Source organism: Lolium perenne, chromosome 6, assembly GCF_019359855.2.
Source record: "Lolium perenne isolate Kyuss_39 chromosome 6, Kyuss_2.0, whole genome shotgun sequence".
Lineage (NCBI taxonomy): Eukaryota > Viridiplantae > Streptophyta > Magnoliopsida > Poales > Poaceae > Lolium > Lolium perenne.
The window spans coordinates 170,063,249-170,135,337 of record NC_067249.2 but is presented as its reverse complement, the minus strand read 5'-3'; the positions used below and the strand labels follow the sequence as shown (position 1 = coordinate 170,135,337).

The 72,089-nt window shown below is 43.9% G+C and overlaps 1 protein-coding gene across 2 annotated transcripts; it reads right to left on the bottom strand.

Moving 5' to 3' along the window:
- Positions 1-13,651: 13,651 nt before the first annotated feature.
- On the bottom strand, positions 13,652-23,892 carry LOC127306952 (RNA polymerase II C-terminal domain phosphatase-like 1). 2 transcript variants are annotated; one of them, XM_051337651.2, is made up of 17 exons: positions 23,311-23,892; positions 21,731-22,207; positions 21,188-21,398; positions 20,868-21,025; positions 20,716-20,786; positions 20,452-20,557; positions 20,270-20,356; positions 18,211-18,771; positions 18,055-18,121; positions 17,167-17,297; positions 17,034-17,087; positions 16,590-16,686; positions 16,120-16,325; positions 15,957-16,037; positions 15,418-15,483; positions 14,990-15,063; positions 13,652-14,349 (listed from the first exon to the last, which is right to left on the bottom strand). In XM_051337651.2, exons 1-17 carry the CDS (start codon positions 23,587-23,589, stop codon positions 14,244-14,246), a joined length of 2,832 nt encoding a protein of 943 aa, XP_051193611.1. In that variant the 5' UTR covers positions 23,590-23,892; the 3' UTR covers positions 13,652-14,243. The 2 variants fall into 2 exon arrangements, with proteins under 2 accessions (XP_051193611.1, XP_051193612.1); XM_051337652.2 differs by having other exon boundaries at positions 17,167-17,267; positions 23,311-23,718.
- Positions 23,893-72,089: the final 48,197 nt, after the last annotated feature.

Sequence of the window (72,089 nt, the reverse complement as noted above, 5' to 3'; positions counted from 1 at the left end):
TGCCAGGAGTATCCAGGGAACTTGCCGAGCACCACCTAAACTTGGATCCAATAGCGAGACCAATCAAACAACCTTTGCGGCGTTTTTCGGAACCAAACCGCAAAGCCATGCTGTCAGAAATCAATCGACTACGAGAAGCTGGTTTTATCAAAGAGATATTCACAGAAGCCACATGGGTAGCAAATCCTGTGCTGGTGCCGAAGAAAAACACTAAGGCTGTGTTTGGATGCGTAGAATTGGGCTCAGAATCTGCGAATCTGGAATTCGTGGCCAGTTTCCACCGTTTGGATTGACCTCTGAATCTTAGCCTGGAAACTAAACCCAATTCCAAGGTACCCCTTCGGCCCGTGTAAACACCCCACTAGACTTTCCGAGCTCTCGACCTCGGAATCACGTGGAAACTGACCACGCCTCTTCGTCGCTCGAGAAACAAACCGATGCGAGCGACCGTCGCCACCTCCCTTCCGATGCGAGCGCCCGTCGCCGCCTCCCTTCCGATGCAAGCGACCGGTGACCAGCGGCGGCGCCTAGGTTCGGTCCCTCTCCTCTCCTCCCTTGCCTCTGCTCCCCCTCCATGAAATTCGCCAGACCTTCTTCATGCTCCAGCCGCTGCCACCGCGTGCCCCTGCAACCATCGCCGCCAACTGCCCCTGCAACCATCGCCGGCGCGTGCCCCTGGAGGAGATCCGGCCGACTCAGTCCCGCCCCGACGCTCCTCTTTTTGGCCGCTGCCTGGACGGGATTCCCCCAGCCTTGAGGGGAACCGGTCGATCCCGGCCATAGCCTGCTGATCCCGGCCACAGCCGACTGATTTCGGCCACCGGCGGCCACTGGTTCCCTCGGGAGCCATGGAGAACACGAGCACGCTGGGGGCGAGCCCTAGCTTCCTCCCGCCAGCAACGTGTTGTGGAGAAAATTCAGAAATACATAAAATTCCAAGTTTGTACATCCAAACAAGATTTAGAATTGGGTACATCCTTTGATTCAAATAACAAATTCTGAGCACATCCAAACAATAGAATTTGAATTATAAGCCAATTCATTTCCATCTTGGATTTGGAATTTTTAGTCCAATTCAATTCCATTCTCAATTCTATGCATCCAAACACAGTGTAAGGTCCTTCGCATGTGCGTCGACTTTACGTGTCTCAATAAACATTGTCCAAAGGATCACTTTCCCCTCCCGAGGATCGATCAAATTATCGACTCCACGGCTGGATGTGAACGTCTTTCCTTCCTGAACGCATATTCTGGTTATAACCAGATCAGATTGAAAGAAGAAGACGAAGTAAAGACCGCGTTTATTACACCTTACGGCGTGTTTTGCTACAGAACAATACCCTTCGGTCTAAAAAATGCGGGAGCAACATATCAGAGAATGATGCAGAAGTGTTTGGCGACACAGATCGGGAAAAACGTGCAAGTATACATCAACGATGTCGTCATAACGTCAAAAAAGGGGACAACACTGATCGAGGATCTCAAGGAAACTTTTGACAACCTCGACAAATTCTGCCTGAAGTTGAACCCGACGAAGTGTTCTTTTGGCGTCCCAGCAGGAGAACTTCTGGGGTTTCTAGTCTCAGCAAGAGGGATTGAAGCAAATCCCGATAAAATACAAGCTATCGTAACAATGAGGAAGCCAACAAAGTTGAAAGAAATACAACAGCTAACGGGGCGAGTCGCAGCTTTGAGCAGATTCGTCGCCAGGTTGGGAGAAAAAGCGTTACCATTCTACGCTCTGATAAAGCAAGGAGATAAATTCCAGTGGAACGAAGAAGCCGACAGAGCTTTCGAGGATTTGAAGCGCACAATCTCGACACCACCAATTTTGGTGGCGCCGAAGGAAAAGGAACCTCTCCTGCTGTATATCGCAGCCACGCCCCAAGTGGTGAGCACGGTGCTAGTTGTTGAAAGGGAGGAAGAAGGAAAACTCCACGGCGTGCAGAGGCCAGTATACTTCGTCAGTGAAGTTTTATCGCCCTCAAAACAAAGGTACCCTCAGTACCAAAAGCTAGCATATAGAGTGTTCACAACATCACGAAAATTGCGCCACTATTTTTCGGCACATCCGATCATAGTGGTCAATGAAGCTCCCTTGTCAAATATATTGAACAATCCAGAAGCTACGGGTCGTGTCTCCCTTTGGGGAATAGAACTTTCCCCTCGGGACATCACGTATGAAAAAAGAAAAGCAATCAAGTCGCAAGTACTGCCGGACTTCATCGCAGAGTGAATGGAGTTGCAAAACACAGGACCTCCAGACTTGTCGAGAACCTGGACCATGAACTTTGACGGGTCCAAAAGACTAGAAGGAGCTGGCGCAGGAGTAGTACTCATATCACCTGAAGGCGACAAGTTGAAGTATATCCTTCGGATGACGTTCCCTAACGCATCTAACAATGAAGCAGAATATGAAGCTCTCATACATGGGATGAAGATGGCGAAAGCTTGCGGTGCAACTCGATTAAAGATATTTGGCGACTCACAATTGGTAGCCCAGCAAGTCATGAACCAATGTGACGCAGTCAATGATAGCATGATGGCATACAAGGAGGTGTACAACGAGCTCGAAAAATTGTTTGATGGATGCGAAGTAAATCATATTAGCAGATTGAGCAACGACGAAGCCGACGTTCTTGCAAACATCGGGTCGCAATGCCTTGCAGTTCCGCCGGGCGTATTTTGGGAAGAGATAACAGAGAGGTCTACAAAATCAACAAAATCAAAAAAGAAGGAGAAGAAACCCTCAGGGGCTACCAAGGAAGAGCAAGAAGAAGAAGAAGATCAGGACCTGGTCATGGTGATACAGATACCATGGATGCAGACGTACATATCATACATCCTCAGGAAAGAAATACCCGACGATCCAGTTGAGGCAAGGCGAGTAATTCGACGCTCCAAAGCTTTCACGGTGGTCAAAGGAGAATTGTACAAGCGAAGTATTTCAGGCGTCTTGCAAAGGTGTGTCACACCCGAAGAAGGAAGAATAATTCTGAAGGATGTACACGAAGGAATATGTGGCCACCACGCAAGTAGTCGAGCTATTGCAGCCAAGGTATTTCGGGCATGATTCTACGGGTTGACAGCAATCGAGGACGCCAAGGAAATAGTAAGAACTTGTGACGCGTGTCAAAGGTTTGCCGCAAAACCTCACTCTCCAGCAGCAGAACTAACACCAATACCATTGTCGTGGCCTTTTGCCCAATGGGGACTCGATATGGTGGGCAAGTTACACAAATCCTGGCCAGGAGGAAAGGAGTACATGCTAGTAGCTGTCGACAAATTTACAAAGTGGATAGAAGCGAAGCCGATAAATTCACCAGACGGAGCATCTGCAGTAAAATTCATAAAAGGCCTCGTCTTCAGATTTGGAGTGCCCCATAGCATTGTCACAGACAATGGTAGTAACTTCACATCCCACGAGTTTAAAGATTATTGCGAAGAAGTGGGTATAAAGTTACACTTTGCGTCAGTTGCGCACCCGCAGACCAATGGCCAAGTCGAGAAAGCTAACGGAATCATCTGCAACGGCATTAAGAAACGCTTATTAGCGCCACTGGAGAAAGCTCGACACACCTGGCCAGAGGAGCTGCCCAGTGTACTATGGAGCATACGAACAACACCAAACACAGCAACACAGGAAACTCCGTTCTTCTTGGTCCATGGAGCAGAAGCAGTACTACCAATCGAGATAGAGCATGACTCTCCAAGAGTCGCAGAATATGATGAAGAGATGTCGAGAAAAGCGCTAGAAGATGACGTCGATTCACTTGATGAAGCTAGAGATAAAGTATTGTCTCGGGTAACCAAATACCAACAGGACTTGAAGAATTATCACAGCCGACGTTTGCGGCCAAGATCCTTTCAAGTGGGAGACCTAGTTCTTCGGCTCACGCAAAAAAGTCATGAAAAACTCGAGTCACCGTGGCTAGGCCCCTACATTGTCACGGAGGTAATCGGAGGAGGAGCATACAGGATAAAGAACAAGAAGACAGGGGTGGAGGAGCAAAACCCCTGGAACGTGGCGCAACTCAGGCGGTTCTACGCCTAGAGTCGAAATATAGTCCTTGTAAAACTTCAATGTACTGAAACGCCCGCGAGTTTTCAGACGCACTCTTTTCCTTTTTCGGGGCACCGAGTGGGGCCGGAAAAGGTTTTTAATGAGGCGGGCTCGCGGTGCTGCAATATAATAAAGATAGTGTCAATATAATTTTTCTTTATCGACATACTCAAAGTTTCTGACTCGACGAAATTCAATATAGTTCCTCAAAAAAGAAAAGCCTTGCCTTGGTATTAAAATACCTCGTGAGTCAATAAACATACAAAATAGTACTCAATAAAGAAGCTCGGGGGCTAATGTTCGCCATAAATACATATTAAATAAATGCTTTGGTTCAAAACCTCGCAATATACAAATACAGTAAAATAGCCACCGAAACACTCGGGGGCTAGACAAATATAGAAATATGATGATTGTTTCACAATATAATCACAATCATGGGTCAAAAAGAAGAGTTATCTACCAAAGGAAAAAAATTAGTCATGATTCAGAATGTCATCAAGGGTAATTCTGTTTTCTTCAGGAGCAGCGCCAAGAAAATCAGCATAATGGCCATCTGCAAAAAAGTCGGCATCCATCCGAAGAAGGTCTTCAATCATTTCTTCGGCTATAGGCGAAACCTTCGTGTTGATTCGGTCGACACCAACTCTTCGGCGCTTTACCTTCTCATGAACTTTTGCAACAACTTGGGTCAGGTCAAGATTTGAGTGGCAGATCTGAAGCATGATAAGAGCAAATCTGGCGCCAGCTATCAATTGAGCCCTGACAAAATCATGGATACTGCGGGCATCCTTGAATTTCTCCATTAACTCAGGAAGAGTTTTTGGTTGGACGTTCCGAGGAAACATGGAGTTATAAACCATGGACAAGGTCTTGGTACAGAAGTCAAGGAAATCGCGAGTTTGAGAGGTGCGATCCTGAAATCTGACAATCTGGCGGGTCCTCTCTGGGGTAGCCCAAAACAGAGAACCATGATCAAGGGAAAGGTTAACAAGGAGGTTCGTCCTAGTATTTACCCTCTCTTCTTCGGCAACAGCATCAGTAAAGGAACCTATTAAAAGCAACGGAGCCGAAAACTTTAAGAGATGAAGCATGAAGACGAAAAATATCGGAGGATGGAACAAGCATACCCGACATATCCGCACTGGCTTCATTCATTAACTCGAGCATGAAATTTTCTCGAGTAGTCGCTTTTTCAGCCTTGGAAGTAGCGATTTCCTTAGCAGCCACGGCCTCGCGAGCTTGCTGAAGTGCAACTTTTTCGGCTTCAGATGACTTACGAGATTTCTCCATCATCACAAGTGTTTGCTTCTTCGCATACTGAAGTTGCTGTCGAAGTTCATCCAATTCTCGCGACAAGGAATCTTCGATAGGTGTGGCATCAGCAAGAGTTCTCTTTGAGCGAGAAGAAGAAGGCGAAACATTGGAAGGAGCGGAAGATGGAGTATAGTTATCAAATATCAACTGAAATTTAAACAAGACAACATCAAACAACAAGCAAAGATAGAGTTTTCATTAATCTTTCGGAATAATTACAAAGGCATTACAGTGGAGCTAAGGAAGTACGTGTCGCCAAATGACTACTTTGGCGACAAGAGCAAAAGAAACATAGAAAGAAAAATAAAGAGGCATGCAACTAGACCTCCGGCCTTGATGAGCTAGGAGTCGACGCTGGTTTGATCCCGAGATAGGCCAAGATCTTCTTCGTGTTGGGCTTGGCTGCCTTAATCAGCGACCTCCATCTTGATTGCTCTATCTGCTCGGTGTCGCCAACTTTCGTCCAATCAACGATCTGTTGGTAGCATCAAGAACCAAAGCGACAGTGCTTTCGACGGCAATCTTCATATTTTCTTGGCGCATCTTCAGTCCAAGGTCTTCTGGTGAATTGAACATCTTGGCAAGGGTAAGGAAAGTCGAGGGCTCCTCTTTCTTCGGGAAGAAGTAGGGGAACAGCGCCGACAATCCTGCATTAGCATTTGCCACGCCTTCGCGAATTTCGGACCCATGCAGCTCCAGATAGGAAAGTGCGTCAAGGAGAGGGTCATCGACAGGATTCTCCAGATCAAAATCTTGGTTTGTTTGGTCTGCCAAGGAAACAAAACGTTGGTCAAACAACAAGAAACAGCGGCTCTCATAAAAATAGAAGGGATCAATAATATTACTGAAAGTGCGTCGACTTTGTGATTTCAGGCGCTTGAGGATCCCCTGTTCACGAGAAGCTTGTGCAGCTTTGTGCTCGTTTAAGGCAGATGCAGTATCCTCAAGTTTTTTCTGCAGTTCCTCGACATTAGCAGCTTTTGCTTTGGCTTCATCCGCCTCGGCTTTGGCTTCGCTAGCAACAAGTTCGGCTTTCTTGCGAGCCACCTCACTTTGCTCAAGTTTTTGAGCAAGTGCGTCGGCACGTTTGTTGGCCTCTGCAAGTTTCTCTGTCGAGATATAAAAAAAAAAGAGAAGAAAGATCAAAAATCACGACAAGCAACAGGAGCAAAAAGTCAAGGAAAAACGGCAAGTATAAAAGTTGTTACCTTCGGCTCTGCTAGCATATTCACGGTACCCAATAAATTGGGATCCGATGCGGAGAAGCTCTTTGATCATGGGCTGTTAAAGAAGAACACAGCAAGAGAAACATCGGCATGAAAAAGAGAGTGAAGGCGTGAAAAAGCAAAATAGGGAAAATATAGATATCGACAAACTTACATCATCTAAGAGCAGAGTCGACGAGCTGCCCAATTGAGGGGCAGGTTCAACAATAGTTTCAATCCTTGTCCTTTTTGGTGAAGGAGCAAGGGGGCTTGCTGGCGGAGTTGTGGTGACGACGTTTTGTTGAGGAGGCGAGGATTCTTCTCCTTCAACTAGCGTGTCTGAGGCAAGTACAGTATGTGACGTGCTTGTCCGAGGAGCCACGTCAACAGTTGGTACTTCTTCCTCGTCATCACTGTTGGTCAAAAATCGGCAGCATAAAAAGCAAGACAAGATAAACATTTCGAGTACAAAAATAGGGAGAAATAAAGATGACTTACGAGCTGACGAGGGATTCAATATAAGGATCATAAGCTGCCTTCGGATGAGAAGGAACAACTTTTTCAGCCTTAGAAGTGCCAGAATCCTCGGCATCATTCCTTTTCCTTTTGTTCCTTGGGGAAACAGCAGGAGGAAGGGATTGCGTCGACTCGCTGGCTTCAGATTCAACTTCTTTTTCATGGGAAGCCGCAGATTTGTGAGAACCTGCGACTTCACTTTCAGGAATAGAAGAACCTTGGGTGTCTTCGGCAACGATAGCCTGTTCTTCGACTTCTCCATCCTCGGGAAGAGGAGGAAGGGAAGTCATAGTAGGATGGTTCTGCAAGAAAATAGCGACAAAAGAAAAATTAGAGAGATACCAATACAATGAGATGCAGAGAAAGTTCGGAACAAGACAGAAATTCGAGAAGACAAAATACCTCGGGGAGAGGATTGGCGGAGCTGTATGGTTCCACGCGACAAGAGGAGGGAATAGAATCCTTCTTGGCCAGGCGGGAAACTCTTCGAATCAATTTCTCCAAGTCCTTTGCAGAAAGATCACTGGAGATTCTATTGGCGTCGTTTTCACCAGAATACGTCCAAAGGGGATTTTTGCGAGCCTGAAGAGGCTGCACTCTAATCCTAAGGAAGTAGGCAGTGATTTGAACACCAGATAGTTCTTTGCCTCGAGTATTTTGAAGCTGATGAATACGAGACATAAGTGTTTCTGTCGCCTTTTTCTCTTCTTCAGAAGCTTCAGCGTCCCAGGAACGGCGGCGCTGAATTTTGGCACTTCCGTCGAAAGGGGTTATGTTGTGTTCTACAGAGTTGGCACTTTCTTCGTGAATGTAGAGCCATCTTTTGCGCCATCCTTGGACAGAATCAGGAAACTTGACGTCGAAATAATCAACGTCGGTTCGGACACAGATAACAACGCCGCCTATGTTATAGGTGGCGTTGTGGGAGCCATTGCGGCGGAGGCAGAAAATGCGTTTCCACAGAGCCCAATTAGGAGGGATTCCAAGGAAGCATTCGCACAGTGTGATAAAAATGGAAATGTGGAGAATGAAATTGGGGGTCAACTGGTTCAGTTGAATCCCGTAAACAAAAAGAAGGCCGCGGAGGAAATCGTGAATTGGGGCCGAAAGGCCGCGGATGAGGTGATCAACGAAACTAACCCGGTACTCCATTGGAGGGTTGGGGTAGCTTTCTTCACTGGGAAAGCGGATGGCGTCTTCTTTCTTCATCAGGCCAAGCCTCTTCAGCGTGTTGACGTCCTGGTTGGAGATTTTAGATCTCTCCCACTCAAGATCTTCGGCGGCCATCTTGGATTCTGGAGTGCTGTGGCGAGTGAGTCGCGTGCGCGGTGGCATCAACGGCAATGGAAAAAGCAATGTTCGTGAGTGCGGAAGATCAGAGAGAGTTGGGCGCAGGGGAAGTTTTTGCGAAGGGGAACAGATGTGCGGCGCAAGCGAAGGAGTGAACGGAGGTTGAAGAAAGGTTTATATAAGAATCGGGCGGAGCAATGCACCGTTGGATGAAGAAATCGTGTGGTGACAAAAAAATCTTCTAGATAAAAGGGTAAAAAGGTATTTTTACTGAGATAGGCGTTACTGTACGTGCGCCAGAAAAAGCGGAGGACGTGTGTCCCCCACTTGCACGACGTGTCAACATGGTGGAAACAATGGACCCACAAGGCAGAAAAATCACGACTATTAACAAAGATGAAGTAAATTTGATTAAGGGAAGCATGCCGACAAGAAAAATACAAGAAGATTGGCGACAGGAGAAGTTATTAAATACTTCGGGAGCGTTTGATCAAATACAAGTTTTTGCCCAAATGCTCGGGGGCTACTTCGATAAAAAGTAAAATTTTGAGTATGGCAATATAGAAATTGCGGGAGCCTACAACCAAGCACAAGTCCTTGGCTGTAGCCTCGGGGGCTACTCCCATCGGGAGCGCTGTTCGCGCACCCGAGAGATAAAAAAAGAAGAGAGATCATATTGGGAAATAATGACAATATACCGACAAGGTGGACTAAAATGTTGAGCCTACAACCAAGCACAAGTTCTTGGTTGTAGCCTCGGGGGCTACTCCCATCGGGAACGCTGTTCGCGTGCCCGATGAAATTAACAAAGAAAAGATAGAAAAGCAAGAGAGTATATTTCGAGTTATAATTAACTCTACATATACTCCCATCGGGAGAGCAATATAAGTCATATTTGACTCGATAAAATGTGCCATTCCAACAGCCGGAAAAGCACTCGACAATATATTCTCAGAACGCCAAAGTTGCGATCAATTTCTGAATGCCGCAAATTTGCGAAGGTAAGACCCCAGATCCGTTCTGCTGGGCGTGGCATCGCCGAAGACTGCGCTCTGCTACTTTTATCCGTATCAACAGATACGAAGAAAAATCCTAACGGACGCGTTAGGTACTCGATAAATTTGACTGGGACTCGATAGAATGGTAAGACCTTAAGCGGCACCTGTCGAAGTTTACACCAGTATCCCGAGATCATGTCCAGGGACGTGGTCTTGAAGTAGGTTTTTGCGGATTGCCACTAGAGCAGTTAACTAGTACCTGATCCGTCAGATGAACTAGCCCCAACTACCATTATCCCTGTACAATATAGAAATTTTAAAAAGTTAAAGCTCTCGGATAAAAATAAACAGTGGAGATTTTCCCTAACTCTACGATTCAAGCAAAATCTCGGGGGCTACTGACATAGGCATCCCAAATGGGCCTGCCGAAGATAGTACCCGGGGTTTACTGAAGGCCCAATATCCGAAGAATAAGAAGATTCGGGAGCCCAAGATGTATTAAGGAAAGTTAGAATTGTAATAGGAAGTGTTATTTGTAAATCTGGAGGGATGAGTTAGAAACTGTCCCGGACTCTGTAACTTGTACAAAATGAAACCCTCGGCTCCACCTCCTATATAAAGGGGGAGTCGAGGGACGAAGAGGCAATCGAATCATTGTTACAAACCCTAGCTTTCATAATCGTCGAGTACTTTTCGGCTGAAACCTTCGAGATCTACTTGCCCTCTACTTCCAACTAAACCCTAGCCTACAATCCAAAGGCATTGACAAGTTGATACCTTGTCAATCATAGCATAAACCAAGTACTAACACGGTGCACACACTGTCACCTTTACACACGTGCAGGAGGAATAGAACTACTTTAATAACTTTGCTAGAGTAGCACATAGATAGTAATGATACAAAACTCATATGAATCTCAATCATGTAAAGCAGCTCATGAGATTATTGTATTGAGGTACATAGGAGAGAGATTAACCACATAGCTACCGGTACAGCCCCGAGCCTCGATGGAGAACTACTCCCTCCTCATGGGAGCAGCAGCGGTGATGAAGATGGCGGTGGAGATGGCAGCGGTGTCGATGGAGAAGCCTTCCGGGGGCACTTCCCCGCTCCGGCGGCGTGCCGGAACAGAGACTCCTGTCCCCCAGATCTTGGCGTCGCGATGGCGGCGGCTCTGGAAGGTTTCTGTGGTTTTCGCCAATCGTATCGAGGTTTTTAGGTCAGGGGCTTTATATAGGCGAAGAGGCGGCGCAGGAGGGCTTCTGGGGGGCCCACACTATAGGGGGGCGCGGCCCCCCCCCCTGGCCGCGCCGGGGTGTGGTTTGGTGGCCCTGTCCCCCTTCTCTGGCGGTTCTCGTGTGTTCTGGATGCTTCCGGTGAAAATAGGAACTTGGGCGTTGATTTCGTCCGATTCCGAGAATATTTCGTTACTAGGATTTCTGAAACAAAAAACAGCAGAAAACAGGAACTGGCACTTCGGCATCTTGTTAATAGGTTAGTTCCAGAAAATGCACGAATATGACATAAAGTGTGCATAAAACATGTAGATAACATCAATAATGTGGCATGAAACATAAGAAATTATCGATACGTCGGAGACGTATCAATCATCTAAAAAGGAATCTTTATAGATGGTCATCTATATGGAGATATAGAGGACCTCATTTAGAGGAACCACTAGAGATGCTCTTACCGTGCATCTTTCCTTACCCTCATTTGCATCCTTTTGACTAAAGAGTCCAGAGGAGAAGCACCTCACCTTGGACTACTCCGGTGCGGCAAAGCCCAGCACCCAGGAGCTCTTTTAGGTCTACCTCATCCATTTCGCCATACAAAAGTACTCCTCGCATGTTCCTATCTATGACTGCCCTACAGGCTACAGGGAATGGATCCATCCCCATCCATGCGCACCCAATGTCACTCCCATCCATACGGGCCACGCGCGAGCCGGATCCGTCTTTCTCGGACGCCCCCACGCATGGCCACCGCACGAGTCAATAGAGGTTGATAGATACAACAACTTTGGTGTCTAACTCCTCTTCTTCGGCGCTTCAGCACGCGAGGACACAACCTGCAGGTTGCTATATCCGCACGTCCGAGAATATGAGATGTTTCTTGATTTATTTATTTTTCTCACGTGTGAGGCTGATGTTTCTTCCTCTCTCTCAGGTGATGGAATTTTACGGTCAACCCCGATGCTCCAACATGCATCCTCCATATGTTTGGTTTCGTCATTTCTTTTGATATATTCTTCAAGAGATTTTTGGTCCCAGTGTACTGATGTGATTTAGATTCCTGAAAAGAAATTTGAATGTCACATAGTAAAGAAAAAAAACAGTAATTATATCGGAGATTCTATAATAATTAGACTTCGTTCTATTCCACAAACAGTTTGTGAGGTTGTTGACTCCATTCCATTTGATTTTCCTCCCATATCTTGATTGTTTTGTTCCTTAACTTTTGGTTTCTGGTTATAATGGTCCATGATTTAGAATGGACGCTTTCTTTATATTACCATCATTGTAAATGTACTGTGGAATGGTGAATCAGCAGGTGCAGAGTGTGATAAACTAGAAACATGGGTTATACTATGCAAACTAGCAAGGGACCGACATATTGGAAATAGTTGTAATTGAGTGGGCTTTTTGCATTGTGTGTAAGTCAATGCACTGATCCTAAAAGCAATATTGGATGGTGTTAGAGATATATTAGGTAGTATTAGATATCACGGGATTTGTCTCCTGCCTTATCTCTAGGAGAGCTTCTTAGCCTCCAAGTCTTGTACCCTATATATACTCGCCTATGAGGCGCAATACAGCATCCAACATATTCCGCATATCTCTCTATCCTTCTACAGATGGTCCCGATAAGGCATAGACCCCAAACCTTATGTGGAGTTGGTTTTCCGCATTGCACTTGGCTATTTATGCATCTCTTTCATTATTTTTGCGGCTTGGGTTTGTTCTACATGTTTCATCTCTTTTATTTTATGGGATGTGTCTTTTCTTTTATGGATTGTGTGCTTCGGTTATTTAGTTGCTTTTGGTTGTTGTAAAAAAGGGTTTGCTCTGTTGAATGTATAAGATCCTGAGCCAATTATGTATTTGGATGCTAAACTATGGTGCCATGAGTGACCAGCGAGCCAGTCATCGCCATCGAGGTTTCACTCCTTCTGCTTCATGTTATGTGGCGTGTCTGAGAGGTGGGTGATATGTTGTATGTCATGTGCGAAAATGGCCTCCAGACCTTGGGTGAGGGAGGCGTCGCAGGTTCGCTGGTCTTGGGCCTTTGCGCGTCTCCATGTCTTGCTCGGTGATTTTCTACACCGATTGTTGTTATTGGCTCTTTTGTTGATCCTTTTTTTTCGTGTGGTCTGATCACCATGTCGGGGAAGAATGGTCATTCTTTGATGGATCAATGTGGATGCTAGGAGGAGCATAGCTGTTTTGGTAAACAGCCAATTGAGCCCCCTCGTGTTATATGACTCGCTTCTATCCATCTTATTGCTTCGTTCTGCTTGCCTCATAGGCCGGATTGCATACTTTGACATCGGTCGTCCCTGATCTCACATAAAATACGTCAACTCCTTTTAGCGCTACATCAATATCTTTAAATAGACATGAGTTTGAGCTGATGTAGAATCATAGAAGCGTCTACAAAATATTTACCCTCTGGTGAAGCAGTCAACATCTATAAAATAGTTGTTTCACCTTATGTAGTTACAGTGCAGGGATAAGCTACTATTATCATGTTTAGTCAAGGTGCCATGTAGATTAAACTATTTCCTGCATTGTAAACTATATGGTTGATTATGTTTCCTCTTTTGGTTGGGGGTTGTAAATTATTCTGACTTGATATCTTCTAATTCCTCTTATAACCACCAGTTGTGAGATAAGTTAACATCATTTACTTCGAGATTCGATAGCATATTGGGGCACATGGTGAGTTTGGCTAGCATGTTATTTTACATAATCACCAGCTTCAGAAAGGCCAAAAAAAACACGTCTTCTGGTTTTCAAGTTCTAGTTCACATGGTCATTTGTGTAGGTTTTCATTATATTACCTGCAAGGCTGTTAGTACATTCTTTCTTCAGCTGGAGGAAATGTCCCGCTGTTCTGATTCCAGTTACATTTACCAGATGTTGATCGAGCAATCTACCCATAATTGATTTAGGTAGCCACAATTTGGGTATTTCATTCAACCTGGAGTGGCTCGCTTGTAACGACTGGTAAAGGATGGCAGATGATTATTAGACGTTAATTGTCAAAATGTAAGCAACTTTCATTCGAGTTTTCTTGGAGCACTGCATGCCACCCATGAACATTTTTGTTAAAGACAAATATAACACTATAAATACAAAGATGACTAGACAGACAGACAAACTGGCTACCTAGCAGATATCTCACTTGCTTTTGATATCATGCCCACCACTAACCGCCTAAATACTACTGCCGCTCATCAAAACTGGCTACCTACAACCTTGTACAACATACACCTGAATCTAAGCAAGCAGTGCTCTTCTTCCACTGGGCTTGCATTACGATGAGAGGGTTTAAGCTTAAACACCAATCAGAGTTGGTGAGATGGTAACCAAAGCATCTACCTGCAAAGTCTTGAAATTGGCTCACAATTTGCTGGTGCTTAGAAAACAATTTGTCGCCAGTAGCTTGCGAGGAGAGCCTTGGGAGTCCACCAGATGGCAAGTTTTGTTTTGCGGAACTAGTTTCCTCTAACTCAGAGCCCTGGTGTCCAGATACATCGTTTCTGTGCTCGAAACTCTGCTCAAAGAAAATGGTCTTTGATCCTGGAACATCTACCATGTCAACACACATTTGTTTCACTGACTGCACGCTCAAGGAACGCGACCTTCTATCCTGGAATATCTACCATAAGGAGGCCTTTGCGCTGGCCTTGGGAAATCTGGCTTGAAGCGCTTACTGAAATTGGGTGCCAATGATCTGCAGAAACAGTAACACAATTCAGGATACCAAAAGAGAACACATAATGCATAGACGAACTAAACTATGAAAGAAAATGTAACAACATTTAATCAGGAAAGCTGCAAAAACTACTTCTATCAACACTCACCGTATCAGAACAGCGACTGGAGGATGTCCTGCTTACATCTATGAGTAAGTTAAACTAAAAAAGATCTTTCCTCAATATTCTCTAGGCCCAGTACCGAGCACAGTTATGTACTGACACAGCGCTTAATTCAGGAACTAGACCAAAACTTTGTTACATACTTACTACTTCCTTCGTTCCAAAATAAGTGTCACAGATTTGTCTAGATTGTACACAATAAAATGCATCTCGATACATGTGAATCTAGATAAATCTGCGGCAATTATTTTGGGATGGAGGGAGTATTTGCATAGTACTTCAGCGGCAATAAATTCTAATAAAATGAGGATAACACAGATACAGCTTCTAATTAGCAAAACTGAAGTACATGAACTAGAAAATCAAAGCAACCACCAGGTCCATGTGACATCGTAACGACTAATTAACTATGTATGTCAAAAGCAAAGGTACTTTTCCTTTTGATAACCAAACAGTTGCAGATACATAGCATGCAATAGGTACACAGACAATCACCTTGGAGAACTAGACCGTTTATGAGCAAATTGACCAAGCATGGATCTCAAAGTTCCAAGAGCCTCATCAGCGGCCTACAAAATGGCAATCATGCAAGAACTTAAAATCAGATAAACTATGTAAGCGAACCAAGCCAAACTAGATGAACTTTCCATTGCTTAAGAAATGCATTTATGCAAGAACTTCAGTAGGCACACTTCAAATGCAAACGAAGATAATATCTCAGCTCATATTCTTAGGTATATTAAAAATTCACTTCCCCACACTTTGCTAGCAAAAGCAAGTGTCAAACAGTTGACACAACATCTAAGCACTAAAATACAGTTTGTTTTGGGAAAAGAATATAAGTGTGAAAGTAAGTAGAGTTATATATTCTAAACTGATGTAATCGGAAAAAAAAAAAATTGTTCCGCTGTGAGCTGTATAACCTGAAGCTTAGCTTCTTCCCATGTTAGTCCAACTCCTTTGCCAAGAGTTTGCCCGCCAACTTCTACCTGAAAATCCAAAGGTCAAGCTGTTAAGTATGCTGCACAAGTTCATGTTGTTTGCTCAGAAACCAATATATACAATTAACCAAGAAAGCTGTGCAACAGGCATTCATGGTCATCACCAAACGACACCACTTACTACAATGTCTAAGTCTTAGTGTAGCCAATCATATACAATTAATGAGCAATATTTGACTCCAATCATGTGAATGTCAGCACATTTTCTATAAGATCGGCTCTATAACTGTAAGCAAACACCCCAGACAACATTACCGGTCGACAACAAAGAACTGTATACTGCAAGACCCACACAAATAGTGCTACATCATAGATACATCAGGGTGTACTAGATACCACACATTCACTCCATGAAATAATGTCACGGCATCGTGTTTAACTATATACTGACAATGTGTACACATTGTCAGTACTGCAGATATCAGGATAAACACCTCAAAGAAATGAAGCTCATAACTGACCTGAGCATAAGTTTCCTTGCCTACTGAACCATCAGGACTTGGCCGAGCTTGAAAAACTAAATTATATCCCTCAACCGTGCACTGCAATATGTTTCCACACATGTTATACACTACCAGTTTAATGAGCAGAGTCAAACGACTAATAACCAAAGAAGGTACTTACAAGTTCCTTAAGAGCGGCAACAGAACCTCCTGTTTTTCGAGAATTATTTTCTCCCATTTTCATATATCGGGATTCCTCCGAAGTACTTGCAGTTGGCAATATATCATTCCTAGTATTTTCAGAGTATCCAAAAAGGTTTGGATTGCTACCAAAACCATCTTCGTTCATATCACTCATCTTATTTGGGTCAGAAAACAGGTACTTATCTGCAAGTAAATTTAAACGTGCAAATATGAGAACCAAACTAACCAGCACCACGGGGTGGCAACAGGTGTAACTTGTTATATGTCCACAGTGAGAGAGTCCCAAGATATTAGATGGTGCTAAAACGAGAAGAACATATATGCCTGGAGTAAACATGAGTAATCCAAATTTAAAATGAAACTCTTGGTTGCCATAACATACTCATAATAACCATGAGAACAAAACTGGAGAGTTTAGTGCAAATATGCAGCACAAAACAAACTTACTGGCCAGATTTCTTAAAGATATCTCTGCAGCTTGGCGCTGTGCTTCTTTCCTTGTACTACCAATGCCTTCACCTACTTTTTCTCCAACTATCCAAACCTGAAAGAAGTATGACAGGTAAGGACAAAAAAACATGACGATCTTAAGAACACTACATGGAGAAAAATAATACAATTTCTCAAGCAGATTTCCTTCAGATAGTGAATGAGAAGTGCATACAGTAGCAAATTCCAGCAGTTGGTCACTGTTACTAGTCTCTCTCAAAAGAATTATTATGTTTTGTTAAAGGCGTTTGCAATCCTATGACAGATTACCGTCGAAAAATTCACATCGCTTACACTATTCTGATGAACTAAAGACACAAAGTTGTTTTGTTCAATTAATTAGAATGTGAAAACAGAACCTTGATGCATAGATACCAACCATAACCAACGTTGTAAACCTACCTCAATGGAAAACTGTAATTCTGCAGTATCACGTAATGCTGACCTGTACTCCGCCTAAATGCAAAAATAAAAACTCAGAATAGTCTACCAGAAGAAGTATTCAGAACCATTAATACTGATAACTCAAAATTACCTTTGATCCAGACTTTAGTGCGATCTCCTCTAGTATACCAACGGAGGTACCTACATTTCGCGCAAAGTTTTGTCCCGGTTCTATCTGGTTGTTTCTCTGACCTGATGGAACATGCGTTGTTAGCCCCTCTCCTTCAGTGTAAAAACAGTTAAGAAAAATCATCCCAAAAGAATAACCAACTCATTACTAACAAAATCAACAAAACACAACAAACTCAGCCAAACATGACAAGCCAGAAAGTAAGCGTTAAACACAAGGTTACTGCAGCAAGCTTTAGAGTCTACTGACTGATCTTTTTGTGGGTGAAAAATCATTTGCAAATTCTGAACGTGAAATTAGGGCCATGTTTGCCATAAAAACTGCACAAGTATATGTCGACCTGCAGAACAACCGGGCACGTGTTCTCAGGCTAAAGTTACATTGATAAGCCCGATAAAGCCTAATGAAGCATAACAAAAAAAAAATTGATGCTAAAAATAATTACAAACCATATATTATTTGTAATAGAACAAGATTTATTAGGCTTTGACCAAACTGGCCTTTCAAGGCTGAGTTTCTCGTGCCCTACCAGCTGGACTTGAATGGGTCCACTAGTAATTACTACATCCATATGATGCGAATCCAAAGGTTCACTGAGTTCAATTATGTAATTAAGTAGCTACACTATATGACTGAAAAGTCTAGATGGAAATTCCATGCTGGTCATGCACAACACAAAAAGATACTCCCTCCGATCCATAATAAGTGTCGTGGTTTCAGTTCAAAATTGAACTAAAAGTCTAAAACCAAGACATTTCTTATGGATCCGAGGGAGTATAATATATAAAATCTCAAGCTATATTCAACATGGTAAGACATGATAATTGTGTAGTGTACATACATACATACCAGGAAAGGATCTGTATCGTGGAGGTGCATGGTTCTGGAGCACGCGGTGATCCTCAGGGTGTGTTTGCTGAATCAAGCAAATATTTGTCATCACACAGTATAGATACGTCTTATTCGCAAACACAGATATAAAAATACTCCATTTAAATCACCAACCTGAGAGGGAAACCTCTGGTTCTGATAACTATATCTATCAGAGGATATAGGATTATTATCCCCACCATGGAAGTAAGATGGATGTGGTGGTTGCTTTTTATCATAGTTCATGGTATCAGATTCTGAAGGGAATCCTGCAGAACCCCTGCTCAGATTATTTGGGTTCATGCCATCTTCTGCCGGAAACCAATTTCCATGAGGTTGCACAGGAGGAACTGGAACTTGCACAGGAGGTACTGCTGGAAGAGGAGGTGTAGTGTCCCTTGTGTCTTGACCATGTTGTAATATGAGAAGCCTTCTCCTTGTGTCAGGATCTAACTCAGACTCAGGAACTTCGCCCTCTTCTCTGCCTGGAGAACCTTGCAGTGGATCTAAGAGACCTGGCTGAGTAACTGGTTGGCTGAATGGAGGTGGCAGAACCTGATTGTTACTCAAAGGCATCATGCCAGGTGGTTGTGCAAATGGCGCTGCTGAAGATGGAGCAAAATGTTGACCAGGGGCTACTGGCATCACAAAGTTGGCTGCTGTTGGAATCACAGCACTGCCAGTCCCAGATGCTTCCTGAAAATAGTTAAAGCGTATACATAAGTAAAAAAACAGTGCAAAACAGAATAACAGAATTACCTGCAAAGAAAGAGCCAAAGATATTTGCAGTTATTTTTATTTCACATTTTCTGTAGAAAATGGTTGGATCAAATATCAAGCAGCTCATGCGAAAATAATTAAAGCAGAAATTATATTGCCCTGCATGTCACATGAACAAAATCCGTTGAAAAATTATTACAGCCACAACTTTAGCATTAAAATTTGGCTGTTTAGCAACAGAACTAGAAATACAGAAAGTAGCCGTGCAATGAGCATAATCTTGTTATAAACTGAATTCAGGCCCTGCAAGGTCCTCAGGATGAACTAAAGTTCAAGAAAAGAGCACACACCATCATGTTATGTAGTATCAGTATGTAACACTACAATATATGAAGATGTTACGGCGGGCTAAAATTATTGATCATGTCTCTTATTGGTATATCAACCTGACACTCTTGATTAGAGAAATAATATTGTATATTATATGGCAATGTAAGAGTAAATTTCTCAACACTACAGGTAAGCCTTCTACTCCAATTGGCTCCAACCACAATTCCTTCTCCCCAGGTAATTCTCTGCCTAACCACATTTTCTTTAACACCTAGATTATCAGGATTTTCCCCCACATGGTTCTTCTTGCCATGCACCCAAATACACGAATTCAGTCCCCTTTTCCATTCTTTGCCAGATGGTCTTGCTTGTACTTGCTTCGACCCAATGATTCCATAAACTTTAAAGAATAGGTCAAACTTTGACTCCTCTGGATTTGGAGCAGCACCACACAGTGACTTGAGCTACAACTCATCTGGCGACCCAACATACATACAGGGCTCCAGATCTCTAGTGCAGCAATGGAATCTCATGCAAGGTGGCCTGACAAGCTTACTGCATTTGCAACGCTTTCAGGTATTCTTAATTAGAAGCTAAGATTATGATTACTGTTTTGGTCCGAGAAATAGTAATTATTTCACTTGCTAGTACTTTCTGGTTAATCCTAGCAACCGATGGAAATGTTGGTTGTTATCACTAGCTGTTATGACCGGAAGCAAGTGCAAGAGGGAGCAGAAAGAGCGTAGAAGACACAGACAGGATCTGCTGTGAGAGAGCGAGCACTGGAGCCCTGGTTGGGGAGACGAAGGGGGAGGAAGCAGCTGGTAGCTGGCTAAGAATGAAGAATGAGACAAAGGGACTGTCACATGCACTCCAGTGTATCATAAATTGGTTTATACGTAATTACATATAATTTGCTGAGTGGTCAGTGGTCACCACGTTGGACACATCATCGTCCATGCTAGCACAACCACCTACAAAGCCGCTGTGGAGTTAGTAATAAGTTCAGGAGGGTAACAGAATGTCTGTTGTCTATAGGGGTTAAGTAGGTGCACCCGATGGTTCTGGATCTTATAATTTGTGATGATTTTACAAATTCATATAACAAGTAAGAAATCAAGACTGGGGCAGGAAGACTGCAAACCTTCATTCTCCTTTCAACCTCAGCATCAGCCATACCATCAAAAGTAAGTGAATCTCTGCTCCCATTAACTACTGCCACATTCTCGTCCTAATGAACATGAATATAACTGTTAATTGCTGATAAAAGAGCATGTAAGCAAGGTGAAAAAAGGGCATGTAAGCATCAGGTTTTATCAAACTCACCTCTGAAATCAAATAATTGCTCACATCTGGGGCTGATGAGATATCATGTATTTCATCCTCATAAGAAACACTAGTAATCCTTGGCAAGAGGCCTTCATCAAAGTCTCTGTCAATTAACCATGAAGGTCTATGTTAGAATCTCTGCTGTTGTATAATAACTACAGCAAACAAACTAACATGGCAGCCTGGAATAGACTTAGTTCGATAGTGGAGAATGCCACGGCAGTGATACTGAAATCATATTAACAGATATGGTAATCTTACTTGAAGAAGCCGCCCCTAATATTGCACGCAACATTTCTGGCAACACACAGAACTGGGATAGAACAGTTTGCCTGTAAGTTGAAGAAAGATAACAATTATATTAACTACAAAGTAAGGTAAGTTTGTAAGTACAGATATACTATGACCCTTACCTCCGCTTGGGGTGCATAATATGGAGTGAAAGCAGGAACGACGTGAACTCTAGATTGGTCTTTCTCATCCCAAACTTTCAGACGGTCATCGATTACTAGTGCCATTCCAGGATGGCAAGATCCATCGTGGAAAACATTTAGCAAGGACTTTTTTGAGCCTAGAAATAACGATTGAACTTAGAAGGATGAAACGAGAATCAATCAACAACTAATGTGTGTAAAGGAGAATGAAACCTTCAAAGCTGTATCGACAGCCTCTGATTACAGAAACATTCAAAATTTAATACTGTATTAAGCTCTTTATCTGACAGTTCACTTACCAGATTTTACACACACCATTCTGTCACTAAGTTGAACAGAGTTAATCAATTTTGAGTCCGGATCAAGCAATCTCCACATTTCTAAAGCGTAATCTCTCTCAGCCATTGTACATACATAGACCTCAAAACGCTTGCGACCTCTTGCAATCAAGTAGCTTCGGAGATCCTCCCATGCTGGCCTTAACCGAACAAGAACACTGGTATCTCTTATCTGCAGAAAACATTCCTTAGCCTATGAGTTCTGGACCCTTTTTTGCAGTCACATCAACCAGGTGATCATAGAGTACAGAACTGTATTGCTTTGCCAACATATAACACATGCCAATTCATTGTATAAACTTTTACATTAGCGAGAGAAAGAGGGAACACAGAAACAAATCCATGCCATTCCAAACAGTACAAAACTCTCAAGAGGCCTGGTGTGCAACAACAATTCGAACAAACACCATACTGTAAACAAGGATTGTAATGCATCTATGTGAGGATGAAAAAATACTGTTAATAAAGAAGATGCAAAGCAAATTCAAGCAATGGATCACATACCACAGGATTTATTCTTGTCAAGATAATATTTTTCTCTTGTAATCTTATAACTGGACGTGTCAATGATTGATGGTTATCAGACAAAGGTGGAACTATCTCAGGTTGCACTTTATACATTTTTCCATCATCATAGACTTGATCACCTTCTATATACTGCTTTAGGATAGACTTATCATCTTGGTACCTCTTGATCTCTGCTAACATACCATTTATGCGCTGTGGATCAGTCTCATTACTCAGCTTCCTTTGAAGTGAATCAATTCTGTCCTCAAACGACCGTGTGGTATTGGCAACAATCAATGTCTCATCAAGATCAAACACAATACCGAGGCACCGGAGATTCAACATGGTCAAGCAAGAATTGTACAAACCAAATGGCACTTTATAGCCCCAGAAACATGCATGATTCGTCAAATTTCTTCTTGATGTCATTGCCACTAAATGCAATTCTTCCTCACCCAGCGGAACAACTGCAGTCTGCACCCAAACAAATAAAAGGAGAAATTTCAGTATGAAAGTACATGAAACATAAATGTTTTGGATGTTGTAAACAGAAGTAATTAAGTAACTAGGCAAAATAGAGTGCAAGGAATTGCTAAAAGGGGGTAGAGCTTTGGTCCTAAGTTGTGAAATTAAAAGTATGCTTTAAATTACACTTGCGTCTCTAAGACGACAAGTCGAGGATATAATAAATATTCATATACAAACAAAGACAGCTCTCAGGTTTAAGACTAACAAGAGTGGATTACCGAATACAGAACTGAATGCATTGCAAAACTGAAACATCAATTTTTGTATTGGTAGATATGGTGCAAGAGATAGATCAGCATTTAGTACAGATTCTCTTCAAATTGATTGCAGTGAGAATCAAGCTGAAACCGAAAGTAACGGTAAATTAACTTGTTCGGCTTAGTGTCCGTGTGTAAGTTTATGACAAATCAAAGCTCGTTCGAAAAACGACAAATCAAAGTTCAAATCCAATTAGAGTGATCAACTGGTTGTAGACACTAGCGATGATGCAACGTCCAAGTACTTCAAGTCCACGAGAATCGGGCAAATTAACACTAGTATTTCACAAGCCATCAGGCTTGTATGTCCCAAGTGTTCTGCCAAGTTCAAGTTCCCCATTATGTGATGATGATACAAGTGAATTAAAAGCAGGTCCAAGTCGAGAGAACATCTACATAAAGTGATTCCTCGAGTCAGCATCAGCAATGAACAAATATCAGGGTGGCATTCTTAGTCATGAGTCCACGTCATTCAAAATAAAAATCCTTGTCCAGAGTCTTATTCACAAGTCCACGGTGAATAACATGCTTGTATTCATCATGTAATAAATGCTAAGGTTATGTCCTGGTAAACTTGTCCATGTAGTAGTAAGATTATAAAAAGATTCCTTTGAACTTTCCATGTAATAAAAGTGGAGTTTCCTTGAACTTTCCGGGTAAAAATTAGGGGAGAGATCCCTTTGAAAACATTCCATGTAAAATTAGAGAGATTCCTCAGTCTGTTCGGGTTGATCCGGAATGTGTATCTCTTACTTTTTTGTTATTAATGTCGGGGATGGTTTATATATATACCTTGTTGTCCCTGAGGCAAGCAGCGTGCATGGCGACGAGCGGCGGCGGTGGCTCGTCGGCGGCCTTGGGCGGCCTGGACTCCATGACGAGGCATCGCGCCCCAAGCGCGACGGTGTGCATGACTGCGAGCGGCAGGCAGCGGTCGCTGGGCGGGGAAAGGCGGTCAACGCGGATCTCTCGCGCCCAGGCCGCCACGCCCAAGTTCGTGTCGCCCTTGGGCCACACCTCCACCTCTCCGATGGAGGTGTTCCCGTAATAAACCATCGACTTGATCATCATTCTCGAAACCAACAAAGCAAACAAACACAGGATCTCGAACGAACCCGCGGATCCGTAGGTCAAGAGTTCGTTCGGCGTGCCCAAAATCAGAGGGCCTGGTTCGATCTGCAGATCCGGTTGCGGATCTGCTGTTCTTATGATATGATGAAGCGTCCGAAACAGAAAAAAAATACTAGCAGAAACAGGTAGGGGAAGGATAGATAGATGCGTGTGTGGTCTTAGTGACGATGATGCTACTACAGATTTGTGTCCGAATTCTTCGCCGTTTCTGACCAGATTCGGCGCTTTGGGGGTGGTTTTTGGTCAGATCTGGGGGAGCCGCGTCAATGGCGGCCGCGTGGGGAGAGGAGGAGGATGAGGAAGGGAGAAGCTTGAAACCCTAATCGTGTGATCCGATTGGGGAGAGGAGAGGAGACGGATTTATTTGGTAGGTTGTGGGGAGCGGACGCGTATAGGTCGGAGTTATCGCCACGTAATTAGCTCGGATTTCGTTCTTGTTTTCTGGACGGGAGAGTGCGAGCCTGTCACGTCTCGTGCGGTGGACAGTGGCTGTTGGGCTTTTAAATATGGGCATGATGGGGTTATCTTGGTGGTTTGGCAACTTGGCACCTAGCCACCCACCACCAGCATTTGCTCCCCCGGATGGTAATGGGTACCCGTCACCCGTTAACCCGCCGGGTACCCGCATCAAATGGAGGAGGGTATGGTGAGAAATAAAACCATGGGTCTCTTAATGGTATATTATTTGACCCAACAGGTCTGACGGAGGCGGGTATGGAGGTATGAAACCCATACCCGTTAACCCGTGTACCCGCCTCATACATGTAGGGACCACCTGTCATTGGGCAACGGAAACCCTAAGACACCTCACCGGCCGCCCCAAATCCCATCTCATCCCACCCCACGCGCAAACGCCTGACCCCGACCCCCATCCTCTCCTCGCAAGGCGCCGCCGCCCGCACCTCCACCATGCTCTTCCCTCCTCTAGCCTGCTCCCTCCGGCCGACGCCGCCCGCTCCTCCACCAAGCTCTCTCCCCTCTAGCCCGCTCCTCCCGGCCGCCGCCGCCATGGAGGCCTTGCCGGTCGAGGTCGAGGAGGGAGCGACCAAATAGTGTCGCCGCCGTCTGTTGGAGATGCCGCCGCCGGGGAGCGGGGCACGGTTGGGCACCTCCCGCAATCGACATCCTGGACAACGCTAGGAGCAGAGGTCGTAGGGAAGCACGCCGGTTTGTCATGGGTGGCTGCCGGGAGCAGGGAGAAGGAGCAACCGGAAAAGGGGCCGACTGCTTTCCTCACGGCATCGAAAAGGTCCAGAACAAAGGGTTCAATTGTTGTTGCATATACAACTTATTTGTCATGTCAAACTGAGCTCAAAATTGATTACCTAGCTGCTGTCAAATTGTTTGCTATGCCGTTGACTTGTGTTACACTGTTGTGCACCTCGCGGGTCTCCACCGGGTCACGGGTACCCGTCATGGGGCGGGTATGGTGGAGTTCTTGACCCGTCGGCGGGTATGGAGGCGGGTGGTGGTGGCGGGGAGAGGTGGACGGGGCGGGTATGGAGGTGGCATACCCGCCTCCATACCCGGCGGGTGCCATCCGGATTTGCTCCATGTCCATGATATAATAGACGATATTTTAACGTTCAAAAATTCAGGAACAATTTACACATACACATGTTGTGTTTTAGATGTGCAATTTTTCTATGGCAATTTGAGGAAAGCACAAGCTTTTGTACCATGTGTGAAGTGCTTCAAAAAATTTTTTTTTTGCTTTTTAAGCATCTCGCTTTCCATCCAAGAGATAACATAAAAGGAAGTGTTGTCACAAAACCACTCGACCCGTCGCCCGCTGAGGCAACTTTGGCTGAAGACCTAAAATTATGGTGTGAGGCCATCTCGGCACAGAGCAGCATGCGCTCCCCAATAAAATACACGATAATTTTATGTTAAAACATATACATGTCATATGTGACTATCATGTTTTATATTACATATTTTCATGGAAAAGGGGCAAGCTTTTGTCGCATGTGTGAAGTGCTTCAAATTTTCGTTTTTGAGCATCGGTTTTGGCTTTCTGTCCTAGAGATAACATAAAAGGAAGTAGCATCACGAACCAACTCGTCCCGTCCCCCGTGTCACCCATCGAGGTGACTTTGGCCGAAAACCTACAATTATGGTGTGCGATCATCTCGGCACGCAACAACATGTGCTTCTCAATAAAATATGTGATAATTTGATGTTTAAACTTATACATGTCATTTGTGTATGTGATGGCGTGTAACTCACACGTTCGTTGGGAACCCCAAGAGGAAGGTATGATGCGCACAGCAGCAAGTTTTCCCTCAGAAAGAAACCAAGGTTTATCGAACCAGGAGGAGCCAAGAAGCACGTTGAAGGTTGATGGCGGCGGGATGTAGTGCGGCGCAACACCAGGGATTCCGGCGCCAACGTGGAACCTGCACAACACAACCAAAGTACTTTGCCCCAACGAAACAGTGAGGTTGTCAATCTCACCGGCTTGCTGTAACAAAGGATTAACCGTATTGTGTGGAAGATGATTGTTTGCAGAAAACAATGAGAACAAAGATTGCAAGAGATTGTATTTCAGTAAAGAGAATTGGACCGGGGTCCACAGTTCACTAGAGGTGTCTCTCCCATAAGATAAATAGCATGTTGGGTGAACAAATTACAGTTGGGCAATTGACAAATAAAGAGAGCATGACCATGCACATACATATCATGATGAGTATAGTGAGATTTAATTGGGCATTACGACAAAGTACATAGACCGCCATCCAACTGCATCTATGCCTAAAAAGTCCACCTTCAGGTTATCATCCGAACCCCCTCCAGTATTAAGTTGCAAAGCAACAGACAATTGCATTAAGTATGGTGCGTAATGTAATCAACAACTACATCCTTAGACATAGCATCAATGTTTTATCCCTAGTGGCAACAGCACAACACAACCTTAGAACTTTCTGTCATCGTCCCGGTGTCAATGCGAGGCATGAACCCACTATCGAGCATAAATACTCCCTCTTGGAGTTACAAGCATCTACTTGGCCAGAGCATCTACTAGTAACGGAGAGCATGCAAGATCATAAACAACACATAGATATAACTTTGATAATCAACATAACAAGTATTCTCTATTCATCGGATCCCAACAAACGCAACATATAGAATTACAGATAGATGATCTTGATCATGTTAGGCAGCTCACAAGATCCGACAATGATAGCACAATGGGGAGAAGACAACCATCTAGCTACTGCTATGGACCCATAGTCCAGGGGTAGACTACTCACACATCACACCGGAGGCGACCATGGCGGCGTAGAGTCCTCCGGAGATGATTCCCCTCTCCGGCAGGGTGCCGGAGGCGATCTCTGGATCCCGAGATGGGATCGGCGTTGGCGGCATCTCTGGAAGGTTTTCCGTATCGTGGCTCTCGGTACTGGGGGTTTCGTCACGGAGGCTTTAAGTAGGCGGAAGGGCAAGTCAGGAGGGGGCACAGGGGCCCCACACCATAGGCCGTCGCGGCCAGGGGGCCGCGCCGCCCTAGGGTTTGGGCACCCTGTGGCCCCACTTCGTTTCGTCTTCGGACTTCTGGAAGCTTCGTGGCAAAATAGGCCCCTGGGCGTTGATTTCGTCCAATTCCGAGAATATTTCCTTACTAGGATTTCTGTAACCAAAAACAGCAGAAAACAAAGAATCGGCACTTCGGCATCTTGTTAATAGGTTAGTTCCAGAAAATGCACGAATATGACATAAAGTGTGCATAAAACATGTAGATAACATCAATAATGTGGCATGGAACATAAGAAATTATCGATACGTCGGAGACGTATCAGCATCCCCAAGCTTAGTTCTGCTCGTCCCGAGCAGGTAAAACGATAACACAGATAATTTCTGGAGTGACATGCCATCATAACCTTGATCATACTATTTGTAAAGCATATGTAGTGAATGCAGCGATCAAAACAATGTATATGACATGAGTAAACAAGTGAATCATATAGCAAAGACTTTTCATGAATAGCACTTTAAGACAAGCATCAATAAGTCTTGCATAAGAGTTAACTCATAAAGCAATAATTCATAGTAAAAGCATTGAAGCAACACAAAAGAAGATTAAGTTTCAGCGGTTGCTTTCAACTTATAACACGTATATCTCATGGATATTGTCAACATAGAGTAATATAATAAGTGCAATAAGCAAATATGTAGTAATCAATGCACAGTTCACACAAGTGTTTGCTTCTTGAGGTGGAGAGAAATAGGTGAACTGACTCAACATTGAAAGTAAAAGAATGGTCCTCCATAGAGGAAAAGCATCGATTGCTATATTTGTGCTAGAGATTTGATTTTGAAAACATGAAATAATTTTGTCAACGGTAGTAATAAAGCATATGTATCATGTAAATTATATCTTACAAGTTGCAAGCCTCATGCATAGTGTACTAATAGTGCCCGCACCTTGTCCTAATTAGCTTGGACTACCGGATCATCACAATGCACATGTTTTTACCAAGTGTCACAAAGGGGTACCTCTATGCCGCCTGTATAAAGGTCTAAGGAGAAAGCTCGCATTGGATTTCTCGCTATTGATTATTCTTCAACTCAGACATCCATACCGGGACAACATAGACAACAGATAATGGACTCCTCTTTTATGCATAAGCATGTAACAACAATTAATAATTTTCTCATTTGAGATTGAGGATATATGTCCAAAACTGAAACTTCCACCATGGATCATGGCTTTAGTTAGCGGCCCAATGTTCTTCTCTAACAATATGCATGCTTAACCATAAGGTGGTAGATCGCTCTTACTTCAGACAAGACGGACATGCATAGCAACTCACATGAAATTCAACAATGAATAGTTGATGGCGTCCCCAGTGAACATGGTTATCGCACAACAAGCAACTTAATAAGAGATAAGGTGCATAATTACATATTCAATACCACAATAGTTTTTAAGCTATTTGTCCCATGAGCTATATATTGCAAAGGTGAATGATGGAATTTTAAAGGTAGCACTCAAGCAATTTACTTTGGAATGGCGGAAAATACCATGTAGTAGGTAGGTATGGTGGATGATACGTCTCCGACGTATCGATAATTTCTTATGTTCCATGCCACATTATTGATGTTATCTACATGTTTTATGCACACTTTATGTCATATTCGTGCATTTTCTAGAACTAACCTATTAACAAGATGCCGAAGTGCCGATTCTTTGTTTCTGCTGTTTTTGGTTTCAGAAATCCTAGTAAGGAAATATTCTCGGAATTGGACGAAATCAAAGCCCAGGGGCCTATTTTTCCACGAAGCTTCCAGAAGTCCGAAGACGAAACGAAGTGGGGCCACAGGGTGCCCAAACCCTAGGGCGGCGCGGCCCCCTTGGCCGCGCGGCACGTGGTGTGGGGCCCCTGTGCCCCCTCCTGACTTGCCCTTCCGCCTACTTAAAGCCTCCGTGACGAAACCCCCAGTACCGAGAGCCACGATACGGAAAACCTTCCAGAGACGCCGCCAACGCCGATCCCATCTCGGGGGATCCAGGAGATCGCCTCCGGCACCCTGCCGGAGAGGGGAATCATCTCCCGGAGGACTCTACGCCGCCATGGTCGCCTCCGGTGTGATGTGTGAGTAGTCTACCCCTGGACTATGGGTCCATAGCAGTAGCTAGATGGTTGTCTTCTCCCCATTGTGCTATCATTGTCGGATCTTGTGAGCTGCCTAACATGATCAAGATCATCTATCTGTAATTCTATATGTTGCGTTTGTTGGGATCCGATGAATAGAGAATACTTGTTATGTTGATTATCAAAGTTATGTCTATGTGTTGTTTATGATCTTGCATGCTCTCCGTTATTAGTAGATGCTCTGGCCAAGTTGATGCTAGTAACTCCAAGAGGGAGTATTTATGCTCGATAGTGGGTTCATGTCTCCGTGAATCTGGAGGGGTGACAAGAACCACTAAGGTTATGGATGTGCTGTTGCCACTAGGGATAAAACATTGGTGCTATGTTCAAGGATGTAGTCACTAGTTAAATTACGCGCAATACTTAATGCAATTGTCTGTTGTTAGCAACTTAATACTGGAGGGGGTTCGGATGATAACCTGAAGGTGGACTTTTTAGGCATAGATGCATCTTTGGATGGCGGTCTATGTACTTTGTCGTAATGCCCAATTAAATCTCACTATACTCATCATGATATGTATGTGCATGGTCATGCTCTCTTTATTTGTCAATTGCCCAACTGTAATTTGTTCACCCAACATGTTGTTTGTCTTATAGGAGAGACACCTCTAGTGAACTGTGGACCCCGGTCCAATTCTCTTTACTGAAATACAATCTACTGCAATACTTGTTCTACTGTTTTCTGCAAACAATCATCTTCCACACAATACGGTTAATCCTTTGTTACAGCAAGCCGGTGAGATTGACAACCTCACTGTTTCGTTGGGGCAAAGTACTTTGGTTGTGTTGTGCAGGTTCCACGTTGGCGCCTAATCCCTAGTGTTGCGCCGCACTACATCCCGCCGCCATCAACCTTCAACGTGCTTCTTGACTCCCTCTGGTTCGATAAACCTTGGTTTCTTTCGAGGGAAACTTGCTTCTGTACGCATCACACCTTCCACTTGGGGTTCCCAACGAGCGTGTGCTTTACGCGTCATCAAGCTAAATTTCTGGCGCCGTTGCCGGGGAGATCAAGACACGCTGCAAGGGGAGTCTCCACTTCTCAATCTCTTTACTTTGTTTTTGTCTTGCTTAGTTTTATTTACTACTTTGTTTGCTGCACTAAATCAAAATACAAAAAAAATTAGTTGCTAGTTTTACTTTATTTGCTATCTTGTTTGCTATATCAAAAACACAAAAAAATTAGTTTACTTGCATTTACTTTATCTAGTTTGCTTTATTCTTGTTGCTAAAATGGCCAACCCAGAAAATACTAAGTTGTGGGACTTAACAAACACAAATAATAATGATTTCTTATGCACACCTATTGCTCCACCTGCTACTACAAAGCAGAATTCTTTGAAATTAAACACTGCTTTCTTGAATCTTGTTATGCGAGAGCAATTTTCAGGTGTTAGTTACGATGATGCTTTGCCCATCTTAATAATTTTGTTGAACTATGTGAAATGCAAAAATATAAAGATGTAGATGGTGATATTATTAAACTAAAATTGTTCCCTTTCTCATTAAGAGGAAGAGCTAAAGATTGGTTGCTATCTCTGCCTAAGAATAGTATTGATTCATGGACTAAATGCAAGGATGCTTTTATTGGTAGATATTATCCCCCTGCTAAAATTATATCTTTGAGGAGTAGCATAATGAATTTTAAACAATTAGATACTGAACATGTTGCTCAAGCTTGGGAAAGAATGAAATCTCTGGTTAAAAATTGCCCAACCCATGGACTGACTACTTGGATGATCATCCAAACCTTCTATGCAGGACTAAATTTTTCTTCACGGAATTTATTGGATTCAGCTGCTGGAGGTACCTTTATGTCCATCACTCTTGGTGAAGCAACAAAGCTTCTTGATAATATGATGATCAACTACTCTGAATGGCACACGGAAAGAGCTCCACAAGGTAAGAAGGTAAATTCTGTCGAAGAAACCTCTTCCTTGAGTGATAAGATTGATGCTATTATGTCTATGCTTGTGAATGATAGGACTAATATTGATCCTAATAATGTTCCATTAGCTTCATTGGTTGCACAAGAAGAACATGTTGATGTAAACTTCATTAAAAATAATAACTTCAACAACAATGCTTACCGGAACAATTCTAGTAACAACTATAGGCCATATCCTTATAATAATGGCAACGGCTGACAAGGGATTAACTTGTCAATGCCTATAGATTGTAGGCTAGGGTTTAGTTAGAAGTAGAGGGTAAGTAGATCTCGAAGGTTTCAGCCGAAAAGTACTCGACGATTGTGAAAACTAGGGTTTGCAGACAATGATTCGGTTGATTCTTTGTCCCTCGACTCCCCCTTATATATGAGGTGGAGCCGAGGGATTCGTGCTATACAAGTTTACAGAGTCCGGGACGGTTTCTAACTCATCCCGCCAGATTACAAACAACACTTCCTATTACAACTCTATCTTTCCTTAGTAAATCTTGGGCTTCCGAATCTTCTTATTCTTCGGGTATTGGGCCTCCAGTAAACCCCGGGTACCATCTTCGGCAGGCCCATTTGGGATGCCTATGTCAGTAGCCCCCGAGATTTTGCTTGAATCGTAGAGTCAGGGAAAATCTCCATTGTTTATTTTTACTCGAAAGCTTTAACCTTTTATATTTCTTCACATAAAATTCTATATTGTGCAGGGATACTGGTAATTGGGGCTAGTTCATCTGACGGATCAGGTACTAGTTAACTGCTCTAGTGGCAATCCGCAAAAACCTACTTCAAAATCACGTCCCCGGACATGATCTCGGGATACTGGTGTAAACGTCGACAGGTGCCGCTTAAGGTCTTACCATTCTGTCGAGTCCCAGTCAAATTTATCGGGTACCTAACGCGTCCGTTAGGATTTTTCTTCGTATCTGTTGATACGGATAAAAATGTGAGCGCAGTCTTTGGCGATGCCACGCCCAGCAGAACGGATCTGGGGTCTTACCTTCGCAAATTTGCGGCATTCAGAAATTGATCGCAACTTCGGCGTTCTGAGAATATATTGTCGAGTGCTTTTCCGGCTGTTGGAATGGCACATTTTATCGAGTCATATATGACTTATATTGTTCTCCGATGGGAGTATATGTAGAGTTAATTATAACTCGAAATATACTCTCTTGTTTTTCTATTTTTGTTAATTTCATCGGGCACGCGAACAGCGTTCCCGATGGGAGTAGCCCCCGAGGCTACAACCAAGAACTTGTGCTTGGTTGTAGGCTCAACATTTTAGTCCACCTTGTCGCTATATTTTCATTACTTCCCAATATGATCTCTTTCTTCTTCTCTCTTTTTTTTTTATCTCTCGGGTGCGCGAACAGCGTTCTCGATGGGAGTAGCTTGAGGCTACAGCCAAGGACTTGTGCTTGGTTGTAGGCTCCCGCAATTTCTATATTTATCATACTCGAAAATTTACTTTTTCTCAAGTAGCCCCGAGCATTTGGGCAAAAACTTGTATTTGACCAAAGGTTCCCGAGGTATTGAATAATTCTTTACGTCGCCGTTTTTCTTGTCGACATACTTCCCTTAATCAAATTTACTTCATCCTCCTCGAATAGTCGTGACTTTTCTCGCCTGTGGGTCCATTGCTTCGACTATGTTGACACGTCGTGCAAGTAGTGGACACACGTCCTCCGCTTTCTCGGCGCACGTACGGTAACGCCTATTTCAGTAAAAATACTCTTTTGCCCTTGTGTCTAGAAGATCCATCCTCACCACACGATTTCTTCATCCAACGGCACTTTGCTTCACCCGAATCTTATATAAACCCTTCTTCAACCTTCGTTCATCCCTCGCTTGCGCGCTCACCTGTTCCTCTTCGCATAACTTCCCCGCGCCCAACTCTCTTCAATCTTCCGTACGCACATACATTGCTCGCCCACCGCCGTTGATGCCACCGCGCACGCGTCTCGACTCGCCACAAAGACGCCGGAATCCAAGATGGCTGCCGAGGATCTTGAGTGGGAGAGATCCAAAATCTCCAACCAGGACACCAATATCTTTGAAGAGGCTTGGCCTCATGAAGAAGGAGGACGCCATCCGCTTCCCAACGAAGAAAGCTACCCCAAGCCTCCAATGGAGTATCGGGTTAGTTTTGTTGATCACTTAATCCGCGACCTTTCGACCCCAATCCATGATTTCCTCCGCGGCCTTCTTTTTCGTTTATGGGATTCAACCGCATCGGTTGACCCCTAATTCCATCCTTCACATTTCTATTTTCATCACGCTTTGCGAATGTTTCCTCGGAATCCCTCCCAATTGGGTTCTGTGGAAACGCATTTTCTGCCTCCGCCGCAATGGCTCCCACAACGTCACTTATAACATAGGTGGCGTTGTTATCTGTGTTAGTATGCGATGTCGATTATTTCGACGTCAAATTTCTGATTCTGTCCAAGGATGGCGCAAAAGTGGCTCTACATTCACGAAGAAAGCGCCAACTCCGTTGAACACAACATAGTTCCTTTCGACGGAAGTGCGAGAATCCAGCGCCGCCGCTCCCGGGATGCCGAAGTTTACGAAGAAGAGAAAAGGCGACAGAGGCACTCATGTCTCGTATCCATCGGTACCAAAACACTCGAGGCAAAGAAGCATGCGGTGTTCAAATCACGCCTACTTCCTTAGGATTAGGGTGCAGCCTCTTCGTGCTCGCAAAAATCCCCTACGGACGTATTACGGTGAAAACGACGCCAATAGAATCTCCGACGATCTTTCCGCAAAGGACTTGGAGAAGTTGATCCGAAGAGTTTCCGCTTGGCAAAAAAGGATCCTATTCCTTCCGCTTGTCGCGTGGAACCATACGACTCCGCCAATCCTCTCCCGAGGTATTTTGCCTTCTCGAGTTTCTATCTTGTTCCGAATTTGCCCTGTATCTCATTGTATTTGTGTCACTCTAATTTTTCTTTTGTCGCTGTTTTCTTGCAGAACCATCCTACTATGACTTCCCTTCCTCCTCTTCCTGAGGATGGAGAAGTCGAAGAACGGGGCATCGTTGCCGAAGATACCCCAGGTTCTTCTATTCCTGAAAGTGAAGTCGCGGGTTCCCACAAATCTGCGGCTTCCCATGAAAAGGAAGTTGAATCTGAGGCCAGTGAATCGACGCAATCCCTTCCTCCTGCAGTTTCCCCAAAGAACAAAAGGAAAAGGCATGATGCCGAGGATTCTGGCACTTCTAAGGCTGAAGAAGCTGGTCCTTCTAATCCGAAGGCAGCTTACGATCCTTATGTTGAATCCCTCATCAGCTCGTAAGTCACCTATCTCGCTATATTTTTGTACTCGAAATATTTATCTTGTCGTGCTTTTTATACTGCCGATTTTTTGATCAATCAGTGATGAGGAGGAAGAAGTACCAGTTACTGACGTGGCTCCTCGAACAAGCACGTCACGTACTGTACTTGCCTCAGACACACTAGTTGAAGGAGAAGAAACGTCGCCTCCTCAACAAGACGTCGTCACCACTACTCCGCCATCAAGCCCCCGAGTCCCTTCACCAAAAAGGGCAAGGGTTGAAAAGATTGTTGATCCTGCCCCTCAGTTGGGCAGTTAAGTCGACTCTGCTCTTAGATGATGTAAGTCTGTCGACATCTATATTTTCCTTATTTTATTTTTTTCACCTTTTCTCTTTTTCATGCCGATGTTTCTTTTACTGTGTTCACGCTGAACAGCCTATGATCAAGGATCTTCTCCGCATCGGGTCCCAATTTATTGGGTACCGTGAATATGCCTTGAGCCGAAGGTAACGACTTTTATACTCGCTATTTTGCACTGACTTTCTATTCCTGTTGCTTGTCGCTATTTTTTGATCTTTCTTTTCTTTCTTTTTCATATCTCGACAGAAAAACTCTCAGAGGCCAACGAACGTGTCGACGCACTTGCTCAAAAACTCGAGCAAAGTGAGGCGGCTCGCAAGAAAGCTGAACTTGCTGCTAGCAAAGCCAAGGCCGAGGTTGATGAAGCCAAGGTGAAAGCTGCTAGTGTCGAGGAACTGCAGAGAAGGCTCAAAGATGCCGAATCTGCCTTAGATGAGCAGAAAACTGCACAAACTGTGCGTGAACAAGAGATCATCAAGCGTCTGAAGTCGCAAAGTCGACGTACGCTGAGTAATATCATCAACCCCTTCTATTGTACTTCCTGTTTCTTGGTTTTTGACTAATGGTTTGTCTTGTGTGGCAGCCCAAACAAACCAAGATTTTGATCTGGAGAATCCCGTCAATGACCCTCTCCTTGATGCACTTTCTCTTCTGGAGTTCCATGGGCGCGAAATTCGTGAAGGCGTGGCCAATGCCAATGCGAGTTTGTCGGCATTGTTCCCCTTCTTCTTCCCGAAGAAAGAGGAACCTTCAACTTTCCTTGCCCTTGCCAAGCTTTTCAATTCGTCGGAAGACCTAGGATTGAAGATGCGTCAGGAGAATATGAAGGTTGCTGTCGAGAGTACTGTTGCCCTGGTTGCTGACAGCCAACAGACGCTTGATTGGATGAAGGTTGGCGACACCAGCCAGATAGAGCATTCGAGATGGAGGTCGCTGATCAAGGCAGCCAAGCCCAACACGAAGAAGATCTTGGCGTATCTGGGGATCAAGCCAGCTTCAACTCCTAGCTCCTCGAGGCCGGAGGTCTAGTTGCATGCCTCTGTTTTTCTTTCTGTTTCTTTTGCTTCTGTCGCCAAAATAGTCATTTGGCGACACGTACTTTCTTAACTCCACTGTAATGCCCTTGTAATTATTCCAAGAGATTAATGAAGACTTCTATCTTTGCTTGTTATTTGATGTTGTCTTGTTTATTTTTCAGTTGATATTTGATAACTATACTCCATCTTCTGCTCCTTCCAATGTTTCGCCTTCTTCTTCCCGCGCGAGGAAAGCTTTTGGTGATACCGCTCCTGTCGACGATACCTTGTCGCAAGAACTGGATGAACTTCGGCAACAACTTCAGTATGCGAAGAAGCAAACACTTGTGATGATGGAGCAATCTCGTAAGTCATCTGAAGCCGAAAAAATTGCTCTTCAACAAGCTCGCGAGGCCGTAGCTGCTAAAGAAATTGCTGCTTCCGAGGCTGAAAAGGCGACTATTCGAGAAAATTTCATGCTCGAATTAATGAATGAAGCCAGTGCAGATATGTCGGGTATGCCTGTTTCATCCGCTGATATCCTTTATCTGCATACTATTGTTTCTTTGAAGGTTTCCGCTTTTTTGTTTTGATAGGTGCCTTTACCGATGTCGCCGAGGAAGAAAGGGTGAATGCTAGGACAACCCTCCTTGTTAATCTCTCCTTGGACCATGGTTCGTGGTTTTGGGCTACCCCGGAAAGGACCCGCCAAATTGTCAGATTTCAAGATCGCGCCTCTCAAACTCGCGATTTCCTCGACTTCTGTACCAAGACCTTGTCCATGGTTTACAACTCCATGTTTCCTCGCAACGTCCAACCAAAAACTCTTCCTGAATTGATGGAAAGGTTCAAGGATGCTCGCAGTATCCATGATTTTGTCAAAGCTCAACTAGTAGCTGGCGCCAGATTTGCTCTTATCATGCTCCAAATCTGCCACTCGAAGCTTGACCTTACCCAGGTTGTCGAGAAGGTTCACCAAAAAGTAAAACGGCGGAGAGTTGGTGTTGACAGGATTAACACGAAGGTTACGCCTATAGCCGAAGAAATGATTGAGGACCTACTTCGGATGGATGCCGACTTTTTTGCCGATGGCCATTATGCCGATTTTCTTGGTGCTGCTCCTGAGGAAAACAGGGTTACTCTTGATGACATATTGAATCAAGACTAGTTAGTTTCTTCTTGTAGATATTTCTTCTTTGTAATCCATGACTATATTGTAAAGCAATCATTATATTTCTCTGTTTGTTTAGCTCCCGAGTGTTTCGGTGACTCTTTACTATATTTGTATACTTGCGAGGTTTTGAACCAAGGCATTTATATATTTAAGGCGAATATGAGCCCCCAAGCTTTTTATTGAGCACTATTTTGTATTTTTGTTGACTCACGAGGTATTTGAATACCAAGGCAAGCTTTTTCCTTTTGTCGATGAACTATATTGAAATTCGTCGGAGCGAAGACTTTGGTCATGTCGATAAAGAAGAAAAGTTATATTGTCACTATCTTTATTATATTGCAACACCGCGAGCCCGCCTCATTAAAAACCTTCTCCGGCCCCACTCGGTGCCCCGAAAAAGGAAAAGAGTGCGTCTGAAAACTCGCGGGCGTTTCAGTACATTGAAGCTTTACAAAGACTATATTTTGACTCTAGGCGTAAAAACGCCTAAGTTGCGCCACGTTCCAGGGGTTTGGCTCCTCCACCCCTGTCTTCTTGTCCTTTATTATGTATGCTCCTCCTCCAATTACTTCCCTGACAATGTCAGGGCCACGCCATGGTGACTCGAGTTTTTCATGAATTTTTTGCGTGAGCCGACGAACTAGGTCTCCCACCTGAAAAGATCTTGGCCGCAAACGTCGACTGTGGTAATTCTTCAAGTCCTGTTGATATTTGGTTACCCGAGATAATACTTCATCTCGAGCTTCATCAAGTGCGTCGACGTCGTCTTCTAGCACTCTTCTCGACGTTTCTTCATCATATTCAGCGACACGTGGAGAGTTGTGCTCTATCTCGATTGGTAGTACCGCCTCTGCTCCATGAACCGGGAAAAACGGAGTTTCTGCGTTGTCGTGTTTGGTGTTGTTCGGATGCTCCACAACACGCTTGGTAGTTCTTACGGCCAGGTATGTCGAGCTTTTTCCAGTGGTCCTAACAAGCGCTTCTTGATACCATTGCAGATGATGCCATTGGCTTTCTCGACTTGCCCATTGGTTTGAGGATGTGCAAGCGACGCAAAGTTCAGCTTAATACCCACCTCTTCGCAATAATCTTTGAATTCATGGGATGTGAAGTTGCTGCCGTTATGCGTGACGATCTGTGGGGCACTCCAAATCTGAAGACGAGGCCTTTTACAAATTTTACTGCGGATGCTCCATCTCGGTGAATTTATCGGCTTCGCTTCTATCCACTTTGTAAACTTATCGATAGCTACTAGCATGAACTCCTTTCCTCCTGGCCAGGATTTGTGTAACTTACCCACCATATCAAGTCCCCATTGAGCAAAGGGCCAAGACAATGGTATTGGTGCTAGCTCTGCTTCTTTGGAGAGTGAGGTTTTGCGGCGAACCTTTGACATGCGTCGCAAGTTCTTACTATGTCCTTGGCGTCCTCGATTGCTGTCAACCAAGTAGAATCCGGCCCGAAAAACCTTGGCTGCGATAGCTCGACTACTTGCGTGGTGGCCACATATTCCTTCGTGTACATCCTTCAGGATTATTCTTCCTTCTTCGGGTGTAACGCACCTTTGCAAAACGCCTGAAATACTTCGCTTATACAATTCTCCCTTAACCACCGTAAAAGCTTTGGAGCGTCGAATTACTCGCCTTGCTTCAACCGGATCATCGGGTATTTCTTTCCTCATGATGTATGATATGTACGGCTGCATCCACAGTATCGTATCACCATGACCAAGTCCTGATCCTCTTCTTCGTCCTCTTGCTTTTCCTTGGCAGCCCCCGAGGGTTTCTTCTCCTTCTTTTTTGACTTTGTTGGCTTAGTGGATCTCTCACATTATCTCTTCCCGAATACACCGGCGGGATTGGAAGGCACGTGACCCGATGTTTGCAAGAACGTCGGCTTCGTCGTTGCTCAACCTGCTAATATGATTTACTTCGCATCCATCGAATAACTTTTCAAGCTCGTTGTACACCTCCTTGTATGCCATCATGCTATCATTGATTGCATCACATTGGTTCATAACTTGCTGAGCCACCAACCGTGAGTCGCCAAAGATTTTTAATCGAGTTGCTCCGCAGCTTTTGCCATCTTCATCCCGTGTATGAGAGCCTCATATTCTGCTTCATTGTTAGATGCGTTAAGGAACGTCATCCGGAGGATGTACTTTAATTTGTCGCCTTCGGGTGATATGAGTACTACTCTGCGCCAGCCTCCTTCTAGTCTCTTGGACCCATCAAAGTTCATGGTCCAAGTTCTCGATAAACTGAGGTCTGTATTTTGCAACTCCATCCATTCTGCGATGAAGTCCGGCAGATTTGCGATTTTATTGCTTTTCTTTTTCATACGTGATGTCCCGAGGGAAAGTTCTATTCCCCAAAGGGAGACACGACCCGTAGCTTCCGGGTTATTCGGTATATTTGATAAGGGAGCTTCATTGACCACTATGATCGGGTGTGCCGAAAAATAGTGGCGCAATTTTCGTGCTGTCATGAACACTCCATATGCTAGTTTTTGGTACCGAGGGTACCTTTGTTTTGAAGGTGACAAGACTTCGCTCACGAAGTATACCGCCGCTGCACTCCATGGATTTTCCCTTCTTCTTCTCTTTCGACAACTAATACCGTGCTAACCACTTGGGGCGTGGCTGCAATATATAGCAGAGAGGTTCCTTTTCCTTTGGAGCCACCAGGATTGGTGGTGTCGAGATTTTTCGCTTCAGATCCTCGAAAGCTCTGTCGGCCTCTTCTGTTCCACCGGAATTTATCTCCTTGTTTTATCAGCGCATAAAATGGTAACGCTTTTTCTCCTAACCTGCGACGAACCCGCTCAAAGTCGCGACTCGCCCGATTAGCTGCTGTATTTCTTTCAACTTTGTTGGCTTTCTCATTGTTACTATGGCTTGTATTTTGTCGGGATTTGCTTCAATCCCTCTTGCCGAAACTAGAAACCCCGAAGTTCTCCTGCTGGGACGCCAAAAGAACACTTCGTCGGGTTCGGTTTGAGGCAGAATTTGTCGAGGTTGTCAAAAGTTTCTTTGAGATCCTCGATCAATGTTGTCCCCTTTTTTGATGTTATGACGACATCATCGATGTATACTTGCACGTTTTTCCCGATCTGTGTTGCTAAACACTTCGCATCATCCTCGATATGTTGCTCCCGCATTTTTTAGACCAAAGGGCATTGTTTTGTAGCAAAACACGCCGTAAGGTGTAATAAACGCTGTCTTGGCTTCATCATCTTCTTTTAATCTGATCTGGTTATAACCAGAGTATGCATCCAAGAAGGAAAGACGTTCGCAACCTGCCGTGGAGTCGATAATTTGATCGATCCTTGGGAGGGGAAAGTGATCCTTAGGACAATGTTTATTGAGACACGTAAAGTCGACGCACATGCGAAGGACTGTCGTGTTTTTCTTCGGCACCATCACCGGGTTAGCTACCCATGTGGCTTCGTAGATATTTCTCTGATAAAACCAGCTTCTTCGAGTCGATTTATTTACGAAAGCATGGCTTTGCGGTTTGGTTCAAAAACGCCGCAAAGGTTGTCACGATTGGTTTCTTTGTTGGATCCAAATTTAGGTGGTGCTCGGCAAGTTCCCTGGGTACTCTGGCATGTCACTGGACACCATGCAAAGATTTTCCAGTTCTCACGGAGGAACTTGACGAGCGCGCTTTCCTATGCGATATCCATATCGTTTGCGATAGATGTCGTCTTTTTGGATCTGTCGGGTGAATCTGCACCTCCTTAGAATTTTTCTCTGTGTTGAAAGTTGATTCTTTATTTGCCCTTCCAAAGATCCGGGCAAGACGTCGTAATCAGTCATGCTTTTTGACGCCAAGTACTCGGCTTGCATCCCGAAAGTTTCGCCAACTTTGTGAAAATCCTTGTCGCACTTATCGGCTAAGGCAAAGCTTCCCTTGACTGTGATTGGTCCTCTTGGTCGGGCAACCTCCACAACAGGTATGTATAGTGTGGTACTGCCATAAATCTAGCATATGCTGGTCGTCCCAACAGAGCGTGGTATTGTGATGGAAAATCCACGACTTCAAATTCGAGCTTCTCGATTCTATAATTTTCTCGGGTCCCAAATTGAACATCGAGATTGATTTTTCCCAATGGATAACTTGGTTTCTCTCGGTGTGATGCCGTGGAATCTTGTGTCCGTTGGTTTCAAATTTGCTAAGGATATGTTCATCTTCCTCAATGTATCCGCATACATGAGGTTCAAGCCGCCGCCGCCGTCTATGAACACTCGAGAGACATCAAATCCTGCGATAGCTGCGTGAGAATAAGTGCCGATCGCCCTGGTCGAGGAACTTGCTGCGGATGATCTCGCTATTGTGAAGCCGATATCTTGTCCCGACCAATTAAGGTACTCAACTGTTGGTGGAGGCATTTTCTGCCATAAACACTGTCGTGAGATTACTTTTTGAGCTCTATTGGACGGCCTTCCCTTCGAATCATCAACACCGCTCCGTTGGAGTTAGGATCGACATAGGGTGGTGGTGCAAAGCCGCCGCTATTCTTAGCCGGTGTCGATTGTCCTCTCGTAATCGCGGGAGGTGGCGGTAAATGAACCTCGCTCCTAGGCTCCCGAGGGTTTCTCTCGTGCTGCTCGAGCGTGAGCATTTTCTCGCGTATCTGAACATTGCACGAAAATTTCGACAGTCGTTCTGCAGGGCCCCGGACTCTCTTTTCCCGTTGCTGTCGAGGAAGAAGTGCATCTGGCACGGTCCGTTCAGCATTTCCTCGGGGGACACGAAAGGTCTTGGAAACCTCGGCCCACTATTTTGCCTGTTGCGTGAATCATCCCTATTATCACCTCGCTGTTCACTGCTTCTCCGGTAATCATCTCTGTTGCCTCTGTATTTGTCCGAAAACCTGCCGAAATTTGTTGCGGGGCGTCGTAGTTCTCGGTACGTCCGAGGAAATCTTCGCCTCGGTTGATAGTTTCGACCACGGTCCTCCTCTCGCGACTGTGTCGTTTGTTGTGGACAGCGTCTTCTCCATCTGCCCATTTATTTGCTATCTCCATCAACGCGGATACTGTCCTTGGATTGGTCCTTCCCAAATCCTCGACAAAGTCTCCACGCACGACTCTCGCGACAAACGCATCTATTGCTCTCTCGTCGAGATATGTTTCTGCCGAGTTTTTGATGATATTCCACCTCTGGATGTACTTTCTCATTGGCTCATCTGGCTTTTGTCGACATGCTCTCAACTCCTCTAACGATGCGGGTTTTTTGCACGTGGATCTGAAGTTCTTGACGAACACGTCCTCGAAACTTTCCCAGTGTCGATGGATCCTGGAGCGAGTTTCTTTATCCATGATCGTGCGGCACCACTCGTGTGCACCCGGATGCTTTGCATGGCTGTTGCCCTAGTTCCTCTGTCAGCTTTACCGTCTCCGGATAGTCGACTAGCCAATCCTCCGGATCTTGAAGGCCGTCGAATTTCTTGAAATTATCGGGTAACTTGAATCCCGAGGGACTCGCGTTTTTCGGACTCTCCTCGTGAAGCATGGTAAGCCGCACATATCTTCGTCGTTAAGTTCGGGGATTGCCGATGATCCCTTCGCTTTGCCGCGCTACGTCGACTCTTGCTTGTGCTGCTTGTGTCTCTTGCTCCACTTGGCCCTTCAGGTGCTGCGCCGTTGCTTCTGCGGGTCGCGGACTGTTTTGCCTTGCCACTCCTTCGGGAGGCGTTGATATAAACGCTGTCCCCATAGCTCCAACTCCTGCTACCGCCATATTGTACAGTTGTTTCCCTTGGGTCACCCGGAGGTGGTTTAGATGCAAGGATAAAAGCATGTGTCGCCATATACCCAGCCTCTGGTGTCTTAGGGATGATGTTTCCTCTTGTATCTATCGACATAAAGGACATGTCGAGGTTTTGAACCAAGTGTTCTCTTTACGCCTCGGGTATGTGTTGCAGCCTTGATCTTGCTCTGTTCCGCGCCTCCCGATGGCTATCACCCGTAGTTCTAGATTGTCGACTTAAATCTGCCCTTCTCCCGCCGGATGCGGAAGCTGCCTCCTTTCTCTGTTCAACTCAGCCGTCTGTTTTTCCAATTCCCTGGCAGCTCGTGCGAGCCTATATTGATATGCTTGCAATTCTTCCGGTGTGGCTGTGGTAGCCATTGGTTCTCGTGCCGTTCATAGCTCTCGCAGCTCTGTCCCACGCTGCTTGTGAAAGTTGAACTCTATCTCGCGGCTCGGCCCGACGTATTTGTTGCCCAAGCCTTGTCGCAGATTGGAGGGATCGACGTATGGATTTCCCAAACCGTCGAAAGCCTCGATGTCTCCTCTTGACCTTCAATGGCGTAAATCTGATGATACCTTGTACTCAGATCTATGTTGGGTTTGGTGACATCATCGTTGAGATTGATGAAGACCTTGCCCACTTGTGAGAGATTTGTCGATGAAGTCATGACTGCCGACATCGCTTGAGCCATCGCTTATATACGAGTCCATGAGATGACTCAAACGATATGTCGTTGAAGATCTTGGCGAGTTTCTCTCTTGCTCGATACATCGACGTATCGTGTCGCCGAGGTTTCTTCTTCTCCTGACTCGTTTGACGATGCATAGCTTGAAAAATCGGAATCGGCCACTGATGATCCCGACGAAATCGGAATTTCGACACGATACGATCCTTCCTTCTCGACGCGAAAGTGGAACCTTCCGAACGTCATCTCCATGGGCTCCGCCAGATACGCATATGCATCCAAACGGGAGGGTGGGTGAGGAACAAAATCGACAAGACCAGTAGCGATCTGTTTACCTCGATCCATTGTGTTGCTTGCGGTTGACGATGTCGAAGATCTTGAGCGTGCCATCGAGATCAGCTCCTTACGCCTCTAATTCCCACAGACGGCGCCAATTGACAAGGGATTAACTTGTCAATGCCTATAGATTGTAGGCTAGGGTTTAGTTAGAAGTAGAGGGTAAGTAGATCTCGAAGGTTTCAGCCGAAAAGTACTCGACGATTGTGAAAACTAGGGTTTGCAGACAATGATTCGGTTGATTCTTTGTCCCTCGACTCCCCCTTATATATGAGGTGGAGCCGAGGGATTCGTGCTATACAAGTTTACAGAGTCCGGGACGGTTTCTAACTCATCCCGCCAGATTACAAACAACACTTCCTATTACAACTCTATCTTTCCTTAGTAAATCTTGGGCTTCCGAATCTTCTTATTCTTCGGGTATTGGGCCTCCAGTAAACCCCGGGTACCATCTTCGGCAGGCCCATTTGGGATGCCTATGTCAACGGCTATGGTAATTCTTATGGGAATTCTTACAACAATAATAGGAGTTCACCCCCTGGACTTGAAGCCATGCTTAAAGAATTTATTAGTACACAAACTGCTTTTAACAAATCTGTTGAAGAAAAGCTTGGGAGAATTGATATACTTGCTTCTAAAGTCGATAGTCTTGCTGCTGATGTTGATCTTTTGAAATCAAAAGTTTTGCCTAATGAAAATCATCATAATAAAATTGTTACTACAGCAAATGCCATCCAAGTTAGAATTAATGAGAATATAAGATTAATGGCTGAACTGCGTGCTAGGTGGGATAGAGAAGAAAATGAAAAATTAGCTAAAGAGAAGAATGTAGCTAAAGTTTGGACTATTACCACCACTAGTAATGCTAATGCTACACATGTTGCTGCACCTCCTACTATTAATAATAAAAGAATTGGTGTTAGCAATGTTTCCACTTCTAATGCAAAGCGCGAGAAACTGCCTCGAAACCGCTAAAATCGCTCGAAATCGCTTGTGATAAAGTCTGCTGAAATTTTTTCCAACATTGGGGATGATGATCCCATTGCTTTAGATTATAATGGTTTGAATTTTGATGATTGCCACATCTCTGAAGTTATAAAGTTCTTGCAAAAACTTGCTAAAAGTCCTAATGCTAGTGCTATAAATTTGGCCTTTACACATCATATTACAAATGCTCTCATTAAAGTTAGAGAAGAGAAACTAGAGCGTGAAGCCTCTATTCCTAAAAAGCTAGAGGATGGTTGGGAGCCCATCATTAAGATGAAGGTTAAAGATTTTGATTGTAATGCTTTATGTGATCTTGGTGCAAGTATTTCTGTTATGCCTAAGAAAATTTATAATATGCTTGACTTGCCACCGCTGAAAAATTGTTATTTGGATGTTAATCTTGCTGATCATTCTACAAAGAAACCTTTGGGGAAAGTTGATAATGTTCGCATTACCGTTAACAATAATCTTGTTCCCGTTGATTTTGTTGTCTTGGATATTGAATGCAATGCATCTTGTCCCATTATATTGGGAAGACCTTTTCTTCGAACTGTTGGTGCTATTATTGATATGAAGGAAGGTAATATAAAATATCAATTTCCTCTCAAGAAAGGTATGGAACACTTCCCTAGAAAGAGAATGAAGTACCCTTTTGATTCCATTATGAGAACAAATTATGATGTTGACACTTCGTCTCTTGATAATACTTGATACACACTTTCTGCGCCTAGCTGAAAGGCGTTAAAGAAAAGCGCTTATGGGAGACAACCCATGTTTTTACCTACAGTACTTTGTTTTTATTTTGTGTCTTGGAAGTTGTTTACTACTGTAGCAACCTCTCCTTATCTTAGTTTTGTGTTTTGTTGTGCCAAGTTAAGCCGTTGATAGAAAAGTAAGTACTAGATTTGGATTACTGCGCAGTTCCAGATTTCTTTGCTGTCACGAATCTGGGTCCACCTCCCTGTAGGTAGCTCAGAAAATTAAGCCAATTTACGTGCATGATCCTCAGATATGTACGCAACTTTCATTCAATTTGAGCATTTTCATTTGAGCAAGTCTGGTGCCATTTTAAAATTCGTCAATACGAACTGTTCTGTTTTGACAGATTCTGCCTTTTATTTCGCATTGCCTCTTTTGCTATGTTGGATGAATTTCTTTGATCCACTAATGTCCAGTAGCATTATGCAATGTCCAGAAGTGTTAAGAATGATTGTGTCACCTCTGAATATGTTAATTTTTATTGTGCACTAACCCTCTAATGAGTTGTTTCGAGTTTGGTGTGGAGGAAGTTTTCAAGGATCAAGAGAGGAGTATGATGCAACATGATCAAGGAGAGTGAAAGCTCTAAACTTGGGGATGCCCAGGTGGTTCACCCCTGCATATATTAAGAAGACTCAAGCGTCTAAGCTTGGGGATGCCCAAGGCATCCCCTTCTTCATCGACAACATTATCAGGTTCCTCCCCTAAAACTATATTTTTATTCCATCACATCTTATGTGCTTTTTCTTGGAGCGTCGGTTTGTTTTTGTTTTTGTTTTGTTTGAATAAAATGGATCCTAGCATTCACTTTATGGGAGAGAGACACGCTCCGCTGTAGCATATGGACAAGTATGTCCTTGGTTTCTACTCATAGTATTCATGGCGAAGTTTCTCCTTCGTTAAATTGTTATATGGTTGGAATTGGAAAATGATACATGTAGTAATTGCTATTAATGTCTTGGGTACTGGTGCCATTTTAAAATTCGTCAATACGAACTGTTCTGTTTTGACAGATTCTGCCTTTTATTTCGCATTGCCTCTTTTGCTATGTTGGATGAATTTCTTTGATCCACTAATGTCCAGTAGCATTATGCAATGTCCAGAAGTGTTAAGAATGATTGTGTCACCTCTGAATATGTTAATTTTTATTGTGCACTAACCCTCTAATGAGTTGTTTCGAGTTTGGTGTGGAGGAAGTTTTCAAGGATCAAGAGAGGAGTATGATGCAACATGATCAAGGAGAGTGAAAGCTCTAAACTTGGGGATGCCCAGGTGGTTCACCCCTGCATATATTAAGAAGACTCAAGCGTCTAAGCTTGGGGATGCCCAAGGCATCCCCTTCTTCATCGACAACATTATCAGGTTCCTCCCCTGAAACTATATTTTTATTCCATCACATCTTATGTGCTTTTTCTTGGAGCGTCGGTTTGTTTTTGTTTTTGTTTTGTTTGAATAAAATGGATCCTAGCATTCACTTTATGGGAGAGAGACACGCTCCGCTGTAGCATATGGACAAGTATGTCCTTGGTTTCTACTCATAGTATTCATGGCGAAGTTTCTCCTTCGTTAAATTGTTATATGGTTGGAATTGGAAAATGATACATGTAGTAATTGCTATTAATGTCTTGGGTAATGTGATACTTGGCAATTGTTGTGCTCATGATTAAGCTCTTGCATCATATGCTTTGCACCCATTAATGAAGAAATACATAGAGCATGCTAAAATTTGGTTTGCATATTTGTTTTCTCTAAGGTCTAGATAATTTCTAGTATTGAGTTTGAACAACAAGGAAGACGGTGTAGAGTCTTATAATGTTTTCAATATGTCTTTTATGTGAGTTTTGCTGCACCGGTTCATCCTTGTGTTTGTTTCAAATAAGCCTTGCTAGCCTAAACCTTGTATCGAGAGGGAATACTTCTCATGCATCCAAAATACTTGAGCCAACCACTATGCCATTTGTGTCCACCATACCTACCTACTACATGGTATTTTCCGCCATTCCAAAGTAAATTGCTTGAGTGCTACCTTTAAAATTCCATCATTCACCTTTGCAATATATAGCTCATGGGACAAATAGCTTAAAAACTATTGTGGTATTGAATATGTAATTATGCACTTTATCTCTTATTAAGTTGCTTGTTGTGCGATAACCATGTTTACTGGGGACGCCATCAACTTTTCATTGTTGAATTTCATGTGAGTTGCTATGCATGTTCGTCTTGTCCGAAGTAAGGGCGATCTACACTGAGTTGAATGGTTTGAGCATGCATATTGTTAGAGAAGAACATTGGGCCGCTAACTAAAGCCATGATCCATGGTGGAAGTTTCAGTTTTGGACAAACATCCTCAAATCTCTAATGAGAAAAGAATTAATTATTGTTGAATGCTTAAAGCATTAAAAGAGGAGTCCATTATCTGTTGTCTATGTTGTCCCGGTATGGCTGTCTAAGTTGAGAATAATCAAAAGCGAGAAATCCAAATGCGAGCTTTCTCCTTAGACCTTTGTACAGGCGGCATAGAGGTACCCCTTTGTGATACTTGGTTAAAGCATATGTATTACGGTGATAATCCAGGTAGTCCAAGCTAATTAGGACAAGGTGCGGGCACTATTAGTACACTATGCATGAGGCTTGCAACTTATAAGATATAATTTACATGATGCATATGCTTTATTACTACCGTTGACAAAATTGTTTCATGTTTTCAAAATCAAAGCTCTAGCACAAATATAGCAATCGATGCTTTTCCTCTATGGAGGACCATTCTTTTACTTTCAATGTTGAGTCAGTTCACCTATTTCTCTCCACCTCAAGAAGCAAACACTTGTGTGAACTGTGCATTGATTCCTACATACTTGCTTATTGCACTTATTATATTACTCTATGTTGACAATATCCATGAGATATACATGTTACAAGTTGAAAGCAACCGCTGAAACTTAATCTTCTTTTGTGTTGCTTCAATGCCTTTACTTTGAATTATTGCTTTATGAGTTAACTCTTATGCAAGACTTAATTGATGCTTGTCTTGAAGTGCTATTCATGAAAAGTCTTTGCTTTATGATTCACTTGTTTACTCATGTCATATACATTGTTTTGATCGCTGCATTCACTACATATGCTTTACAAATAGTATGATCAAGATTATGATGGCATGTCACTCCAGAAATTATACGTGTTATCGTTTTACCCGCTTCGGGACGAGCAGAACTAAGCTTGGGGATGCTGATACGTCTCCGACGTATCGATAATTTCTTATGTTCCATGCCACATTATTGATGTTATCTACATGTTTTATGCACACTTTATGTCATATTCGTGCATTTTCTGGAACTAACCTATTAACAAGATGCCGAAGTGCCGCTTTGTTTCTCTGCTGTTTTTGGTTTCAGAAATCCTAGTAAGGAAATATTCTCGGAATTGGACGAAATCAAATCCCAGGGGCCTATTTTTCCACGAAGCTTCCAGAAGTCCGAAGACGAAACGAAGTGGGGCCACAGGGTGCCCAAACCCTAGGGCGGCGCGGCCCCCCCCTTGGCCGCGCCGGCCTGTGGTGTGGGGCCCCCGTGCCCCCTCCTGACTTGCCCTTCCGCCTACTTAAAGCCTCCGTGACGAAACCCCCAGTACCGAGAGCCACGATACGGAAAACCTTCCAGAGACGCCGCCAACGCCGATCCCATCTCGGGGGATCCAGGAGATCGCCTCCGGCACCCTGCCGGAGAGGGGAATCATCTCCCGGAGGACTCTACGCCGCCATGGTCGCCTCCGGTGTGATGTGTGAGTAGTCTACCCCTGGACTATGGGTCCATAGCAGTAGCTAGATGGTTGTCTGATACGTCTCCGACGTATCGATAATTTCTTATGTTCCATGCCACATTATTGATGTTATCTACATGTTTTATGCACACTTTATGTCATATTCGTGCATTTTCTGGAACTAACCTATTAACAAGATGCCGAAGTGCCGATTCTTTGTTCTATTTGTTTTTGGTTTCAGTTATCCTAGTATGGGAATATTCTCGGAATTGGACGAAATCAAAGCCCAGGGGCCTATTTTCTCACGAAGCTTGCAGAAGTCCGAAGGAGAGACGAAGAGGGGCCACGGAGGGGCCACACCCTAGGGCGGCGCGGCCCCCCCCTTGGCCGCGCGGCCCTGTGGTGTGGGGCCCCCGTGCCGCCTCTTGACCTGCCCTTTCGCCTATAAAAAGCCTCCGTGACGAAAACCCCAGTACCGAGAACCACGATACGGAAAACCTTCCAGAGACGCCGCCGCCGCCGATCCAATCTCGGGGGATCCAGGAGATCGCCTCCGGCACCCGCCGGGAGAGGGGAATCATCTCCGGAGGACTCTACGCCGCCATGGTCGCCTCCGGTGTGATGTGTGAGTAGTCTACCCCTGGACTATGGGTCCATAGCAGTAGCTAGATGGTTGTCTTCTCCCCATTGTGCTATCATTGTCGGATCTTGTGAGCTGCCTAACATGATCAAGATCATCTATCTGTAATTCTATATGTTGCGTTTGTTGGGATCCGATGAATAGAGAATACTTGTTATGTTGATTATCAAAGCTATGCTTATGTGTTGTTTATGATCTTGCATGCTCTCCGTTATTAGTAGATGCTCTGGCCAAGTTGATGCTAGTAACTCCAAGAGGGAGTATTTATGCTCGATAGTGGGTTCATGCCTACGTGAATGCGGAGGAGTGACAAGAACCACTAAGGTTATGGATGTCTTGTTGCCACTAGGGATAAAACATTAGTGCTATGTTCAAGGATGTAGTCACTAGTTACATTACGCGCAATACTTAATGCAATTGTCTGTTGTTAGCAACTTAATACCGGAGGGTTCGGATGATAACCTGAAGGTGGACTTTTTAGGCATAGATGCAGTTGGATGACGGTCTATGTACTTTGTCGTAATGCCCAATTAAATCTCACTATACTCATCATGATATGTATGTGCATGGTCATGCTCTCTTTATTTGTCAATTGCCCAACTGTAATTTGTTCACCCAACATGCTGTTCGTCTTATGGGAGAGACACCTCTAGTGAACTGTGGACCCCGGTCCAATTCTCTTTACTGAAATACAATCTACTGCAATACTGTTCTACTGTTTTCTGCAAACAATCATCTTCCACACAATACGGTTAATCCTTTGTTACAGCAAGCCGGTGAGATTGACAACCTCACTGTTTCGTTGGGGCAAAGTACTTTGGTTGTGTTGTGCAGGTTCCACGTTGGCGCCGGAATCTCTGGTGTTGCGCCGCACTACATCCCGCCGCCATCAACCTTCAACGTGCTTCTTGGCTCCTCCTGGTTCGATAAACCTTGGTTTCTTTCTGAGGGAAAACTTGCTGCTGTGCGCATCATACCTTCCTCTTGGGGTTGCCCAACGAACGTGTGAAATACACGCCATCAAGCATATTTTCTGGCGCCGTTGCCGGGGAGATCAAGACACGCTGCAAGGGGAGTCTCCACTTCTCAATCTCTTTACTTTGTTTTTGTCTTGCTTAGTTTTATTTACTACTCTGTTTGCTGCACTAAATCAAAATACAAAAAAATTAGTTACTTGTTTTACTTTACTTAATATCATGCATGTTTTTATTTCACTAGTTTGGCATAATGGACAAGAATGAGCTTCTATTTCTATTTCCTGATTTAAAACATGGATTGTTTGATGCGAAAATTAAAAAACCTATGGAATCTTATTTGCATGCTGGTAGTAATATTAGTATGAACGCTTTGAACACCATTGTTGATAATAATATAGAAAGTTCTAAGCTTGGGGAAGCTGGTTTTCATGATCTTTTTATTCCCCCAAGCATTGAGGAGAAAATTTACTTTGATGATACTTTGCCTCCTATTTATGATAATGATATTGGTCTTTTAGTACCGCCTGTTATGGAGGATAAATTTGATTATGATTACAATATGCCTCTTATATTTGATGATGAGAATAATAATGATAGCTACTATGTTGAATTTGCTCCCACTACAACTAATAAAATTGATTATACCTATGTGGAGAGTAATAATTTTATGCATGAGACTCATGATAAGAATGCTTTATGTGATAGTTATATTGTTGAGTTTGCTCATGATGCTACTGAAAGTTATTATGAGAGAGGAAAATATGGTTGTAGAAATTTTCATGTTACTAAAATGCCTCTCTATGTGCTGAAATTTTTCAAGCTATACTTGTTTTATCTTCCTATGCTTGTCACTTTGCTCTTCATGAACTTGTTTATTTACAAGATTCCTATGCATAGGAAGCATGTTAGACTTAAATGTGTTTTGAATTTGCTTCTTGATGCTCTCTTTTGCTTCAAATACTATTTCTTGCGAGTGCATCATTAAAACTGCTGAGCCCATCTTAATGGCTAAAAAGAAAGAACTTCTTGGGAGATAACCCATGTGTTATTTTGCTACAGTACTTTGTTTTATATTTGTGTCTTGGAAGTTGTTTACTACTGTAGCAACCTCTCCTTATCTTAGTTTTGTGTTTTGTTGTGCCAAGTTAAGCCGTTGATAGAAAAGTAAGTACTAGATTTGGATTACTGCGCAGTTCCAGATTTCTTTGCTGTCACGAATCTGGGTCCACCTCCCTGTAGGTAGCTCAGAAAATTAAGCCAATTTACGTGCATGATCCTCAGATATGTACGCAACGTTCATTCAATTTGAGCATTTTCATTTGAGCAAGTCTGGTGCCATTTTAAAATTCGTCAATACGAACTGTTCTGTTTTGACAGATTCTGCCTTTTATTTTGCATTGCCTCTTTTGCTATGTTGGATGAATTTCTTTGATCCACTAATGTCCAGTAGCATTATGCAATGTCCAGAAGTGTTAAGAATGATTGTGTCACCTCTGAATATGTCAATTTATAATGTGCACTAACCCTCTAATGAGTTGTTTCGAGTTTGGTGTGGAGGAAGTTTTCAAGGATCAAGAGAGGAGTATGATGCAACATGATCAAGGAGAGTGAAAGCTCTAAGCTTGGGGATGCACCCGGTGGTTCACCCCTGCATATATCAAGAAGACTCAAGCGTCTAAGCTTGGGGATGCCCAAGGCATCCCCTTCTTCATCGACAACATTATCAGGTTCCTCCCCTGAAACTATATTTTTATTCCATCACATCTTATGTGCTTTTTCTTGGAGCGTCGGTTTGTTTTTTTTGTTTTGTTTGAATAAAATGGATCCTAGCATTCACTTTATGGGAGAGAGACACGCTCCGCTGTAGCATATGGACAAGTATGTCCTTGGTTTCTACTCATAGTATTCATGGCGAAGTTTCTCCTTCGTTAAATTGTTATATGGTTGGAATTGGAAAATGATACATGTAGTAATTGCTATAAATGTCTTGGGTAATGTGATACTTGGCAATTGTTGTGCTCATGATTAAGCTCTTGCATCATATGCTTTGCACCCATTAATGAAGAAATACATAGAGCATGCTAAAATTTGGTTTGCATATTTGGTTTCTCTAAGGTCTAGATAATTTCTAGTATTGAGTTTGAACAACAAGGAAGACGGTGTAGAGTCTTATAATGTTTTCAATATGTCTTTTATGTGAGTTTTGCTGCACCGGTTCATCCTTGTGTTTGTTTCAAATAAGCCTTGCTAGCCTAAACCTTGTATCGAGAGGGAATACTTCTCATGCATCCAAAATACTTGAGCCAACCACTATGCCATTTGTGTCCACCATACCTACCTACTACATGGTATTTTCCGCCATTCCAAAGTAAATTGCTTGAGTGCTACCTTTAAAATTCCATCATTCACCTTTGCAATATATAGCTCATGGGACAGATAGCTTTAAACTATTGTGGTATTGAATATGTAATTATGCACTTTATCTCTTATTAAGTTGCTTGTTGTGCGATAACCATGTTTATCGGGGACGCCATCAACTACTCTTTGTTGAATTTCATGTGAGTTGCTATGCATGTTCGTCTTGTCCTGTAGTAAGAGAGATCTACCACCATAGGGTTAAGCATGCATATGTTAGAGAAGAACATTGGGCCGCTAACTAAAGCCATGTTCCATGGTGGAAGTTTCAGTTTTGGACAACAATCCTCAAATCTCAAATGAGAAAATTATTAATTGTTGTTATATGCTTATGCATAAAAGAGGAGTCCATTATCTGTTGTCTATGTTGTCCCGGTATGGATGTCTAAGTTGAAGAATAATCAATAGCGAGAAATCCAATGCGAGCTTTCTCCTTAGACCTTTGTACAGGCGGCATAGAGGTACCCCTTTGTGACACTTGGTAAAAACAATGCATTGTGATGATCCGGTAGTCCAAGCTAATTAGGACAAGGTGCGGGCACTATTAGTATACTATGCATGAGGCTTGCAACTTGTAAGATATAATTTACATGATACATAAGCTTTATTACTACCGTTGACAAAATTGTTTCATGTTTTCAAAATCAAAGCTCTAGCACAAATATAGCAATCGATGCTTTTCCTCTATGGAGGACCATTCTTTTACTTTCAATGTTGAGTCAGTTCACCTATTTCTCTCCACCTCAAGAAGCAAACACTTGTGTGAACTATGCATTGATTCCTACATACTTGCTTATTGCACTTATTATATTACTCTATGTTGACAATATCCATGAGATATACATGTTACAAGTTGAAAGCAACCGCTGAAACTTAATCTTCTTTTGTGTTGCTTCAATACCTTTACTTTGAATTATTGCTTTATGAGTTAACTCTTATGCAAGACTTATTGATGCTTGTCTTGAAGTGCTATTCATGAAAAGTCTTTGCTTTATGATTCACTTGTTTACTCATGTCATATACATTGTTTTGATCGCTGCATTCACTACATATGCTTTACAAATAGTATGATCAAGATTATGATGGCATGTCACTCCGTAAATTATCCGTGTTATCGTTTTACTGCTGGGACGAGCAGAACTAAGCTTGGGGATGCTGATACGTCTCCGACGTATCGATAATTTCTTATGTTCCATGCCACATTATTGATGTTATCTACATGTTTTATGCACACTTTATGTCATATTCGTGCATTTTCCGGAACTAACCTATTAACAAGATGCCGAAGTGCCGATTCTTTGTTCTGCTGTTTTGGTTTCAGAAATCCTAGTAAGGGAATATTCTCGGAATTGACGAAATCAAAGCCCAGGGGCCTATTTTCTCACGAAGCTTCCAGAAGTCCGAAGGAGAGACGAAGAGGGGCCACGGAGGGGCCACACCCTAGGGCGGCGCGGCCCCCCTTGGCCGCGCGGCCACGTGGTGTGGGGCCCCGTGCCGCCTCTTGACCTGCCCTTTCGCCTATAAAAAGTCTCCGTGACGAAACCCCAAGATCGAAAACCACGATACGGAAAACCTTCCAGTAGACGACGCCGCCGCCGATCCCATCTCGGGGGATCCAGGAGATCGCCTCCGGCACCCTGCCGGAGGGGAATCATCTCCCGGAGGACTCTACGCCGCCATGGTCGCCTCCGGTGTGATGTGTGAGTAGTCTACCCCTGGACTATGGGTCCATAGCAGTAGCTAGATGGTTGTCTTCTCCCCATTGTGCTATCATTGTCGGATCTTGTGAGCTGCCTAACATGATCAAGATCATCTATCCGTAATTCTATATGTTGCGTTTGTTGGGATCCGATGAATAGAGAATACTTGTTATGTTGATTATCAAAGCTATGCTTATGTGTTGTTTATGATCTTGCATGCTCTCCGTTATTAGTAGATGCTCTGGCCAAGTTGATGCTAGTAACTCCAAGAGGGAGTATTTATGCTCGATAGTGGGTTCATGCCTCTGTGAATGCGGAGGAGTGACAAGAACCACTAAGGTTATGGATGTGCTGTTGCCACTAGGGATAAAACATTAGTGCTATGTTCAAGGATGTAGTCACTAGTTACATTACGCGCAATACTTAATGCAATTGTCTGTTGTTAGCAACTTAATACTGGAGGGGGTTCGGATGATAACCTGAAGGTGGACTTTTTAGGCATAGATGCAGTTGGATGACGGTCTATGTACTTTGTCGTAATGCCCAATTAAATCTCACTATACTCATCATGATATGTATGTGCATGGTCATGCTCTCTTTATTTGTCAATTGCCCAACTGTAATTTGTTCACCCAACATGCTGTTCGTCTTATGGGAGAGACACCTCTAGTGAACTGTGGACCCCGGTCCAATTCTCTTTACTGAAATACAATCTACTGCACATCTTTGTTCTCTTGTTTTCTGCAAACAATCATCTTCCACACAATACGGTTAATCCTTTGTTACAGCAAGCCGGTGAGATTGACAACCTCACTATTTCGTTGGGGCAAAGTACTTTGGTTGTGTTGTGCAGGTTCCACGTTGGCGCCGGAATCTCTGGTGTTGCGCCGCACTACATCCCGCCGCCATCAACCTTCAACGTGCTTCTTGGCTCCTCCTGGTTCGATAAACCTTGGTTTCTTTCTGAGGGAAAACTTGCTGCTGTGCGCATCATACCTTCCTCTTGGGGTTGCCCAACGAACGTGTGAAATACACGCCATCATTGTCTTCTCCCCATTGTGCTATCATTGTCGGATCTTGTGAGCTGCCTAACATGATCAAGATCATCTATCTGTAATTCTATATGTTGCGTTTGTTGGGATCCGATGAATAGAGAATACTTGTTATGTTGATTATCAAAGTTATGTCTATGTGTTGTTTATGATCTTGCATGCTCTCCGTTATTAGTAGATGCTCTGGCCAAGTTGATGCTAGTAACTTCAAGAGGGAGTATTTATGCTCGATAGTGGGTTCATGTCTCCGTGAATCTGGAGGGGTGACAAGAACCACTAAGGTTATGCATGTGCTGTTGCCACTAGGGATAAAACATTGGTGCTATGTTCAAGGATGTAGTCACTAGTTACATTACGCGCAATACTTAATGCAATTATCTGTTGTTACCAACTTAATACTGGAGGGGGTTCGGATGATAACCTGAAGGTGGACTTTTTAGGCATAGATGCATGCTGGATGGCGGTCTATGTACTTTGTCGTAATGCCCAATTAAATCTCACTATACTCATCATGATATGTATGTGCATGGTCATGCTCTCTTTATTTGTCAATTGCCCAACTGTAATTTGTTCACCCAACATGCTGTTTGTCTTATGGGAGAGACACCTCTAGTGAACTGTGGACCCCGGTCCAATTCTCTTTACTGAAATACAATCTACTGCAATACTTGTTCTACTGTTTTCTGCAAACAATCATCTTCCACACAATACGGTTAATCCTTTGTTACAGCAAGCCGGTGAGATTGACAACCTCACTGTTTCGTTGGGGCAAAGTACTTTGGTTGTGTTGTGCAGGTTCCACGTTGGCGCCGGAATCCCTGGTGTTGCGCCGCACTACATCCCGCCGCCATCAACCTTCAACGTGCTTCTTGACTCCTACTGGTTCGATAAACCTTGGTTTCTTACTGAGGGAAACTTGCTGCTGTACGCATCACACCTAACACTTGGGGTTCCCAACGAGCGTGTGCTTTACGCGTCATCAGTGGACACAAATGGCATAGTGGTTGGCTCAAGTATTTTGGATGCATGAGAAGTATTCCCTCTCGATACAAGGTTTAGGCTAGCAAGGCTTATTTGAAACAAACACAAGGATGAACCGGTGCAGCAAAACTCACATAAAAGACATATTGAAAACATTATAAGACTCTACACCGTCTTCCTTGTTGTTCAAACTCAATACTAGAAATTATCTAGACCTTAGAGAAACCAAATATGCAAACCAAATTTTAGCATGCTCTATGTATTTCTTCATTAATGGGTGCAAAGCATATGATGCAAGAGCTTAAACATGAGCACAACAATTGCCAAGTATCACATTACCCAAGACATTAATAGCAATTACTACATGTATCATTTTCCAATTCCAACCATATAACAATTTAACGAAGGAGAAACTTCGCCATGAATACTATGAGTAGAAACCAAGGACATACTTGTCCATATGCTACAGCGGAGCGTGTCTCTCTCCCATAAAGTGAATGCTAGGATCCATTTTATTCAAACAAAACAAAAACAAAAACAAACCGACGCTCCAAGCAAAGCACATAAGATGTGATGGAATAAAAATATAGTTTCAGGGGAGGAACCTGATAATGTTGTCGATGAAGAAGGGGATGCCTTGGGCATCCCCAAGCTTAGACGCTTGAGTCTTCTTAATATATGCAGGGGTGAACCACCGGGGCATCCCCAAGCTTAGAGCTTTCACTCTCCTTGATCATGTTGCATCATACTCCTCTCTTGATCCTTGAAAACTTCCTCCACACCAAACTCGAAACAACTCATTAGAGGGTTAGTGCACAATAAAAATTAACATATTCAGAGGTGACACAATCATTTTTCACACTTCTGGACATTGCATAATGCTACTGGACATTAGTGGATCAAAGAAATTCATCCAACATAGCAAAAGAGGCAATGCGAAATAAAAGGCAGAATCTGTCAAAACAGAACAGTTCGTATTGACGAATTTTAAAATGGCACCAGACTTGCTCAAATGAAAATGCTCAAATTGAATGAAAGTTGCGTACATATCTGAGGATCATGCACATAAATTGGTTTAATTTTCTGAGCTACCTACAGGGAGGTGGACCCAGATTCGTGACAGCAAAGAAATCTGGAACTGCGCAGTAATCCAAATCTAGTACTTACTCTTCTATCAACGGCTTAACTTGGCACAATAAAACACAAAACTAAGATAAGGAGAGGTTGCTACAGTAGTAAACAACTTCCAAGACACAAAATAAAAACAAAGTACTGTAGGTAAAAACATGGGTTGTCTCCCATAAGCGCTTTTCTTTAACGCCTTTCAGCTAGGCGCAGAAAGTGTGTATCAAGTATTATCAAGAGACGGTGTGTCAACCTTACCTTGGGCTTTACCCTTACCTTTCTTATTGTTTTTCTTTCCCTTTGGTTTAAGAAATATATGATTTCCCCCCGGTATAGAGGTAAATTTCAGAGTGCCTTCTCCAACATCAATGACTGCTCCCAATAGTTTCAGCAGGGATCTTCCGAGTGTGAGTTTTCCTGTTTCAACAACAAGATAATCAATGGATATTGTTCTTCCAAGAATGGTTGTATGCACACCTGCGGCTATTCCTTTAGGAATTATAGTAGAGTTATCAATGAGAGTTATTTCTTCTCCTCCTTCATCAACTCCCCAAAGTTTCAAAGATTTATAAATACTTTCAGGCATAAGGCAAAATTCATACATAATATCACAGTAGGCATGGAGAGTTCGATCACCGATAACAATTTTAACAGTAGGATCCCACAATGAAAGTTTAGAGTTCACTAAAACTTGTTCAAGACGATTACGAACGTGGCAATAGTTATCATCCAAGCGAGATGTACTTATCTCGAGATTGTTTAATCTACTATATATGCTAGTGAGGGCTGAATCAAAGTTATTAGCTGAATCATGTGATGCAACCAACTTCTTTATGGCATTAAAAGCTTGATCCCCATTGCAATGAAGGAAATCTCCTCCCACTAAAGTATCCAAAGCATATCTATAGCGAACCATAAGACCAAAATAAAAATTACTAAGGAGCAAACTTAGAGTCATTTGAGGTTCAGTTTTACGATAAGAAGTAAAAATTCTAGACCAAGCATCCTTAAAACTCTCCTCATCCCCTTGTTTAAAAGTGAATACTAATTCTTCAGGCGAAGAAGTAACAGGTTCAGAGCTAGACATGGTAACAAAAGTAACTAATTTTTTTTTTGTATTTTTAATATAGAGTGCAAGACAATAAATAAAGCAAACTAGATAAAGTAAATGCAAGTAACTAATTTTTTTGTGTTTTCGATATAGCAAACAAGATAACAAATAAAGTAAAACTAGCAACTAATTTTTTTTTGTATTTTGATTTAGTGCAGCAAACAAAGTAGTAAATAAAACTAAGCAAGACAAAAACAAAGTAAAGAGATTGAGAAGTGGAGACTCCCCTTGCAGCGTGTCTTGATCTCCCCGGCAACGGCGCCAGAAAAAGATCTTGATGGCGTGTAACTCACACGTTCGTTAGGAACCCCAAGAGGAAGGTATGATGCGCACAGCAGCAAGTTTTCCCTCAGAAAGAAACCAAGGTTTATCGAACCAGGAGGAGCCAAGAAGCACGTTGAAGGTTGATGGCGGCGGGATGTAGTGCGGCGCAACACCAGGGATTCCGGCGCCAACGTGGAACCTGCACAACACAACCAAAGTACTTTGCCCCAACGAAACAGTGAGGTTGTCAATCTCACCGGCTTGCTGTAACAAAGGATTAACCGTATTGTGTGGAAGATGATTGTTTGCAGAAAACAGTAGAACAGTATTACAGTAGATTGTATTTCAGTAAAGAGAATTGGACCGGGGTCCACAGTTCACTAGAGGTGTCTCTCCCATAAGATAAACAGCATGTTGGGTGAACAAATTACAGTTGGGCAATTGACAAATAAAGAGAGCATGACCATGCACATACATATTATGATGAGTATAGTGAGATTTAATTGGGCATTACGACAAAGTACATAGACCGCCATCCAACTGCATCTATGCCTAAAAAGTCCACCTTCAGGTTATCATCCGAACCCCCTCCAGTATTAAGTTGCAAAGCAACAGACAATTGCATTAAGTATGGTGCGTAATGTAATCAACAACTACATCCTTAGACATAGCATCAATGTTTTATCCCTAGTGGCAACAGCACAACACAACCTTAGAACTTTCTCACATCTGTCCCGGTGTCAATGCAGGCATGAACCCACTATCGAGCATAAATACTCCCTCTTGGAGTTACAAGCATCTACTTGGCCAGAGCATCTACTAGTAACGGAGAGCATGCAAGATCATAAACAACACATAGATATAACTTTGATAATCAACATAACAAGTATTCTCTATTCATCGGATCCCAACAAACGCAACATATAGAATTACAGATAGATGATCTTGATCATGTTAGGCAGCTCACAAGATCCGACAATGATAGCACAATGGGGAGAAGACAACCATCTAGCTACTGCTATGGACCCATAGTCCAGGGGTAGACTACTCACACATCACACCGGAGGCGACCATGGCGGCGTAGACTCCTCTGGGAGATGATTCCCCTCTCCGGCAGGGTGCCGGAGGCGATCTCCTGGATCCCCCGAGATGGGATCGGCGTTGGCGGCGTCTCTGGAAGGTTTTGCGTATCGTGGCTCTCGGTACTGGGGGTTTCGTCACGGAGGCTTTAAGTAGGCGGAAGGGCAAGTCAGGAGGGGGCACAGGGGCCCCACACCATAGGCCGGCGCGGCCAGGGGGGGCCGCGCCGCCCTAGGGTTTGGGCACCCTGTGGCCCCACTTCGTTTCGTCTTCGGACTTCTGGAAGCTTCGTGGCAAAATAGGCCCCTGGGCGTTGATTTCGTCCAATTCCGAGAATATTTCCTTACTAGGATTTCTGAAACCAAAAACAGCAGAAAACAAAGAATCGGCACTTCGGCATCTTGTTAATAGGTTAGTTCCAGAAAATGCATGAATATGACATAAAGTGTGCATAAAACATGTAGATAACATCAATAATGTGGCATGGAACATAAGAAATTATCGATACGTCGGAGACGTATCAGTATGTCATATTTTACATGTACATATTTTCATGGAAGCAGGGACAAGCTTTTGTGGTTGTGTAAAGTGCTACAATATTTTCACTTCTGAAGCACTCGCTTTGCTTTTTTTTAAGACATGACCATAGTGTTTTCTTCGTGAAACTTTTCCATGCACATAAAAACGTGAACATGTACAATTCAAAACCACTTGCCAGGGAGAGGTGGTGTTGCCATGTTGGACAGACTTGATCTCTTGTGATAGTGCTGAAGAGGGTGAAAAACTAACAATGCCTGGAGTCAATCCGACTGCGCGAGAATGGACACATATGTTTGTGGAGATGGTGACAAACCTAACACTAATTCCTAACTTATCATGTGATAAAGGTGACAATATGTGAAGATCGCCATTTTTTATTACTGAGGTTGCCTCCATTCGATGAGGTGTCCCTACTAGTAGAGGTTATATATTAAACATGGATTTTGTCATCCTTAAAGATTGCCTCACAAAATAGGATTAGAAGAAGATACTCACTTACCAAGGGTTCATCAAGTGTGAAATCGCATTCTTCATCAATGGTTTTGGTGTTCAATGATAACTGAATTGTGGACTAATCGTATGCTCAAGAAATATAGGTCTACTCAAAGATTGCACAAGACTGAATGAAGATGGAGGCCATGTCTTTCTAAAGTGCAAAAAAGCAAAAGCTTGTTGGGGGCATATGAGTGAGCTACTTGAGAAACTCTTACTCTTCGCCTCTTCTTGTGGTCTTATCCAGGAGCTCTGAAATTGTAAGGAAAAAACTCTACTCAAAGTTGTTACCTTCATGTGGGGGTTGTGGAATGTCCGAAACAAAGCAAATGCCGTTGAGGGAAGCCTGGAGCCTCAAGTGACGTGTTCTCGAGCTCCTAATCGATTTCAATTTCAATGCGCATACAAAGATAATGACATGGCATGTTAATTGTATGAAGATTAACCCAAAGACATGCTATCAATTTAAATGGGGTTAGAATGCATTTTTTCCAAACGAGGGATATGAACCCAGCCTATTCCCTCCATTCACAAATAAGTGGACATCTAGCTCTAAACTTTGTCCACAAAAGAGTGTACTCTTATCTTCCCAATGCATTTTAATTGCTTCTCTTTCATCGCACGAAAATCTAACCCAATAATATTGAGTACATGTTCTCCTTGTTTTCTATAAGCACTTAGCTTATTGGATGTGAAATAATTAAAGAGAAGAGATGTATCTTCCCAATGCATTTTTCACTCACTTCATAATTTATCTTGAAAAGCCCTCATGTACACTTATTTACGGACGGAGGAAGTATATATCAAAATGATACATACTGCTTTAATATCATTATTATTGAAAAACCAGTCCCACCCCTTACATATGTCATGCTTATTACAATCACGGATCACAAAAGAGTTTCAATGTGGATCAACCACCTAAACAAAAAGAAACGTGGTGCCTTCTGATCAGCATGTGAGACGTCTATCAAGCCGCCAACCGCACCGGTTGAATAAATCGTGAGCTACCGTTTCCAAACGGCTGCACCCAAAATCCATGTGCTAACGTTGCGCCTCCAGCTAGAGATATAGCCACGTACGAATCCGGTAGGTGGCACAAAAATAACCTTTGGGGTTTAGTCAAAGTCAAACTTTGTAAAGTTTGACAATTAGTTCGCCTTTTGGATTTAGGCCAAGTCAGAACTTTATAAAGTTATAATAGTAAAATCTCCATAACCTATATTTTCATACTATACACATTCGGTATCATAGTTGTTGATATTTCTCTCTATATTTTTGGTCAAACTTGATAAAGTTTGACTTAGAAAAATCCCAAAACGCGAACTAACGAATAACGGAGGAAGTATAAAAGTGTATATTACTTAGATGCTTGTATCTTGTATGTTTGTTTGTACTCTTGTCATATATGTTAAACACATAGATGCATATTCCCTAAAATTATAAAAGAAACTAAAACTGGTAGTCGCCTATTCACACCCCACCCCCTATAGTTGACGGTCTCAATCCTTTGGATGTATAAAAAGAGCCAAAAAAAGATGGAAGCTGTCTTTTTATGTTGTTCTTGATATCTTCATGCGAAATGACATCACTGACCTCAAACGTCCCGTGAAATACAACAAATTATCATACTGATGGCCGTCGTCGATATCTGCACCGGAGCTTGCGTCATAGGTGCTCTAAATCCCTGTTCACTGCATACCGACAATAGAGCATGACGAGCAATCCGAAAAACAAAATAGAGTTGCGCATCCGGCGCAGGCATGCGCGCGGCCTAGGCCCCCTCCCATGCTGGGAAGTGATATCCACCAAGCTGGTCGGCGCTAACGCGGTTGCCGGCTGCCGCACACCCTCGCGTGCCCTAGGTTACTAGCGGGGCCACGGCCCAACATTCAGGTAAGACGTTTTTTCCTTTTTGTTTCTTTTATTTATGTTATTTTTTCTTTTTAAAAAGGATATCATTTTAAAAAAATTGAACATTTTTTAGATTTGAATAAGTTTCAAATTTGAATGTATTTACAAAGAAATAATTTAAAAAAATCATGAATATTTTTCAGATTTGAACAGTTTTCAACTTTGACTATTTTTTTAGATTTGATCAAATTTCAAACTTGACCATTTTTCAGATTTGAACATTTTTTTAATTATTTTTTTCAAAAAATAAATCATTTTAAAAAATCTAATCATTTTCCCGACTTGAACAAATTTAAATTTTAATATTTTCAAATTTGAACAATTTTCAAACTTAAACATATTTAAAAAAGATGTTTTAAAAAAATTAAACTTTTTTCAGATTTAAACAATTTACAAATTCGAGCATTTTCAGATTTGAACAATTTTCAAATTCTAATATTTTTCAGATTCGAACAAATTTTAAAAAGAAAAAGAAAATAAAAAACAGAACAGATAAAACGATTAAAAAACGACCAACACCCAAACTGGGCCGGCCTGTACCGCTCGCGAGGGTGTGCGGCGAGCAGTACGCGCCAACTTGATTGGTGTATAGTATATACTGTATAGCATTTGCCTCCCGGGCCTGCCCATGTCCAAAGCTGCTACCGATCGAGGAAGGCCCCGGGGCTTCCGGCAAGAGGGGCCGCGAAGGCTGCATGTACGCGCGCGCCACTCCTCCAAGTTTCTGCAATAGTACAGACCAGACCGCTCGATCTAGCAGGAGAGGTGGTTGCGGCTTGCGGAGTAGCTTTCGCGCGCACTGATGGGAGAAAAGGCAGCAGGGAACTGATGGCCGGCCGAGAACAACTCGGCTCGCACCGCATCATTGAAGACCCACCGATCATTCGATCGATCCACACCCCATGAGCACGACCTGTGTGAGCTATTATAGCTTGCAACGTCGTCAACGGAGCACTATCATCATCTTCAGATGAGGTCCAACGTGCAGTGGCAGACGTGCTAGTAATCAGTCAGTAGGCTTGTATTGGATGGATCTGGGGTTTTATGCGACGGGCCGGGAACGGGTCGTCGCAGCTAGTGCGTGCCAGATTGTTGGTTCATCAAGGCTGGATTTATTGAAAATGGTTTGGTTGATGTCTTCAAATAAAGTCACTCCGTTGTACCATCTCCGGAGTACGCAAATCACGCACGAATATGTAGGCAATGCTATGTACTCCATCTGTTTTTTTTTTTTTTGAAACGAGGCAAAAGACTTGCCATTTTCATTAATAGAGAAGAAGTACAGAATTTGGCCAGTTTATTAACGGAAAACCGGCCGAAAACCGAAACAAGTGCCCCGACGCTCGTCATGGAGCACGACCGCCGCGGGGGCACAGAGCCACCCTGGCAACCCACACAAGATACACAGGCCTCCGAAGCGAGAAGTCGTCGCGGTTGACCTTCAACGTCATCGTCATCACTCTTCAGCGACTCCGACTTCACCGAAGAACCAACCACCAAGACCCCGCCGAAGCGGCACCGTGAAGCTCAAGCCGGCCACCGCCAAACAAGCGACTCCTCGTGAAGCAACAGGCAGCTCCGACTCTGATGACGAGCTCCGAAGAGGATAAGCGCAAGACATGCGCCGAGGAAGATCATCGCCAGAGGGCCACCCAGCAGGTCATCGTACGCTGCTCAAATGAAGAAACTCGACAAACCATAGCAGCTCCGACTCCACCGCAAGCGAAACACAAGACGAAGAAGCTCGGACGCTCGCTGAAGCCAAGGTCTTGACGCTACCAAAACATCGCTCACCACCGCCATCGTTGCCACACAAGCCACCACACGGACCTCACACATCACCGGCCACCCGCCGAGATGCCGTACAAGTTCAGCCTCAGGAAAGCACGCTGGGGAACAAAGTCTTCAAGACGACGCCCCCAAGAGGGAAGCGACGTGGATCGACGCCGTCGTCCGGCCCTGCCACGGCCTAGGCTTTCACCCGAAGAACTAAGCTCCGGGAGCGGAGGAGGTCGAAGGCTCCATGAAGGCCCCCAAGAGGATAGCGACATCCGCAGCTGCCGCGCCATCATCTTTCGCTCGGAGCAGCCGAACCTCCGCACTCCCACGTTGCCGAACGGAGATGAGGGAGACCCACAACGCCGCCGGCCTGCGAACCACTGGGACAAGCACCTCCCACGCGGCGACGACGCCACACCACGTAGGACCACCAACCTCACCGCCGGCAGGAGCCGACGCCCGCCGCAACGAGCAACCGACAACAACCGGCAGATCACCACCCGCAGAGGAAGAAGCAGGGGAGAGGGGCCGCCACCCCGCTCACCCTCGCCGGACAGCAGCCGTGAGCCGCCGTCGACGCCGCCACATCTGGGAGGATCCGGAGCTCCGCCCGCCGCCGCGCTGCTTCGAACCACCGGGGGCGCCGAGCCAGGCCGCCGGCCGACGACCCGGAGCAAGCCCGGGCAGGCCCGCAGAGCCCATCCGGGCCCGCAGACGCGCCGCCAAGCCCCACCGCGCCCCGCCGCACCACCTCCGGCCCCGACCTCGACCTGGCCACGGACCACCGGCCGCCCGCAGCCCCGCCGGCGCCCGGCCCGCCGGCCCATCGCGCCCGCCGCACACACGCCGCCCGGGCGAGCTCCTCCTCGCCAGGGGACGCGGGAGGGGGAGAGAATGCCCCGCCGCCACCTTCCCCGGGGGCGCGCGCGGCTTTGCTGGGCCCCCTCCGGCGGCGGCGAAGCGAGGGAGAGGGGAGGAGGGGCGAGAGGCGGCGGCGGCAGGGTTCCCCCCTGTCGCCAGAGGAGGGCGACGCGGGGGGAGAGACGCATCTGTTTTTTTTTAATTAACATGAAATTGATGCATTGCATGCGTACGTGCTAACATGGATTAAACGGGTTTGGAGGTAGTGCTTAGATGTCTAATGTCGAGAACAATTCCAATGCTACGACGACAATCTCAGCCTGCCGCATTTTTGATAGCGAGCGAGCGCGTGGTGGCATCTCCTTGCACGTGCTATATATCCTCACAACCATGGCTACTCGAGTCTCACTAGGAAAGGAAGCAAATAGTGAGAGCGAGCAGTAATAGCAGGGTTTCAGGAAAGTATCCAATGCACCCATGGAATTTGTGCACCGGTGCGCCCAGCTCCAGTCGATTATTCAAAAAGTTTCAAAAAAAATCATAAAAATAGATCTGTGCATAGATAGTACTCAGATCTAACCTGTCGCCAAGTTTTAAATCATAATTCCCAACAGAGGTCATGAAACAAAAATAGACAAACCTGATAAGGAATAGTGCCAAATGCAAGTTGGGCTTTTAATTTAGCCCATTATCACTACCGATAACAAATTTGTCTTTTTCTTTTGAAGTTGTGTTTCAAATTTAGACCTGTAATTTTGTGACATGTTAGATTTGAGTACTATCTATTCCAGGCCTTTTTGTCCGATTTTTTGATACTTTTAAAGTTGCCAACTAAAGTTGGTTGCATGGGGTGCACCAGTTGCTTGGGTGCACCGGATACTTTTCCGCAGGGGCCTACTACGGGGCCTACTACTGCCCCTAACTCGCTATGTCCCTTGCTTTCCAATCTTCCTCTATATGTTGGTCTTGTAATGAACAATGTATTTCCGTTATGCAAGTAATGGAAAGGGGGTTAGGCCGATTGGGGAAAAAAATGAATGCATGAGTGGGAGAGATCGCTTGTGGAGGACCGAGGAGAAAGACAACGAGGGGCGTGTCCGGTTTCGGTGCACGGGGTGGAAGGGATCTGGCCAGGGTGCGTACACGTCGGTGCCCCTTGAATCACTTACTTCCCCCATCTCAAACAAGTAGACATCTAGCTCTAAACTTTGTCCACGGAAGAGTGTACTTCTATCTTACCGATTAATTTTAATTGTTTTTTCTCTCATCGCACAAAAATCAAATTCAATAATATTAAGCACATATTCTCCTGATTTTCTATATACATTTAGCTTATTAGAGGTCGAAGAATTAAATAGAAAAGAAGAACTTTTCTAGTATATTTTTCACTCCACCTCATAATTTATCTTGAAAAATCCACATGTATACTCATGGAGTACATCCATCTACCAACGCGTGCGCGGCGGCGGGGCAGGCAAAAGTGGCCGGCCGGCTCTGCCCGACCGACCGCCGATTCGGTTCGTACGCAACACGCGCTAGCTAGCTGTGCCCTGTCGTGGCTGGCTGGACAAATTTATCACACGCATTCACGGTGGATCTTGGGGACTAGCGATGCATCACTGATACATCTCCCATTGCTTCTCGCGATCCACCGACGTCTCGCCTTGTACGGGCTGTGTCTCATGGTACATTGTCGAGCATCCGTCCAAGAGACTGCAGCCAATTAGCATCGTTCAGTAGCGCGTAGCTGGAGCCTTGAGGCCGGTAGATTAGCTCGTCTACGTTATTCTATCGGTGGTAGCCTCTCATCTCAATCTCATGCATGCCAGCACTAGTGTGTGTGCTCAAGATAAGTCAAGAATATGACCAGCGAAAAGACATCCCCGATGCGACGCTCGCTCGCACTGAAAGAACTTCCACGCAGTGTTGCAGTCGCCCTCTCGAGTAGGCTCGATGCACGCAGTGTTCAACTGTTGTAGCCGTAGTGACGCGCGCAAGGGCATCTGACCAGATGCATCCGTTTACGTCGGCTCATGGACGTTGAAATGGTCGCCGGATCAATATTATCGGTTTACGTGTCATCCGACAAGACGGACATGATCTCTATTTCAAAGTAGAAAGAAAATATGTTCATATGGTAGACATGAAATACACATTAGGTAGACTCGAGGTTTTGAAATTAATGCAACACGTTGAAACAAATTGAACATACAAACTGCGAAATAATATGTCCAAAGTAACTTTTAAACAAGCTACTTCTTCTTCACGGACGCGCTTCCTGCTGGTCACCTCTACGGAAGAGCTAGTGCCGATCGACGCGTCCAACGATGTTGTGTACCCCTCCGATGAGTAGTCATTGTTGTCTTCGTCGTCGTCGGTGCACGCATGCTACGCCTTCGCCTTCGCCCGGGCCCTTGTCCCCTTCTTTGTTGCCGCCGCCTCCTCGGCCGCCTCTAGTCGTCTCCACTTGCATCTTCATCCTCTTCCTTTTCCTCATCCTTGTCCTGGCCGTCGTCCGCGACGGCCTTCCCCTCCCGTCCGTCGGCGGGGAGCTAGAGCTGTTCGGCGTGGTAGCTCTAGCCCACCAATGGCGCCATCCCGGCGGCTTCCCCTCGCCATCGGTGTCCGATGGCAAAGATAAGTTGCTCATAGCTCAATCGTAGAGATGAATGGCACATGCGGTTGGAGATCCTCCTTAGCGCAGATGCGAGGGTCTTATTGAGCGGGGATTAATGGCGGCGCAGATAGCGAAGAGGGCTGCGGTTGCTCTTCCGCGGCAGTTTGCTCCATTCCGGCGATTCGCGCGTCGATCGACGTGGTTGTCACTCCGACGGTTGCCCTCCCCGGCAGTTGTTGTGCTTAATATTCGCGCCGACTCGAGCCAGGGTCGCTGCTACTCGGGACCATGAGAGAAGCGAGCGGACGCTCGGCGCGACTGCGCAGCATACGCGGAAACACAAACATATGCATATTTAGACCGCGTTTGCGTCTCCACGGATGACCCGAACACTATGCGTCACCCCGCTTGAGCAGGTGGCGCAGAGGCATTTTTTCGTCATCGTTCAGCGTCCGTCATCTCGTTGAAGAATTCGTATATCTAGCCTTCCTACTGTACTAGCTAGCAGCAGTCAAAGGAAATCCCTGCCTATCTTGACTAGCCTTGCAGTGCAAAATGAAATACGGCGACTTCTTGTTCCATATGGCACTGGTGAGCTGCTCTCTCTCCATAATCTTCCATAGGAAAACAAATCTGTTCTTTCGCAGTTTTTATGAACATGTGAACTGCAAAGATTTCCACTGCGATCAGTTAGTACGGATCTTGCTAACGAATATATATAGGAAGAAACTAGGAAAAATGCCCGTGCGTTGCATCGGGAGAGAAAAATGTTTGTCATGGAGATGCACATTCGTCCACTCCTACAACGTCGTTCCTTCAAATTCGAGTAAGTCGACGGGTTAGGGAACTTTTGGATGTAGGCCGCACAATCCAAATTCTGCCCCGAAATCAATCTACCCGTTTAAGTATTAAAAAGATGATTAAAATAAGCAATCTAAACCAACCCCTGGAATTGCCTTTGAAAAAATGCTACTCCATCCGGTTCAAAATAATAAACTAATATATGTACAGTACACACATTTCTTTGTTACTTAAGGAAGAAATAGCGGCCATCCTCTCTAGTAGGTGTATGCATAATAGGGGTGCAATAGCGTGGCAAACCTTTTTTCATTTTTGTTCATTTCAGCATTTTTTGTACATAAATCAAGTAAAATTTTAGAAAAAAAAAGTTAGGTGTGTCATTATTTAGAATCAAGGAGATTTAGCTCCAATGGATTTCAGGAAACGGAGCTTCATGTTACCCGTAAAAAGAAGGTTAACAATCTCTTTTAAAAATAATAAATTTGCCACGAAATGGTACACTAATTGGATGTGGATCATAGGGAAAGATGTGATGCACGAAACCATGAAATTCTCTCCAAATCATTAACATGCTTGTACAGCTCAATGACACCACCGGTGGACAGCCACATATACCACCAAAATTCAGACAGAAAGACCTCGCGCAGCTCTGTCCCAGTGTTCGTCACCGATTGAAAAGTCATCGTCACCACACAGGAGAAAATCGAAGCATTCCTGTTTAGCTACTAAAAAACATAAATGAATACATATAAGTTTAAAATTGGATGGAAGTACGTCTATTTGGAAAGGAGAATGTATAAAATTGTGGTTACTTTATTACTGAAACAGGTCAAACTCACCAGATTAAAAGAAACTTCCAAATAACTTGGCATATATGTAGATGGATACCAATAAACATTAGATTGCAGTAAGTCTCGTCTATATCTATATGATTAACAAAACTCCCCTCAACACAAGATTGCTTGTTTCATGGTTGTGTCATCTCAACTCTTAGAATTTCCTCTTTTCTTAACGCGCCAATGCACCTCTGATTGTTCAGAGTTCAGATGCATATCCTTTAACTTGCAATTTCATACGCAGCAAACCAATGCTAAATTCAATGTAAAATATACTAATCCAGAGAGATCAGACTGACAAGTACTGAATGATATGTCATATTTGGATAAGTGCCCCGCCGCCCACGGTGGACTGACTTACCACACTCCAGTTGATCACTCCCAACAAAATAGAAACTGAGTACGCTTTGAATCACCTAAGCTCTTGCTAGCAAGAAAAACCACCACCAAACATATATAAAACGCTGATCTAGTGAACCTGAAGGCGTAATTGAACTTCAGTCCTGAACGGAACTTCAATTACTCCAGCTTAGTCACCAAGATCATCAACAGTATAGAAACTTGGGATGTTGAATGTTAAGCTTCCGGTGCCAGGCCTAGAAGTAGTACTGGATGCCCACAAACGTACCCCTCAACAAAAGATTGCTTGTTTCATGGTTGTGTCATCTCAACTCTTAGAATTTCCTCTTTTTTTAACGCGCCAATGCACCTCTGATTGTTCAGAGTTCAGATGCATATCCTTTAACTTGCAATTTCATACGCAGCAAACCAATGCTAAATTCAATGTAAAATATACTAATCCAGAGAGATCAGACTGACAAGTACTGAATGATATGTCATATTTGGATAAGTGCCCCGCCGCCCACGGTGGACTGACTTACCACACTCCAGTTGATCACTCCCAACAAAATAGAAACTGAGTACGCTTTGAATCACCTAAGCTCTTGCTAGCAAGAAAAACCACCACCAAACATATATAAAACGCTGATCTAGTGAACCTGAAGGCGTAATTGAACTTCAGTCCTGAACGGAACTTCAATTACTCCAGCTTAGTCACCAAGATCATCAACAGTATAGAAACTTGGGATGTTGAATGTTAAGCTTCCGGTGCCAGGCCTAGAAGTAGTACTGGATGCCCACAAACGTACCCCTCAACAAAAGATTGCTTGTTTCATGGTTGTGTCATCTCAACTCTTAGAATTTCCTCTTTTTTTAACGCGCCAATGCACCTCTGATTGTTCAGAGTTCAGATGCATATCCTTTAACTTGCAATTTCATACGCAGCAAACCAATGCTAAATTCAATGTAAAATATACTAATCCAGAGAGATCAGACTGACAAGTACTGAATGATATGTCATATTTGGATAAGTGCCCCGCCGCCCACGGTGGACTGACTTACCACACTCCAGTTGATCACTCCCAACAAAATAGAAACTGAGTACGCTTTGAATCACCTAAGCTCTTGCTAGCAAGAAAAACCACCACCAAACATATATAAAACGCTGATCTAGTGAACCTGAAGGCGTAATTGAACTTCAGTCCTGAACGG

Coding starts and splice junctions, on each gene's coding strand:
- LOC127306952 (XM_051337651.2), bottom strand. CDS start 23,589: ATGATGATCAAGTCGATGGTTTATTACGGGAACACCTCCATCGGAGAG. Junction 17,298..18,054: donor ACGATACAGATCCTTTCCTG/GTATGTATGTAT, acceptor TTTACACTGAAG/GAGAGGGGCTAACAACGCAT. Junction 17,088..17,166: donor CACTAAAGTCTGGATCAAAG/GTAATTTTGAGT, acceptor TTTTGCATTTAG/GCGGAGTACAGGTCAGCATT.